The sequence below is a fragment of the Saccopteryx bilineata genome, chromosome 1, assembly GCF_036850765.1.
Source record: "Saccopteryx bilineata isolate mSacBil1 chromosome 1, mSacBil1_pri_phased_curated, whole genome shotgun sequence".
NCBI lineage: Eukaryota > Metazoa > Chordata > Mammalia > Chiroptera > Emballonuridae > Saccopteryx > Saccopteryx bilineata.
In genome coordinates, this window is record NC_089490.1 from 26,909,805 (window position 1) to 26,981,893 (window position 72,089).

At 36.3% G+C, this 72,089-nt stretch overlaps 2 protein-coding genes across 2 annotated transcripts; both read right to left on the reverse strand.

Annotated features, from left to right (window-relative positions):
* Positions 1 to 21,843: 21,843 nt before the first annotated feature.
* On the reverse strand, positions 21,844 to 32,624 carry LOC136319175 (beta-defensin 110). Its single transcript, XM_066252567.1, has 2 exons — positions 32,609 to 32,624; positions 21,844 to 21,977 (listed from the first exon to the last, which is right to left on the reverse strand). The coding sequence occupies exons 1-2, from the start codon at positions 32,622 to 32,624 to the stop codon at positions 21,844 to 21,846; spliced, it is 150 nt and encodes a 49-aa protein (XP_066108664.1).
* A 1,051-nt stretch (positions 32,625 to 33,675) lies between these two features.
* On the reverse strand, positions 33,676 to 38,808 carry LOC136319838 (beta-defensin 110). Its single transcript, XM_066252969.1, has 2 exons — positions 38,754 to 38,808; positions 33,676 to 33,824 (listed from the first exon to the last, which is right to left on the reverse strand). Exons 1-2 carry the CDS (start codon positions 38,806 to 38,808, stop codon positions 33,676 to 33,678), a joined length of 204 nt encoding a protein of 67 aa, XP_066109066.1.
* Between the last annotated feature and the right edge of the window lie 33,281 nt (positions 38,809 to 72,089).

Genomic DNA, 72,089 nt, shown 5'->3' on the forward strand with positions numbered 1-72,089 from the left:
ATATCTGATAAGAGCTTACTATTCAAAATTTATAAGAAACTCATAAAACTTACAACCAAAAAAACCCCAAATAACACAATTAAGAAATGGGCAAAGGGCTTGAATAGACACTTCTCCTGAATAGACATTCCAATGGCCAATAAATATATTATAAGATGTCCAACTTCACTAATCATCAGAGAGAAGCAAATTAAAGCCACAATGTGATATCACCTCACACATGTCAGAATGGTTATCATCAATAAATCAACAAACAACAACTGTTGGCGAGGATGTGGAGGAAAGAGAATGTGCACTGACTGAGGGAATACAGATTGGTGCAGCCACTGTGGAAAGCAGTAAGGAGTTACCTCAAACAAGTTAAAATGGAACTACCTTTGACCTAGTAATTTCTCATCTGGGAATATATCCAAAGAAACCCAAAAACACTGCTTCAAAGACTGTATGCATCCCTATGTTCATTACCGTGTTATTTACAATAGCCAAGCTATGGAAGCTGCCCAAGGATCCACCATGAGATGAGTGGATAAAAACTGTGGTACATTTAAAAAATGAAATATTACACAACCATGAAAAAGAAGGAAATCTTACCTGTGTGACAGCATGGATGGACCTGGAGAGCATTATGCTAAGTGAAATAAGCCTGTCAGAAAGAAAGTACCACATGACTTTATTTATTTGAGGAATATAATGCACAAAATAAACTAACAAAATAGAAACAGGTTATAAACTGGCAGCTGTCAGAGGGAAAACCCCTCAAAAGTGGCCCATAGACTTTCAGAAATGAAGAAACACAATTTATAAAGTATTTCAAAAGTCCATTTAACACAGTTCCCTACTTCTAAACATCCATTTCTTTGACAAATTATCTCCATCTAATACCCCCTGACTAGACTAAGTAGCTTTGGAATATAGAATGAGCCTGTTCTTGGACATTAGAAAAACCTGGAGTTGAGCTTTAGGCATACTATCAAAGCAGTCTGGTAAGGATCTGGTTTCCTAGCCTGACCAGGCGGTGGTGCAGGGGCTAGAGCATTGGACTGGGACGCAGAGGACACAGGTTTGAAACCCCGAGGTCGTTGGCTCGAGTGCAGGCTCATTTGGTCTGAGCAAAGTTTACCGGCTTGAGCCCAAGGTCATTGGCTTGAACAAGGGGTGACTCGGTCTGCTGTAGCCTCCCCCTATCCCCTGGCCAAGGCACAGATGAGAAAGCAATCAATGAACAACTAGGGTGCCATAACAAAGAATTGATGCTTCTCATCTCTCTCTCTTCCTGTCTGTCTGTCCGTATCTGTTCCTCTCTCTGTCTCTGTCTGTCTCTATCACACACGCACACAAAATCTGATTTCCTTATCTATAAAATAGTGATTTTGATAATAAACTTATTAGGCTATACTACATATTAAATGAGATAACACATGAAACTGACAATGAAGACACTCATTAATAACTTAAAAAATTATGGAGTTCTAAAAGAAAATACTGTACTGAGTTCTTACTATGTGTGGGCACATCTCAAGAATCTAGGACAAAGCAGGAGGCTAGGTAGTCTGGTCATAATCATGCTTGAATCTTAATTTTTGGAAATACAGAGCTCTTCATAAAATTCAATAGAATGTTAGGAAAGAGAATTGACTATTAAGAGATGATCAAGAATGATGTCTACCATCCTAAGAAGGGGATGACGGACCAGAGGTGTCTCATGCAGAGAGACATAACTCTTCTTGAGCAGTAAAATGTGTGAGAAGCAAAGAGCCAGGCTGTGAGCTGACACAGTGGTAGAGGGGAGTTAGGCTGTGTTAGAGGTTCCATCTCACTGGGCTTTTTCTGTCTTGGTGAAGTGGTGGATTTCGTTATGTTTGCTAGAGCCTATTGGAGAGTTAATGAATTCCCTCTGGCTCCTGGTAGGAGAACTGTCTGGAAGGGAGTAGGAGGAGCAGAATCCAGAAAGGAGGTAATTTTGGAGACCACTACCATGGTCTAGGTGGAGGGAAGAGATAGTGGCTTAGATAAGGTGTGTCTTTGAGCTGACTATCGATTGTTCTCCTTACTGCTTACACTTCTTCCCCATGGCTTTTCTAGTTCTCAATGTTGATTCTGTCTAAACTCCTTCCTCTCAGATCTGACCACAGATGAGGAGAACCTGTCCCTGATTTATTGCTAGATCTTTGATCACTGAGATGTGTCTGTTCTCTCCTACCTTATTCCTGTCAACCTTGGGTTAGACTTTATGTGCTTTCTCAAGGAACACTCTGAAAATGACATACTGAGCCACATGGGAGTTTAAAGCAGAGTTTCTCTTTTATCTCACGATGCCTGTGCACTTTAGGGGACATTCACATCCCTCAGTAATGTTGCCATCTAATGCACAGAAAATAACATCAGAAACTCCCACAGGAGAAATGTCAGGTTAGCTGACAGATGAATATATATGCTTGTGAGAGGAAAGGAGGACAAGAAAAGAGAGGAAGCGGGAAGGAGAGAAAAGACATTAATAAATGGACACAGTTCTGATGTGTTTCTAGAACAGTTTTTCTTGTGAGTTACCTGGGTTTTCCTTAACATGGATTCCAGTTTGTTAGGTATGGGTCAGGGCAGAAAGGCTCCATTTCTTATAAGATCTCTTGCAGTATAAATGCTCTTCTTCTGTGGAGTTCAGGGCCCCTGCATACACCTCAGTGGGCATTTACTGTATCATTATATGGAGATGGGCCCCCCAACAATGTGGTGATAACAATAGAGTATAGGCGCATTGCTGCAATGACAATTGTTCTTTCACCTATCATCAATGTATATTTACATTGTGGTGGAAGTTGGATTCAAAGGTTGAAATATGACCGTGGCCAGTGTGCTCAGTGGTAGAGCATCAGCTGGGCCTTTGGATTTCCTGGGTTCAATTCCTGGTCAGAGCACACAGAAAATGAGAATATCTATTTTGTCACTCCTCCCCCCTCCCTCTTCCTTCTCTCTCTCTCTCTCTCTCTCTCTCTCTCTCTCTCTTTCTGCCCCCTTCTTGCAGCCATGGCTCTATTGGAGCAAGTTGACTCTGGGTGCTCAGGATGACTCTGTGGCCTCCCCTTCAGGCACAAAGAAGAGCTTGCTTGCTGAGCAAAGGAGCAATGTCCCAGATGGGCAAAGCATCAGCCCCTAGGGACCTGCCAGGTGGGTCCAGTTGGGGTACATATGGGAGTCTCTCTGTCTCCCCTTTTCTTACTGAATAATAATAAAAAAACATGCTGAAATATAAACATGGATTTTCATCACATAGTTCTCAGGAAAATGAATTCTTCAGTATACTCTCTCTTTCAGGCAGTGAGGTGAGTAGCAGTTCAGAGGGGGGGAAATTCAATTAGGGAATGATACAAATCTCTCTCTCTTTTTCTCCTCCCTCTAACATACAAAGGAAAACATTTTAACAAGAGTATGTATTAAAGAAGAGATATTACCCATAAAAATAAATTTGTAATGTAAATTTAGGTTTTTATTTCAGGCTAGAATTAAAGATATAAAAAGATAAAGAATGACTATTTTTCCCAGAATCTCAAGGCCAGCAGTCACTCCTTCCAAACTTTCAATCTTAATGTTCTTTATCACAAGTTTAATCATGTCCTGCTTAATTAATTCTGGATTTCTTTTTATCCACACAACTTTATTTACTTGGATTATACACAGTAATCTGGCCAAAACTTCAAAACTGAACCTATGTAACTTTCAATAAAATATTTCAATAGATATGTTACTTATAGATATGTGTGCCAAAAAAAGGGAAATATGTTAGCTATAACAATTTCCATGGCTGATGAGATTTTTTTAAAGTACGAAACAATGAAATTAAATAGGTGAGGTCCTCTAAACTTTTGGATGAAAGACATACCCATATTTATAGTTCACCTGTGCGGTTCATAGTTTTGTTTACACAATTATAGAAGATTATAAAATCTGTGGCTTACTGAGCAAGGACTACAGCTGAAATACTTCACCAACACACCTAATAATAAATAAAAGAGAACTTTCATGTTGCCAACCAAGGCTTAGTTGGGGAAAAATTATTTCTAATGATTCTCTGGCAGTTAATGGTAGTGGTTTCAAGTTTTGATCTCTGAATCTTCAGTTTTCATTAAAAAAAAATTTATTACCCTTATTTTTAAAGTACCACCCCAGCTTCCAGTTATTTGTGGAAATATAATAAAAACCACGTGGGTGAAAGTTGTTGAACAACTTGTCTCTGAGACACATTCTACTATGAAACCCACAACCCACAAGTCTCTCTACTCCCCTGCAGGGCCTTGCTGTGGCTGCTGTGTTCCGCTTGATGGCCGATATGTTCTCCTTTGAAGTGGCCACTATTACCCACCTCTCTGCTGTCTGATCAGGGCTCTGCTTTCTATTGCTATCTTGGTGATTTTGCACTTTTCAACTTTTCTTAGCGGGGGTCACTTCTTCTCCACAATTCCATTGTTACCATTGCTGTTCTAACTTTGGATCCTCTTTCTTGACCAATTTAATGGCTCATTTTTCAAGGTTCACAAATGAGATATTTATGCTCTCTGAATTCCCTCCACATTCTTAGAGTGATAGCTGTGTTTCATGTCGTATCAGAAAGTGTTATTTCTAATTCTCTGCCTTGCATGGAACTGGAGCCATGTCTCTTGCAACCTGTGTGTAAAACCTCGTCCTCGGCTGGGTCCGGTGGTACTGTTCTAACTCTGACCCACACTGGACTGCCTCACCTCTTGCTTACAACATTTCTAGTTTTTGGATTCTTCTTTTGTCCAGTATGTAAAGCTACCTCATTAAAAAAAAAATAACTAAAAAATTAACAATTAAGAAATGCTTTTTATCTAAAACTTCTGATCTTCATAGCACTAAGGAAGTTTTATTATCTCTCTCTGACTGCTACATTATCAGACAAGATATCTCTGAGTCTTTTTGTTTTTGAAATATGATTTTGCTTAATGATATGAAGTCACAAGCATAAATGTGGGAAAATCTATTTAAAAACAGGATATAAACACAAAATAATATGAGAAAGATAAGGGGTATAAATGTGGCATTTTCTAATCATCTGATACTTTAACTGGAAGTCAAAACAGTAATAAACAATATTCTTTCCTGAGTTTGTTTTATTTAATAACTAAATGTTATCACCTAAATAATTTGCATCCAAACACTGAAAGATGATGTGACTTGGCCTTTGAACTGGTGTCTTCTAGCTCCGAGTATATGATGCCTACTGCATTTGCTCAGAATTGAATAAACATCTAATCCATGCGGGCTGTCTACTGAGACATGCACATATACCCAAACACACATAAACATCGAGAAATGTCATCAAAAGTTTTTCTCTATTCTGGTCTAAATAATTATTTCCAATCAAGAGTGAATCATTCCATATAGATCAAGAAAAAAAAGATGTTAAGTCTGAAAAACGTCAAATGTGAATTCAACAAAAGCTGATTTTGAGAAGCTGTTTTCTTTCCCTGGCTGCTCACTTGTGCTGGTCCATCTAGCCCATTATCCTCTGTCTCACAACCAGTTACCTATATCTTTTGTGCACATGTAGCATCATATCAGCCCCAACCTGATTTGACAGAAACTTTGAACTCGTATGTTCAACACTGATTGAAATATCTTTCTTTTTCTCAAAATATATAGTACAAAAATGCAAATCTTTAGTAGAATAAAGATATGCCATCATATTAAAACCCCCCCACAAATATTATGTTCAATGACAAGTAGGTGATTAAAATCTAATTTAACATAAGTATTACTATTTACACTGTTTGATATATGCGAGGCCTTGGGCTATAAACTAGAAAACTAGGTATTGCTATCTCCATTTTATGTATAAGAGAAACAAAACTAAGGTAGTAAATAAATAAATAAATAAATAATTGAATAAATAAGACTCAATAGCCCTGAACCATCTGACTTCAATCAGTATGATATTAAGACCTATGTCTCAAACACTTTGCCTAGTGTCTTCTCTACCAATACATCCACAACAAGACCAAGTTAATCAAAACATGAAGAAGAGCATGTAAAAGAAGTAAAGCCACGTGAGACAAAAACTAATCATGCCTATCAAATAACTCTTTAGGGGAAAGTCACTCTCCAAGAATATGTGTATGGTCATGTGAATATTGCTACTTCTAGGTAGGAGTAAATTTCGTTTGGGTATGAAACATCAGGACTTCAGTTTCGTGCTGCTTTACATTCAACCCCTTCCTCTAATTCCAATTGTTCTTATGCTTTGCTCAGAAGATTTTTTTTCAGAGAGAGAGAGAGAGTCAGAGAGAGGGATAGACAGGGACAGACAGACAGGAACGGAGAGATGAGAAGCTTCAATCATTAGTTTTTCGTTGCACATTGCAACATCTTGGTTGTTCATTGATTGCTTTTTCATATGTGCCTTGACCACGGGCCTTCAGCAGACTGAGTAACCCCTTGCTCAAGCCAGCGACCTTGGGTCCAACCTGATGAGCTTTTGCTCAAACCAGATGAGCCTGCACTCAAGCTGGCGACCTCGGGGTCTCAAACCTGGGTCTTCAGCATCCCAGTCTGACGCTCTATCCACTGTGCCACTGCCTGGTCAGAAGGAAACTTCTTATAACATAGCTTTCCATGTAAATAAATGGTCCACAGGGAAGGGAAAATATGCACTGGTCATGCCAATACATATGGTTAATATGCTCAATAATACCACTTCTAATCATTGTTATGACATTGGTTTCCTGTATCAAACAGGCTCAAAGTGTCAGTGAATATCTATACCTGTTACTCATCATGGCATGGGAAAATGAACTTTGAAGTCAACCAACAGTTCAAAGAGAATCATGGGGAAGCTGTGTAAGACAATGGTTGCTTTTGAAGATCCCTGTGGAATCCACCTGCAGGCCTTCGTGACAATAGCTCCAACTTGGCAGCCAAAGGCAGAGCATTACTAAAAGATTGATGTGGGTCTATGCTTTGCCTTTTGGGGCAGTGTAGTGCCTTTGGTTACCATACATCTTGTCTAAGGTGTTATTAAGAAAAATCAGCAAAGGTAAAGAAGGAGAAAGTAGAGATAAAAAGAGAGGAGTCTTTGAGAGTCATGGCCACTGAGTTGCTACCAGGAAGAATAAGAGATACTAGTTTTCTTTACTTTTTTTAAAAAATGTTATTTTTCAATTACAGTTTACTTTTTCTTCTACAATATTTGAAGAAATTCATTATTAGTAAAATTTGACCTGAACCTAGGCAGTCTTATGAATTTATAGCTGTATATGTATGTATGTAAAGAAGTGGAGGGTAGAAGTGAGTGCGTTTTATCCTCTTACCCCCTTCTCATGACAAAAATAATATTTTTATTTTGTCTCAAATACAAATATATAAAATATATTACTATATATCAAATTATATATTAGCTTGTGCTACATTCTTTAGAACACTTAATCCAACCTCTTTGTTTTTTTACGTATTAGGTCCCAAGTTTCTAAAATAGATTATTTAAAAGTAAAAATGTAGGTATTTCCCTTAGAAGTGATTTCAAAAATGGAATCATAAATCATAAAAAAAAAGTAGAACTCCTAAGACAATAAAAGGATCAGTTGTTGCCATAGGAAGAAAGGATGAAAAGGCAGAGCCCCAGGGATTTTTAGGGCAGTAGAACTATTCTGTATGGTATTATAATAGTAGATACATGCCATTATACATTTGTAAAAAATCACAGGATGGACAACACCAAGACTACACCTTAATGTAAACTATGGATTTTTTTATTTGAATTTCATTAATTAAGTCAAAAATCAAGGAAAAAATTGTATTGAGTGATATATACTATTTTAAACATTATTTGCACTTAACAAAGAATTTTTTATTTCTTATACATTCTTTTTTCTTTATGTACCTAATGTATAGAAAATTAAGATTCCCAGGTTATTTTTTTTTTTCAAAATTTGAGGTTAAAATACTTCTCATGAAGTAAACTCCATTTCTATGTAAGAAAATGCTACTCGACATTTCATAAAAAATATATAACATAAATTTAACATAAATTCCCTCAGAATATAAAGAATATTTGATATATAAACAAAAATATGTTATGATCAAATGAGGATGACCAGAAATGTAGATTAATTTACCACTTAAAAAAAAACATAATTCACCAGATAGACTGAATAAAAAAGAAATACAGAAGATCATTATGATAGATACTAATCTTTTTTCACAAACTATAATCTTCTAACAAAATGTCTCACAAAATTACAAATAGAAGTATTTACTCAGGTTAATAAGATCACCTCAAATAAAACAACAGTTAACATCACATTGGGTGGCAAAAGCCTAAATGTTTTCTCTCTGAGATGAGGAACCAGGGAAACATGTCTGCTTTCACCCTTTGTGTTCAGCATTGTACTAAAGGATTCTAGTAAGAAAAATAAGAAAAGAAAAGGTGTTCAGATTAAAACAGAAAAATAACTATATTTATTTGCCAGTTACATGATGAAATATTTAGAGAATCCTATGGTATTTATAAGAAAGTTACTAAAAACAAATAATTGAGTTTAGTAAATTTGTATGACACAAAATTAACATAAAAAATAAAATTGTACTTTTATATGATAGAAACTCAGAAAAATTTTAAATAAAACATTATTAAAATAGCATCAGAAATATGAAAAAAGGATAAATTGTGTTAAGATTTATACCATGAAAACATTGCTCAGAGAAATTTCAAAAGACCTAAATAAATGGAATGTTATACCACATTCATGAACTGGAAGATTCAACATATCTAGGATATCAATTCTTCCCAAATTGATTTATAGATTCAATACAATACTATATACAATCTTTTTTTTTTTTTTTTATAATTTTATTTTTTTAATGGGGTGACATCAATAAATCAGGATACATATATTCAAAGATAACAAGTCCAGGTTATCTTGTCGTTCAATTATGTTGCATACCCACCACCCAAAGTCAGATTGTCCTCTGTCACCTTCTATCTTGTTTTCTTTGTGCCCCTCCCACCCCCTATCCCTCTCCCATTCCCCACTCCCCCCCGTAACCACCACACTCTTATCAATGTCTCTTAGTTTCACTATTATGTCCCACCTACGTATGGAATAATACAGTTCCTGTTTTTTTCTGATTTACTTATTTCGCTTCGTATCATGTTATCAAGATCCCACCATTTTGCTGTAAATGTTCCGATGTCATCATTTCTTATGGCTGAGTAGTATTCCATAGTGTATATGTGCCACATCTTCTTTATCCAGTCATCTATTGATGGGCTTTTTGGTTATTTCCATGTCCTGGCCACTGTGAACAATGCTGCAATAAACATGGGGCTGCATGTGTCTTTACATATCAATGTTTCTGAGTTTTGGGGATATATACCCAGTAGAGGGATTGCTGGGTCATAAGGTAGTTCTATTTTCAGTTTTTTGAGGAACCACCATACTTTCTTCCATAATGGTTGTACTACTTTACATTCCCACCAACAGTGTATGAGAGTTCCTTTTTCTCCACAGCCTCTCCAACATTTGCTATTACCTGACTTGCTAATAACAGCTAATCGAACAGGTGTGAGGTGGTATCTCATTGCCGTTTTGATTTGCATTTCTCTAATAGCTAAAGAAGATGAGCATCTTTTCATATATCTGTTGGCCATTTGTATTTCTTCCTGGGAGAAGTGTCTATTCATATCCTCTTCCCATTTTTTTATTGGATTGTTTGTTTGTTTGTTGTTGAGTTTTATGAGTTCTTTGTATATTTTGGATATTAGGCCCTTATCTGAGCTGTTGTTTGAAAATATCATTTCCCATTTAGTTGGCTTTCTGTTTATTTTGTTATCAGTTTCCCTTGCTGAGCAAAAACTTCTTAGTCTGATGTAGTCCCATTCATTAATTTTTGCCTTCACTTCTCTTGCCATTGGAGTCAAATTCATAAAATGCTCTTTAAAACCCAGGTCCATGAGTTGAGTACCTATGTCTTCTTCTATGTACTTAATTGTTTCAGGTCTTATGTTTAGATCTTTGATCCATTTTGAGTTAATTTTTGTACAGGGGGAGAGACTGTAGTCCAGTTTCATTCTTTTGCATGTGGCTTTCCAGTTTTCCCAGCACCATTTATTGAAGAGGCTTTCTTTTCTCCATTGTGTGTTGTTGGCCCCTTTATCAAAAATTATTTCACTATATATATGTGGTTTTATTTCTGGACTTTCTATTCTGTTCCATTGGTCTGAGTGTCTATTTTTCTGCCAATACCATGCTGTTTTGATTGTCGTGGCCCTATAATAGAGTTTGAAGTCAGGTATTGTAATGCCCCCAGCTTCATTCTTTTTCTTTAGGATTGCTTTGGCTATTTGGGGTTTTTTATAGTTCCATATAAATCTGATGATTTTTTGCTCTATTTCTTTAAAAAATGTCATTGGAATTTTGATGGGAATTGCATTAAATTTGTATATTGCTTTGGGTAATATAGCCATCTTGATTATATTTATTCTTCCTAGCCAAGAACAAGGTATATTCTTCCATCTCATTATATCTTTTTCGATTTCCCTTAACAATGGTTTATAGTTTTCATTATATAAGTCCTTTACATTCTTTGTTATGTTTATTCCTAAGTATTTTATTTTTTTTGTTGCAATCGTGAAGGGGATTATTCTTTTGAGTTCCTTCTCAGTTGTTTCATTGTTGGCATATAGAAAGGCTATTGACTTCTGTATGTTAATTTTGTATCCTGCGACCTTACTGTATTGGCTTATTGTTTCTAGTAGTCTTTTTGTGGATTCTTTGGGGTTTTCGATGTATAGGATCATATCATCTGCAAAAAGTGATACCTTTACTTCTTCTTTTCCGATATGGATGCCTTTTATTTCTTTGTCTTGTCTGATTGCTGTGGCGAGAACCTCTAGTACCACATTAAATAAGAGTGGAGAGAGTGGACAACCCTGTCTTGTTCCTGATTTAAGGGGGAAAGCCTTCAGTTTAGTGCCATTTAATATGATGTTAGCTGATGGTTTATCATATATGGCCTTTATCATGTTGAGATATTTTCCTTCTATACCCATTTTGTTGAGAGTCTTAAACATAAAATTGTGTTGTATTTTATCGAAAGCCTTTTCTGCGTCTATTGATAAGATCATGTGGTTTTTGTTCTTTGTTTTGTTGATATGATGTATTACATTAACCGTTTTACGTATGTTGAACCATCCTTGAGATTCTTTGATGAATCCTACTTGATCATGATGTATTATTTTTTTAATATGTTGTTGTATTCGATTTGCTAGTATTTTGTTTAGTATTTTAGCATCTGTATTCATTAGAGATATTGGTCTGTAGTTTTCTTTTTTTGTGCCATCCTTGCCTGGTTTTGGTATGAGGGTTATGTTGGCCTCATAAAATGTGTTTGGAAGTATTGCTTCTTCTTCAATTTTTTGGAAGACTTTGAGTAGAATAGGAACCAAGTCTTCTTTGAATGTTTGATAAAATTCGCTGGTATAGCCGTCAGGGCCTGGACTTTTATTTTTGGGGAGGTTTTTAATGGTTTTTTCTATTTCTTCTCTACTGATAGGTCTGTTTAGGCTTTCTGCTTCTTCTTGACTCAGTCTAGGAAGGTTGTTTTTTTCTAGGAATTTATCCATTTCTTCTAGGTTGTTGAATTTAGTGGCATAAAGTTTTTCATAGTATTCTACAATAATTCTTTGTATATCTACGGTGTCCGTGGTGATTTCTCCTCTTTCATTTTGGATTTTGTTTACATGAGTTCTTTCTCTTTTTTCCTTGGTAAGTCTTGCCAAGGGTTTGTCAATTTTGTTGATCTTTTCAAAGAACCAGCTCCTTGTTCTATTAATTTTTTCTATAGTTTTTCTGTTCTCTAATTCATTTATTTCTGCTCTGATTTTTATTATCTCCTTTCTTCGGCTGGTTTTGGGTTGTCTTTGTTCTTCTTTTTCTAGTTCCTTAAGGTGGGAAGTTAAGTGGTTCACTTGGGCTCTCTCTTGTTTGTTCATATATGCCTGAAGCGATATGAACTTCCCTCTTAACACTGCTTTTGCTGCATCCCATAGATTCTGATATGTCGTATTGTCATTTTCATTAGTCTGTATATATCTTTTGATCTCTGCACTTATTTCTTCTTTGACCCATTCATTTTTTAAAAGTATGTTGTTTAGTTTCCACATTTTTGTGGGATTTTTTTCCTCTTTTTTGCAGTTGAATTCTAGTTTCAAGGCTTTATGATCAGAAAATATGCTTGGTACAACTTCAATTTTTCTGAATTTGCTGATATTGTTTTTGTGGCCCAACATATGGTCAATTCTTGAGAATGATCCATGTACACTGGAGAAAAATGTATACTCAGTCACTTTGGGATGAAATGTCCTGTAGATGTCTATCATATCCAGGTGCTCTAGTGTTTTGTTTAAGGCCACTATGTCTTTGTTGATTCTCTGTTTGGATGACCGATCTAGAGCCGTCAGCGGTGTATTGAGGTCTCCAAGTATGATTGTATTTTTGTCAGTTTTTGTTTTAAGATCAATAAGTAGCTGTCTTATATATTTTGGTGCTCCTTGGTTTGGTGCATATATATTAAGAATTGTTATGTCTTCTTGATTCAGTGTCCCCTTAGCCATTATGAAATGGCCATTTTTGTCTCTGAGTACTTTTCCTGTCTTGTAGTCAGCATTATCCGATATGAGTATTGCTACACCTGCTTTTTTTTGGATGTTATTTGCTTGGAGTATTGTTTTCCAGCCTTTCACTTTGAATTTGTTTTTATCCTTGTTACTTAGATGAGTTTCCTGTAGGCAGCATACAGTTGGATTTTCTTTTTTAATCCATTCTGCTACTCTGTGCCTTTTTATTGGTGAGTTTAATCCATTTACATTTAGTGTAATTATTGATACTTGTGAGTTCCCTATTGCCATTTTATATCTTGCTTTCTGTTAGTTTTGTGTCTTGTTTGATCCTTCTCTTTCGTTTTTCTATCTTTTGTTTTTATTTGGTTGTATTCCATACATCTTTCCTCTGTTGCTATCTTTTTTATCTCATGTGCTTCTGTGGTGGTTTTTTCAATGGTGGTTACCTTTGAGTAATGAAAAGGGTCCCTACCCTGTTCATTGTAGCGAACTATTTTGTGAGTACTTTTGCACTCCATCGTCCTTTGCTACTGTTAATCTCCGTCTTCTCCCCCTCTTTCTTTTTGTTGTTGTCACAGTTTACATTTGGTTTTATTGTGTTCTTCTTGGAGCTTTTACTTGTGGCTCTGTTTTTTTTTGTTCTTTGTATCTGATTGGAGAACCCCCTTTAGTAATTCCTGGAGTGGGGGTTTTCTGATGATAAATTCCCTCATCTTTTCTGTATCTGTGAATGTTTTTATTTCTCCTTCGTATTTGAAGGATAGCTTTGATGGGTATAGTATTCGTGGCTGAAAGTTCCTCTCTTTCAGGACTTTAAATATTGGGGTCCACTCTCTTCTAGCTTGTAGAGTTTCTGCTGAGAAATCTGATGATAATCTAATGGGCCTTCCTTTATATGTTGTATTCTTCTTTTCCCTGGCTGCCTTGAGAATTTTTTCTTTGCTGTTGGTTTGTGTCAATTTCATTATGATATGCCTTGGAGTAGGTTTGTTGGGGTTAAGAAAACTTGGAGTTCTGTTTGCTTCTTGAACTTGAGGCTTTAGTTCTTTCCACAGGCTTGGGAAGTTCTCATCAATTATTTGTTTAAGTATGTTCTCCATTCCATTTTCTCTCTCTTCTCCCTCTGATATACCTATTATTCTTATGTTATTCTTTTTGATGGAGTCAGATAATTCTTGTAGGGCTATCTCATTTTTTTTAATTTTTGAGTCTCTTTCTTCTTCTCTCTGTTGTGCCTCAAGTTGCTTGTCTTCTATTTCACTAATCCTCTCTTCTATCTGACCTGTTCTATTAGCTAAGCTTGTTACTTCGTTTTTCAGCTCGTGAATTGAGTTTTTCATCTCTGTTTGATTTGTTTTTATAGTTTCAATTTCCTTGGACATATATTCTTTGTGTTCATGGAGTTGTTTTCTGAGCTCCCTATATTGCCTTTCTGTGTTTTCTTGTATATCTCGGAGGATTTTTAGGATTTCTATCTTGAATTCTCTGTCATTTAGCTCCAAGGTTTCCAATATATTAAATTTTTTCTCCATAGATTTTTCCTCATCTAGCTGTGTTACCTCTCTTTCTTTTGTATCCATGATATTCGATTTTCTCTTCCTTAATGGCATCTGAGGGTGGTTTTGTTGATAGTATTAATGAGATTTAATAAAGAATAAAAAGTTAAAAAAAAAATAACAAATCGAAAAGAGTTGTTTTTTTTAAAAAAATTAATAATGAAATAAAGAAAAATAAAATAAAATAAAAATTTTTTAAAAAAGGAAATTATTCCCCCCCTCTTTTTTTCCTCTCCTCTCCTCTCCCCTCTTTCTTGAGAAAATCTTGTGGTGGACTGTGAGTTATAACAAACAATGCCTGTGATGGAGGGCCTGAATCGGGGAAAAGTAATAAAGGGGCAAAAAAGAGAGAAAGAAAAAAAAAAAAAAAAAAGGAAAAAAAAAAAAAAGAAAAAAGAAAAAAAAAAGAGCGTATGGACCCACAAAAAGCAAATAAGGAAAAAATTTGGGTCAAGAATAAAATGATTTGCTTTTAGGTGTTGGTTTTCTAAGAGTTATGATGAGAGGAATAAGAGGAAAATGGAAAAATGGGGGGACAAATTAAAAACTTACTATTGTATTTAGTGGAACAAGAACTAGATAATATGGAGAGCCAGGGATGGGAGCACTGCTAGTGAGTTAAAAAGGTGAAGTAAAAACCCCCCAAAATGCCACAAACATAGGTTTGAGTCCCAGATAAGATAATTTGTTTGTTATTGAGGTTTGAATGAGAGGAGATGTAAAGGAGAAAGGAAGAAACTAATATAGAGGGAGAAAAGAAAGAGAGAGAGAGAAAAAAAGAGGGAACCACTAAAAGAAGAAAAAAGAAAGGAGAGAGAGAGAGAGAGAGTTAAGGGTTTTGGAGTGCAACCCTCATAGAGAGAAAGGAAGAGAAGAGAAATGATAATGGGAGATGTAACACTTATGGGTAGTGTAGTTCAGGGAGAGGAGAGAGTAAGACCAGTAGAGAGTTAATCGGCCAAATTGGAGGAGGAAAAAAAAGTCTCAAGAATGAAGATAAGAGAAACAAACGAACAAATATAATAAAATGGGATAGGTTATAAAGTCTGCAGGTTATTCTTGATTTTGAGAGGTTATCTTCTTGCTTTTTCTTTTCTCTCCCTCTTCCTGGTCGGTGACTCTGTACCCCGGGTTCTGCCCCTTTGGCACGCTCAGGTAGAGGTTTGCAGTTGATAAGTCTCTATGGCAATGTCATGTATTGTGCTTTAGTCTCGTTGGGAGTCGAGGCTCATTAGCATTTATAGGCTCCGACAGTGAGAGAGTCCGTGTTCCTGGAGCCTTTCTCCTAGTCTTTCCTTCCTCAATTAGTAGCCTGATAGTCCAGGTATGGGGTTGCTGCTGCCTCTGCCTGGATAGTAAGAGGCTCAAATTGCTGGCAACTCCCCACTCTATTTCCACTCAGCACAGGGCTCTGGGTAAGGCTCAGTCAGTCAGAGCTGCTAGCATAATCAGGCGGGCTTTCCGCCCACTCGAAGACCTCTGGCTCTGCCACTCTATCCGGTAACATAAGCGGGCGCCCACTTCCGGGGCGCTTGGAGGAAACTCTCACTCACTGTCTGCAACCAGGATATCCGGCCAGCAGTCTCACGCTCTGAGTGAAACCCCCAACCGCAGGGAAAAGTTGCAGCGTTGGAATTGAGTCTCGCTCCGTCCCCGTGTGCGGCTTTTGCAAGGCGCTGGGGCGGCCCGAGATTCCGCTTTGGCCCACACAAAGGCCCCTGACTCTGCCCCTCTGTGCGATAACACGGGCGCGCACTGCCGAGGCACTCGGAGGAATCGCTCACTCCTTATCTGCGCGCGCAAACCAGGATATGAGGCCGGCCGCGGTTCCCTCTGAGTGAAACAGCCTCCAGCACAGAAAATCTCCACCATTGGGATTAGTTCTCACTCACTCCCGTGCGTGGCTTTCCCAGGGCGCTGGGGCTGCCCAGAGACTCTGCCCTCAGCCCACAGAAAGGCCTCTGACCCTGCCTCTTCGTGGGGCAACACGGGCACCCACTTCCGCGGCTTAGGAAGAAATCTCTCTTCCACTAACTGCGCACCGACCAGGAGACCGGGTAAAATGGCCGCTCCGCTTGTCTTTCTTTGTTTGGGTTTGGCGCGAGTGTTAGCTTGTATTGCCCGGGTTGCCACAGGATCAGATTTTCCTCGGCTTGGATCTCTGAGCCACAGCCTGGTTCGGCCGTTTTTGCTGCGGCGGCCTGGATCTATTCACCCCCTTTGCCCGCCTCAGTTTCTATATTCACAGTTACCAGAGAAAGCCGCCCTGTTTAGGTTAGTGAGGAAGGCGGAGCATTCCTTACTCCCTATTTCCTTCGGGGTTTGGTTATATATTTAGCCAATTTTTCACTCAATCATACCTTTGGGTGTATTGCGAAGAATCTGGAAGCTCCAAGTATAGGTTCTTCTATTTCTGGTTGAAGATCTTGTTGAGTTTTGGGGGAGATTTATCGGTATCGCTTCCTACTCCGCCATTACTCTGACGTCATCTCTCTATATACAATCTTAAAAGGATTGAATGTTGGCATGTATATGGAGGAATTGTGATGCCCTTACCTAATAGTGGGTACATAAAATCTTACAAACACTTGGAAAAGAGTTAATAGTTTCCTTTAAAAGTTAAATGTATAACTATTTTATTCATATGTATTTACCAGAGATAAATAAAAGCAAACATGTGTTCACATAAGAACTTTACAGGAATGTTCACAGTACTTTCATTGAAATAGCCAATATCTGGAAGCCACCTAGATTTTCATTAAGAGATAAATGGACAAATAAATTGTGGTGTATTCATACAATAAATTACTCTTCAGCAACAGAAAGGAATAAAATATTGATACAACAGTATAGATAAACCTCAAAATGAGCCTGACCTGTGGTGGCACAGTGGATAAAGCGTCAACCTGGAAACTCTGAGGTTGCCGGTTCGAAACCTTGGGCTTGCCTGATCAAGGCACATATGGGAGTTGATGCTTCCTGCTCCTCCCCTTCTCTCTCTCTCTTTCTCTCTCTCTCTCTCTCCTTTCTATAATGAATAAATTTTTAAAAAATCTTTTAAAAAACCCTCAAAATGACTATGTTAAGTAAAAAAAATCAAATTTTAAAAACATTCACTGTATTGACACTAATATAAAATAATAAGCAATTCAATCACTTGTTGTCAGGGGAGATGAGGAGACAAGAAGGAATGGGAGAGATGGAATGAAAAGAGGAACACACACAAAAACAACACTCATGGATGACTGGCATGTTCACTAACTTGATTTGGTGATGGTTTCATGGGTACACAATAAAGCAAAACATCAAACTTTATTATTGAAACATGGGCATTTTATATCATGTTAAATATATCTCAATAAAAATGTTTAAAAATTATAAAAAAAAAACACATGAAAGCTTAAATTTTCAGTGTAGCCAAAAATAATTTACTACCGCTAAGACTTTTAAGTAAAAACCATCTACACCCAAAATTCCAATGAGTTAATTATTACTGGGAGTTAACAAAGTGAAACACTGGCCATAAAAAAGAAGCAAATCTTGTTTTTTGTGACAGCATGGATGAACGTGGATAGTTTTATGCAACGTGAAACAAGCCAGCACTGAATGAGAATGGGAGAGGAGGTTGATCAGTGGACTACCTTGAGCATTTGGAGTTATCCCTGAGTTTACAAATGCATGTCTTTGTGGCTAGGCCATCACTGTTTGATAATTGGCATCCACTGGAGATAGGTTCTTAGCCTCCCACAGAGACAGAGATTTCAAAGGGATGGTTCTCAGGTCCTTGAGAAAAATATTTCTTGTCTTGTAGAACTGACAAGAGGAGGGGAGAAGAACTTTCATATTTTTCAAAGGAACAGAAGAAGAATTAATAATTGCAAGTTTTCCAAAATAAATTCAGTTTTAAAAACGTGAAGTCGCCCTGGCCGGTTTGCTCAGTGGTAGAGTGTCGGCCTGGCGTGCAGAAGTCCCGGGTTCGATTTCCGGCCAGGACACACAGGAGAAGCACCCATCTGCTTCTCCACCCCTCCCCCTCTCTTTCCTCTCTGTCTCTCTCTTCCCCTCCCGCAGCCGAGGCTCCATTGGAGCAAGGATGGCCCGGTGCTGGGGATGGCTCCTTGGCCTCTGCCCCAGGTGCTAGAGTGGCTCTGATCACAACAGAGCGATGCCCTGAAGGGGCAGAGCATCGCCCCCTGGTGGGCAGAGCTTCGCCCCTGGTGGGTGTGCCGGGTGGATCCCAGTCGGGCGCATGCGGGAGTCTGTCTGACTCTCTCTCCCCGTTTCCAGCTTCAGAAAAATACAAAAAACAAAACAAAACAAAACAAAACAAAAAACGTGAAGTCAAGGGCTTTATAGTTATGAAGAAATCTCAATGATGTTCAGTCAAAGCTAGGGGAACATTCAGGCTCTGTTGAGCATATTTCTTTACTTGGCCATTATATCATTCATGGAATCAGCAGGAAAATCAAGACTGTAAATACAACATGACAATATTTTGTGTTCAAAGTACATGTGAGAATTGAAGAAAAGTGGCTATTAGCACTTGTCTTTTTATGACTTTCAATGTTTTGAATCTTAAAATTCCTATGAGAAAGTAGGAGAGTGAGCAGGAGGGGAAGAGCTGAGGAGAGGGAGGCAGAACATTATTAGTAAAAGTATTTCCACAAACAGAAAATTTAAAACCTTTTATAGTCAGTTTTACTTCATAGAATTTTCCATGTGCAGTTAAAATGAGCTTCTATTCAGGAATTTTAATTTTCCAGAACACTACAAAATGAGCAATAAGATCAACTAAAAAAATAGAAAAAAGACACACTGAGTTTATTTTTACTTAATTTAGGTCAACTGACAAACCAATATGCTAGAACAAATTCTAATTTCTTTATCTAAAAGATTATTTTCAGTCGTCCCCCCCCATATCTTCTCCAACAGAAAGAAATATGTTACTTGGCACCTTTTTTTCTCCTACTTGAGTATGTTTTGTCAGTAATGCCAATGGATCTCAAAAACTTTGGTTGAAATTAATTAAAAAATTAAGGGGCCATGAGTTTGCTTTAGAATACAACAGGTAAGATTAATTTTAGGTAGTAGTTAGTTAGCATATCTTTTAGTGCATAATAATCATGTAGGGAATTCCATCTCAAATGTTATTGATTCAATAAATCTGAACCCCAAGAATTTCCATCTCTACAAACTCTCAGGTAGTGCAAAGACTGATGCTTCAGGAATCACATTTTGCTCCTGGAAACTTCACTGATTTTTTTTATATGAGTTAGCAAATGATTTCTGTAGAGGGCAAATAGGTCAGCCTTTACTGACCAAGATGCAAATTAAGGATATTATGTACAGACTTAACTAAAAGAAAAAGAAAAAACAGTGTTTCATGAATTTTTAATTGATAAAAATACAATGAATAATAATACTGGTTGTGCAAGTCCTAAATAGTTAGGACCAAAACACCTATTATTGAGCTTCCTTGTGGGATTTTGTTTGAATGAAGGACTGCATGGATAAAATAAGCTTTTTTTTTAAGACCTTGTTATTTATCCCTTTTCTGTGTGTACCATGAAGACCATTTAATATTCCTAATGAGAATACCATTAAACTGAGTCATCTCAAATGTCATCTCACAGGAATTGGTTAAATTCATACATTAAATCATTAGGCGAAAGGAGATTGAAAGACTTCATCTATGAAAGGGAGAAGACATGTGTTTTCTTTTAGGAAAGATTTAAGGCCTGACCATACAGTGGCACAGTGGATAGAGCATCAAACTGGGACACAAAGGACCCAGGTTCGAACTCCCAAGGTCTCCAGCCTGACTGTGGGTTCATCAGGTTTGAGTAAGGCTCACCAGCTTGAGTCTAAGGTTTCTAGCTTTAGCAAGGAGTCACTGGCTTGGCTGGAACCCTCTGGTCAAGGCACGTATGAGAAAGCAATCAATGAACAACTAAGGTGCCGCAGCAAAGAATTGACGCTTCTCATCTCTCTCCCTTCCTGTCTATCTGTCCCTCTTTTTGTCTCTCTCTGTCTCTGTCACACACAAAAAAGAAAAAATTAAGCCACACACACATGTGTGTGTGTGTGTGTGTGTACTGATTATCATATTAAAGATGGCAATCCAGTCACATACATATATTGAGAGAATAAGCTGTGCAATTCAGATGAGCAGCATGAGTGTCTGGGTAGAAAAATGGCCACAATGAGGTTAAGAGAGCAATTAGAGTCTGTTCCCTTGCTTAAACAGTATGTTCATCCACCTGAAATACAAAGAAAGTGATCAGTCAATGAACAGACAGAATAGATACTGTAAATTATTTTTATTTATGGAAACAGTGATATTTAGGATTTTAAAGGGTATATTTTTTCCTGTAGTGGTGCAGTGAATGGGGCACGAACCTGGCATGCTAGGATTCCGTGTTTGAAACCCTCGAGGTTGCCGTCTTGTGCATAGGCTCCTCCAGCTTGAGTGCAGGCTTGTCAGCTTGAGCAGGGGATTGCCAGTTTGAGTGTGGGATCATCTATATGATCCTACGATTGCTGGCTTGAGCCCAAGATCACTGGCTTGAGTAAGGGGTCACTGGCTCGGTTGGAGCCTCTGGTAAAGACACATATGAGAAGCAATCAATGAATAACTAAAGTGCCACAGATGTGAGTTGATGCTTCTCCTCTCTCTCTCTCTCTCTCTCTCTCTCTCCCTCAAATAAATAAATAATAATAATAAATAAAAGAGCATATTTTTATTAAACACTGTTAAATTTTTACCTACTTTTGAGTTAAGAAAATGTATTTCTGTTCCAAACTTTGATGCTCAATAGTACTTCTCTTATCCAGAGTTTTTTTTTATCTTATTTTCATTAATTTTAATGCAGTGACATTGATAAATCAGGGTACATATGTTCAGAGAAAACATCTCCAGATTATTTTGACATTTGATTATGTTGCATATCCCTCACCCAAAGTCAAATTGTCTTCTGTCACCTTCTATCTGGTTTTCTTTGTGCCCCCCTTCACCCCTACCCCCCTCTCTCCTTCCTCACCCCCCCACTCTACCCCCCATTAGCATCACATTCTTGTCCATGTCTCTGAGTCTCATTTTTATGTCCCATCTATGTATGGGTTCATATAGTTCTTAGTTTTTTCTGATTTAATTATTTCACTCCGTATAATGTTATCAAGGTCCATCCATGTTATCGTAAATGATCCGATGTCATCATTTCTTATGGCTGAGTAGTATTCCATAGTGTATATGTACCATAGCTTTTTAATCCACTCGTCCACTGATGGACACTTGGGCTGTTTCCAGATCTTCGCTATTGTGAACAATGCTGCCATAAACATGGGGGTGCATTTCTCCACAGATGGCCAATAGTCATATGAAAAAGTGCTCAACATCACTAATCATTAGAAAAATGCAAATTTAAACCACAATGAGATATCACCTCACACCAGTCAGAATGGCGCTCATCAACAAAACAACACAGAATAAGTGCTGGCGAGGATGTGGAGAAAAGGGAACCCTCCTGGGTGGGAATGCAGACTGGTGCAGCCACTGTGGAAAACAGTATGGAGATTCCTCAAAAAATTAAAAATCATACTGCCTTTTGCTCAGCTATCCCTCTTTTAGGAATATACCCTAAGAACACCTTATCCAGAGTTTTATATGCAGCACTGATTTCTCCATTTAATGCAGTATCCGTAATCATACTCATCATCATCACAAAACGTTTTACATATTCCTTTCACTTTTTCGCATCTCTCAAATCTATACTTTGGTTCCAAGTTACTTCTACCTGCAATCAAGAAAGATAAAGTTATCAATCCAGTTTTTCATTTGGGAAATTTCTTACCATAGGTAGGAAAAAAATTTGTTCTAAGTCAGGAGATCATATTTGTGAGAGACGGAAATTCTGGAATGTCAGGTTGTTAGATAGCACAATTTATCATTTAGTTCAGAAAGTGACCAAGCCACAGACATTTACTTGTACAAAATGCATGTCTTTATCTTACGTCTCACATCAGTACCTAATGTCAGCTGGCTCCTAGGGTTCTTCCCTTCCCACCTTTTTTCTTACTTTGAGACCAGATTTACTTGCTCATGCGAGTAAATGATGATTAAATGATGATTACAATATTTAAAACATCTGTAAGTTCTATTGCATGTGTTCTTAATTTTTTAAACCTACTCATATTGCCTCTTCATAGAATTATTTATCCAATGTTTTATTCTCCATTCCAAATCCAGTTCTTAATTTAATATTGTTTTATTATACTAGAACAAATGGATATGTCCCTTTCACCAGTCTACAGGTAATATTTTTGTTACTTTATGATAGGTAATGAATGAATAACATAATATAATTTAGTACTAAGTAATATGCATTTTCTAAAACATTTGTTATGATTTTATTCTTGAAGTCAAATTATAAACTGTTATTTATTTATTGTTTGTTTGTTTGTTTGTTTAGTGAGAAGAGAGGAGATACAGAGACAAACTTTCACATGCACTCTGACCGGGATCCACCCAGCAACCCCCAGCTGGGGCAGATGCTTTGCCCATCTAGAGCCATGCTTGGAACCGAGTTATTTTTAGTGCCTGAGGCAGAGACTCAACAGAGCCGTTTTCATTGCCTGGGGCCAACGTGCTGGAATCAATAACAGAGCCATGGCTGCAGGAGGGAAGTAAAGGGGGGAGGGATGGAGAAGCAAATGGTCACCTCTCCTATGTGAACCTGGGACTTCCACAAGCCAAGTTGATGCTCTATCACTAAGCCAACCAGTCAGGGTACTGGCCAGGGCTCAAAATATAAACTTTTAAATGTTAGTTATGATTTATTCTATTTCTTTGTTACCTCTTACCCAGTATAGCCCAATAATTGGTACACAGTAGGCATGAAGATACTTACTGATACAGTAATTTATTGAGAAAACAAGACCACTTTAGATATATATACATAAAACACCATTTTGTTATACATTATAGGCTTAGTAAAAGGAGGAGGCCCATTTTAGTTAGCCTTTTACTTTATTGTGAATTGTCTAAAGTAGGTGTTCTGAGATCCTAAACTCACAGTGTTATGTTTATACATTAAATAAAATAGTAATGGAAGTAAATATTTCTGTTACTTTAGAATAGTTTTTCTTTTTTTTTTTTTTTTTTTTTTTTTACAGAGACAGAGAGAGAGTCAGAGAGAAGAATAGACAGGGACAGACAGAGACAGACAGGAACGGAGAGATGAGAAGCATCAATCATTAGTTTTTCGTTGCGCATTGCAACACCTTAGTTGTTCATTGATTGCTTTCTTATATGTGCCTTGACCACGGGCCTTCAGCAGACTGAGTAACCCCTTGCTCGAGCCAGCGACCTTGGGCTCAAGCTAGTGAGCTTTTGCTCAATCCAGATGAGCCCGAGCTCAAGCTGGTGACCTCGGGGTCTCGAACCTGGGTCTTCTGCATCCCAGCCCGATGCTCTATCAACTGTGCCACCGCCTGTCAGGCAGGATAGTTTTTCTTAATTGTTCTGTTGAAGTCAGGATTATTTACTCTTCCTCCAAATTTCATCATCATACTTATCTTGGATAAGTCATTCCACATACCTACATAAATAAACATAGCTATGACAAATATATTTTGAATATTAAATTTTGTGTGCATCAGAAAAAATAAAGAAAAATAATTTCATTAAAATATGGAGTACAAATTAAGTTGAATTTAGATTAAAGTTATATAATGTCAACTCATAAACCCTAATTGCCTGCCTAATTGAAATTCAGAATGGTTTCATTCCAATTCTATATGTCAGGTGTTTATTTGAGTCCCTAATTTTCTGCAAGTACTAGGTTGAGAATTGAACAGAAACTTCAAATATATAGAATATAGAGAGAATTTCAAATGTACATACTTTATTATCATTAATAAAGTTAGTAGAAAAGAAAAGGAAGTTAAGCTTAAAGTGCAAGAATTGTCAGATGGGTTTTGACATGTGAATATATGTATCTCCTGTGGGAACAGGAAAGTAATTCACGATGACAGAATCTCTGGCTACTGGTAAATTTTGGTGAAATGTAAAGTTACTTCAGAGCCATACAAAGTATAATTTAAAGTAGGATAGAGGGTGATATATTATCATATTTAACTTAAAAAAAAAAAACTTTTGCTGGGATAAGTACTTTTTAAACTAATCAACATTTCTAAGACCCTAATATTTTATCAACTCACCAAATCCATGTTTAATTTTAAGATATATTAAATTTAGAAAAGAGAAGTATGGATTCATAACGATCATTGGTAACATTAAAAATAGACTAATATCCTTTTTATTTTCTCACTGTTTCAAAAGATAAAAAATGACTTCAATCATGAAGAAACACACCGAATTATATGATCTGGGAACAAAAAGCATGTGTCACCAAACTGGTTGTATTAGTCTTGGTTATTTGCAAAAAAACATTTCATTTTAGAATCACAGCTAGCATGTGAACTCTATCATTGAGACTTACACAATCCCATAACATTTTTGTAGAAATTGGTTAGGTAATACAGTATAAACTTTAAGCTATACAGATGTCATCCACGTGTGCATAATTATTTATGCGAGGTGATTAAAACTGTTAACATAGGCCACATACAAACAAAAATGAATGACTATTTGGAGAAGGACACAAACATCTCTTTCACTTACTGATACCTCTGTACCTTTTCAACATCACTGGAGATGAGACCCGTGTTAACCAATTTCCATGTAAAGAGATAAATGTAAAGAGATAAATGCAAACACTAGTTTGGACCATTAAAGGGATCTATATCCTCTTATATAAGGGATTCTGGGCGAGAATAAAGTGCTACAAATAGGGTGGAGGTAAACTGTGGATAGCAACCTGTAACAAGTCCTGCAAGTCATGCTGAGCGGCACTCTGTTAGGAAAGCAGTGGTTAAATCTCAGTGGCCCCGTACAGTAGATCTAATGTTAGTTTTCCTAGGCTTTGTGGGAAGCTCTTCACCCTCTCAGGAGAAATGTCTGGCATATATTTTCCTAGTCTAATGAGGTACTTAGCTATAGATGATTTCTCTGCCCATCTGTGATGCTCCCTGCAAATAGAGAGGCAGAGTTGAAAGTAGGAGTAGTTAAACTTGGAAGATGTTAACTTTTACTGGGTCCAAGTTGAAATCAAGGTATGAGCAAGGTCATGGGTCAGTGGAAGTTTGTATAATGTATCTGAAAAGGCGGATCTTACAGAATCTAATATGACCAGGTTTCAATCCTGTATACTCTATTTATTAGCTGGGATAAATTGACCAAATGATTTAATTCACTCTATTTCATTTTCCTCATAAATCTGAGATTTTTGTGAAATTTTAAGAGCTATAATGAGAAAATATGTAAACTTCTTGTACAATTTTGAAAAATTAATAAGCCTTCACATTTAGGTTATTTGCATATCCTTTGTTTTTATCTCCCTTTTGGATTCCTTGTTAAAATTGACCCCAGATGAAGCATTGCTATTAGTTTATGACCTACTCTAGTGGAAGCACAAACCTCTAGCCTTAACACACTAGATCAGGTCTGCTGTCTGCCTTGTTTGCTCATGTAGTTCAACATGTAGCAAAATGGTAGAAATAACATGCTTAAAAAATGGGCAAATAATTGACAAAATGCCCGAGTGAATGAACATGTTATCATGGATAAGAATCTAAAGGGTGTGATATACTGAAAAAACTCTCTGGGTTGTATTACAATCTCTCCATCAGCTTTTCCTCAATGCCAGCTGAGTCAATGACTTAACCTCTATACTAGCTTCTTCCGCTGTAAAGTGTGTTTAATAATAATGCCTACTTCAGAGTGTTGTGTGGCATCAAATGAGTCATATAATAGATACAGAAATAGATTATAGCCCACAACTAGTAAAGGAGGTTTGCATTAACATCGGTATGAGTGAGTTGCCGATCTCTGGCAGAGTTTTACAATAACTCTTTAAAACTCACTGAAATTTCTTCATTTTCACTGTTAAATGAAGAGAATGCCTTCTCTTATGATCCCTACAGTGTGCTTTATAAAACAGCTATGTTATGCTCAGTCCTGGGCTGAGCACAAATGCAAAAATGAGTGAAACCATGAGCCCCTTACCTACAAAAGGCAGCCAGTGTTTGTTGAGAAATGATAAGACAGAAATAGAAACAATACAGTACCCTTTGTGAAGACAATTCTGGAATTTAAATAAAACATCCTTGTGGCACAGAATAAAGAACCACAAACTCTTCCTGGAAAAGTCCATTTTTCCATTACTGCTACCAGAGCTACTGGTACCGCAGCCATTATTAACAGCTGTGCTTTATCAGGGGTTCATTAGGTTTTAGGTTTTTACTGAGCAGCTTACTATCTGATTTAATGCTCTCACAACCTTATAGGAGGTATAACCATTCTTGTTTGACCCATAAGAGCTACTGGAGGAGTTCACTCTGCATAAGGTTTCAGAGGGAATAAAAGAGGAGTAAAGATTCAAAGTTAGTCGCCTTGAACTCTGAACTCTGTGTGTTCAATGACTTCGCAGGAGATTGACTTTTGGTTGCGTCTCTAAAAGCCAATAGCATATTTTCAAGGAATTGAGAGGAAGCCTAAACATTGATAGGGTATTTTGAAAGAATTTGTGATTGATGAAGAATGGTGTGACTTTTAATGTGACTGAAGTGATACAGGCATGGGCTTCAGAATATACAGTGAAGTCACGCCCTGGCTGGAGAGCTCGGGTGTTCAGAACATGGTCCGGGATTGCAGACGTTACCGGTTTGATCGCTGGTCAGGGCACATACAGAAACAGATTGATGTTCCCGTTTTCCTCTCTCTCTCTTCCTCCCTCTCTCTAGCTCTAAAATCAATAAAATAAACATAGAAAAAATTAATTACTTAATTAAAAAATACAGCAAAGTCAAATTAGGTACACCTGGCAAAGACCTATAAAGCTGAGTAGTTGGATAATATGTCCATGAATGGAGTAAAGAAGCTCTCCAGATTTTAAGCAGCATTTTCCCAAAAGTTTTGTAGCAGAGAAGTTATATGAAGGGTTGTTAAAGAATTCTAAAATGAAAAATAATGATAATGATGATTAAGTTAATGCGATTTCAAACGAAGAGAAGAAAGTGAATGTGTGGTTACAAGGTAAAAGCAGCCCAGTTAAACTTCTGGGTTGGAGGGTAGAGTACTGGAAGTAAAGCAGCAATGATGTCGTGTTTTAGTCCTTTAACACCTTGTGGTTGAGAACAACAGTGAAATAGACAATAAAATGTGTGGGAGGGCAGACATTAGCTTTTGTGAGTAAAATGAGTTCTATTTTAGACATATCGGGATTAAAGCATTTGGAGGCCAGCTGGGTAAGTAGGTGCCATCGCCAGTGATAAATGAAGCTTTGTGGTTTGGGAAGGGGGTTGAGAAAAAAAGTACTTGCTGATAGCAGAAGTTATTGTAGTGAACAAGATAATCTCAGGAAAGCTTGTAAAACAAGAATAGGGATTTAATGACAAAACACTGGAGATCACTGCATTTAAGAGACTATCAAAAATAGAAAAGTCAACTAATAATTGTCAAAATACTGGTCGACTAAAGCAGTGTTCAGAAGACTAGCAAGATGAAGAATTTAAAAAGGCCTTTGAGTTGGACTTTAGGAAAATATTCATAATATTAGTACAATGATTTTTCAGTTGTAACAGGATTTTCAGTTAGTTGTTCTGGGTGAGTGATTAAGGGACTCTAACTCTACCTATAACACATCCAGAGCCCCTCCACTGCTTATTGTTTTTATTGTTACCACCCTGGACTGAGTTACCACAATGTCTTACCTATATAATTTCAAGACCTCCTACCTCATGAAAATATTTCAAAGAAGTTCTTTAAAACAAATCTTTGGCACTGGCCAGTTGGTTCAGTGGTAGAGCATTGTCTGCATATAGACATCCCAGGTTTGATACCTGGTCAGGGCACACAAGAGAAGCAACCATCTGCTTCTCCACCTCTCCATCTCTCACATATCTCTCTATCTCTCTCTTCTTCTCCCACAACCATGGTTCAGATGGAGCAAGTTGGCCCTGGATGCTGAAAATGGTTCCATGGCCTCACCTCAGGCACTAAAATAGCTCAGTTTCCAAGCAGTGGAGCAATGACTCCAGATGGAAAGAGCATCACATGGTAGAGGGCTTGCTAGGTGGATCCCAGTCAGGGTGCATGTTGGAGTCTGCCACTCTGCCTCCCCGCTTCTCACTTAAGAAAAAAAATTAAAACAAAATTCAAATCATGTTTTTCCTTTGGTTAAAACCTATTGAAGTCTGGCCAGGCGGTGGCGCAGTGGATAGAGCATCAAAGTGGGATGCAGAGAACTCAGGTTCAAGACTTGAGGTCACCAACTTGAGCATGGGCTCATCTGGTCCGAGCAAGGCTCACCAGCTTGAGGCCAAGACGCTCGCTTGAGCAAGGAGTCACTTGGTCTGCTATAGCGCCCCCCCCCCAGTCAAGACATATATGAGAAAGCAATCAATGAGCAACTAAGGTACTGCAAAGAGAATTGGTGCTTCTCATCTCTCTCCCTTCCTGTCTGTTTGTCCCTATCTGTCCCTCTCTCTGTCTCTGTCTCTGTCACACACACACACACAAAAAAAAAAAAAAAAGAAAAAAGAAAACCCATTAGATTTCTCCCAGAATGAAAGGCAAGGTCCTTTCTAGTGCCTAAAAAGCTCTGAGTAATCAGCACATTCTCGCCCTGACTACCTGTCCTCCCGAACCACTCTATCCCAACCGCTCTTGCTTCACAGGTGTCCCTCACAGAGCTCATGTGCTTCTGTGACCACTTCTTTACTTCCTTCATTATATTACTTAAATGTCACCTTCTCAATAAAGGCTCCCTGAAATATCCTATTTAAATTATTGTAACCACCATCATTTTGGGTACTTTAACTCTGTTTGATATATTATTTTCTAGTGTAATATGCTTATTTATAATGCTCTCTGTTTGTATTTATTGCCACATATAGAATATGAACACCACAAAGGTAGAAAATATTGCCTGCTTTGTTTATTGATGTGCCCGAGTATTATATTATGGCTAACACATGGAAAGTTCTCAAAGAGTACTTATTGAACTTGTGAATAAGTGAGAGAGGGGGTATGGAACACAGTGTCTAGCTCACATGCTGTCAATGTTATGAATTAACATTGATTTTGCAGAGGGCAGATCCTATGTCTTATTCATTTTTTAACTTTATCTAACTAGATAGTACTTAAAGCTCAGTTTGAGATCAACAATGACCAGTTCCTTAAGACAGGAGCTCTAATTTCTTTTATCCTCAAATCCAAAGCCTGTGACATTATACCTGGGAAGAAGCAAACCTTTAATCAAATGTTGCTTTGACTAAATAAATTACTAATTGGAATTAGAGATTGTTCTTGCCCCAGGACATTGAAGTGAAATGAATCCTGAAATGGGTTGGGTTTGAATATTTGAAATCAGGTTGAATTCTAATTATTCTCCTCCAAGTCCTGTGCTGGGGTTTAATAGTGATAGATCTCATTTAAATATAATGTTTTTAATTGATTCAAGAGTGTATTGAGCTATTAAGTAATAACAAAATTATTATATCCAACACCTGGCGGTGTCTAGTTTATCAGGGTCAATGCTGATCAAGACTTACAAGAAACGCCCTGGCCGGTTGGCTCAATGGTAGAGCATTGGCCTGGTGTGCAAGGGTCCCGGGTTTGATTCCCGGCCAGGGCACATAGGAGAAGAGCTCATCTGCTTCTCCACTCCTCCCCCTCTCCCCCCTCCCTGTCTCTCTCTTCCCCTCCTGCAGCCAAGGCTCCATTGGAGCAAGGATGGCCCGGGCGCTGGGGATGGCTCCTTGACCTCTGCCCCAGGCGCTCGAGTGGCTCTGGTCGCGGCAGAGCGACGCTCTGGAGGGGCAGAGCATCGCCCCCTGGTGGGCAGAGCGTCGCCCCCTGGTGGGAGTGCCAGGTGGATCCCGGTGGAGCACATGCAGGAGTCTGTCTGTCTCTCCCCATTTCCAGCTTCAGAAAGATAAAAAAATAAAAAATAAAAAGACTTACAGGAAACTAAAAGTGAAGGGAAATACATAGTCCTTAGGAAATTTAGATTTTGGATCAAGGTAAGGAAAAATGCAAAATTTCAGGTCTTTAGAGCTAATGAGGTTAATATTATCTAGCTGTTTTGACAATAAGTGTGATGAAAATCACCATGTGTGAGCAAGAAAGTTGCCAGAAATATTTGCATTTATTTGCTTTTTTCTTTTCTTTCTTTAAAAATTTTTTTGATAATTAATTCTGAGGACAATATAAATAATTAGTGATAGTGCTTTCTCTCTGAAAAACCTACTAAAGAATTTCATCAAAATGGTTTCTAGAATTTTCAGTGAATATTATCACACAAAATAGAAGATTTCTGCAGAAAATGATATTAAATTTCACAGTTGATACTCACAGATTTACATTGTCCTTCAAATTAGTCATATTTGTCTTTTGGACTGAAGGCAGAAGCTTGTGGCTTAAATATACAATGGACTATACAAAGAGGGACCAGCTCAGGATTTAGATGGTTTTCATTTTTTCTGTCAAACTCTGAAGAATGGAGAGTCTACCAGTACAGACTAGGTCATGGGCAGAGATGCCTCGAGTGTCTAGAACACCTCTCACCATTTACTACTACTCAGTGTCCACTGAAAACCTCAATTCTTACTTGCCCCATACTAATAGTATATTAGGTTTATCAATTCTACTTTATAGGTCTTGACATACTGATGGCCCAGTGTCTGCATAAGAAGGATAAATAATAATCAAACCTTTATAATAAGCATTTAATTTTACTAATCTCCCTCTCCACATGGCTTATATAGTTATTATCCAAAGGTTAGCCTAATTTTTTTTTCTGAAATCACCAATATATCATCTGTTCCACATATATTAACATAGGGAATTTTCAAATAGAAATTTGTTCTCACAAGACACAAGGAATTTATCAACTACCTGAAAACTTTGCTATGGTTTGTTTCCCTTTTCTTTATTAAATATCTGTGAGAATGAGTGCTTAATTATAAAGTAGGGGTTCTAAACCAGGCCCTTCAAAAAGGATAGTTGACAATGATTGTCACAATCAGGAGAAGGAAGTGTTATTGGCAAAGGATTGGTAAAGGTTCAGGATGCAGAAATACTTGTTGCAGCTAAAGATACAATGCACGACCTACAGTGAAGAATTGTCTGCACCAAAATATCAATGGTACTGGGGTTGAGAAACTTTGTTTAAATAAATATTGTATAAATACTTTGGCAGATATTTATGCTACAAGGGAACACATTAAACAATCAATGTCAATTTTAAGTTATTAAAACATGTGAAAGATAATGCATATAAGGCTCCAATGTTTGCTTAACATATAATTGTTTCATACTGGGAACCTGTATGTTTATTACAAATAAACCTTGCCCTGGCCAGTTTGCTCAGTGGTAGAACATCCACCACATGCAGAAGTCCCAGTTTCTATTCTCAGTCAGGGCACCCAGGAGAAGTGACCACCTGCTTCTCCATCCCTCCGCCTTCTTTCTCTCTCTGTTCCCCTCTCGCAGCCATGGCTCGATTGATTCCAGCGCATTGGCTCCCAGGCCAAGAATGGCTCCTTGGAGCCTCAGCCTCAGGAGCTACAAACAGCTCAGTTGAGAGCATGGCTCCAGGTGGGCAGAGCATCAGCCTCAGATGGGGAAGAGGTGTGAGTGGGTAGTTGCCCGGTTGATCCTGGTGGGGCGCATGCGGGAGTCTATTTCCCTTTCTCTCACTTAAATAAAAAAATGAACCTTGAAAATTAAACAGTCTTTTGTGATAAAAATGTATCTAGAAACTTTTCCAAAATAGAAAAAATTGTTTTCCCGTGCACATCACTGTAATAGATAGATAATGGTTAGTATGAACACACATCTTTAGATCTCATATTTGCGTTTAGAAAATGGAATGAGACTTCATAATAAAAATATTGAGAGAGGAACTAGGGCCCAGAAATTCTTTGCCTTCTTATATGAATCCCAGTCTGATGCACATATATCCATTCAAGAATTTCCCTGTTTTTTTGTTTGACTACCATACCAAAAATAATTATTCTATTGTATTTTGGGGGGATGTTTCTAACTGTTTCTATTACTATACCATGGTAATTGATTTTTTTAAAAAAATCTAAATTAATACTAATTACTAAATTGTATTCTTAAACTCATAAAAGAAGCTGACTTTTGGACTTTTTGAATAGAAACTATGTGATGCAGAGGTATGGCTGAAAGTATTGTGGAGAAATTACCGTGGACGTCACAGAAAGTAGTAGTAAGGGGAACTCAGGCAGAGTGGGCTGAACAGTGAAGATTATGCCTTCATTCTTCTGCTGCCTTTACCCTCAGTCACGGTCATTTTCCAGGACTGAGAAGGTAAATTCAGCTATCTGGCATTCTTTGTCAAAATATTTAATTAAAGATAGCCTCTTCACCTTTATGAAATACTTCTCCTCCTTTGTTACCCCCTCTTCTACTTCTTTTTTCTTTTCTTTTCTTTTTTGGTGACAGGAACAGAGAGAGAGGGACAGATAGGGACAGACAGACAGGAAGGGAGAGAGATGAGAAGCATCAATTCTTCATTGTGGCATCTTAGTTGTTCATTGATTTCTTTCTCATGTGCGCCTTGACCGTGGGGCTACAGCAGACCAAGTGACCCCTTGCTCAAGCCAGTGACCTTGGGTTCAAGCTGGTGAGCTTTGCTCAAACCAGATGAGTCCACGCTCAAGCTGGTGACCTCGAGGTTTGGAACCTAGGTCCTCTGCATCCCAGTCCGACGCTCTATCCACTGCATCACAGCCTGGTCAGGCCCCCCTCTTATATTTCTTGATACATATTTTTTCTTCCACTAAATAATAAACAGAAATTGCAATTGGAGTTTGTTGTGATTGTCTTCACTTTCCTGTTCTTACATTGTCATTATTTTTTCACGATCTGCATCTCTCATGCAAAGAATCTGCACTTCTGATTTCTAGTCTTCCAAGCCCTTGTGGATTTAAAATTTTAATGGGATTATTTATTGATCAGTATTTAATAATAAAATATCACCACCTTTCTACTGTCAGCTTGTATTTCAGAAATATGCTCCTCCCATTTCTTTGACCTAGGGTTTCTCACAATATTACTTACATCAACTTACACGAGGCACATAGATCTTTGAATATTTGTTAGGCACTTCCACAGAATAATTTCTGCTGACTCTGGTACCAAGAGATCAAGAGAAAATGCAATGTAAAGGCACCAGGTATGTATATGACACAGAACCGCTTCTGAATGGTTCAGCCTTCCATTTTATTTAGTTGATTGTGTATTGCAGAGATACACAGGCCTTGACAGATGTACCGGGAAGGCTTAGTGACACTGACTCTCTCTTCTTGGACCGTGTGTCTCTTTCTCTTCTTCTGTGACAATTACTTCTGCAAGCAGCAGTGAGTTCCAGGTCTCATGCAGTAAGCAATTCTAATTTCATTTTCATGGCACTCAACTTTACAACGACCATTACCCTTTTTGCACTCTCTCCTCAAATCCAAGCTACCATACTGGGGATATTTCTTTCTGGCTGTAAGAAGGAAAGAACGACGAAAATTAGCACTCTAGCTATGACACACCTATATTTTAAAAAGGAGAAAGTTGAAGTTGTAAAAGATCATGGAACAGGGCCAAAGAAAAAGCCCCGCTTCCATTTTATGACTGTGAAAATTTTACCGAGGAAGGTTTCAGTGACTGTACCATGCCTTGGCTCATGGTCAATCTTGGAAATCAGAAAGTGTTCCAGACCTACATGAGAAGTGCCAACTTGCTGCCTTACCAGTTATTAGAGAGAAATTTAAGGATAGTTCCCAGAGGCAATAGGAAACAAACGATTCATAATTTATCCTCTGTCAGGTTTAGCCTCTATAGTCATCAAATTGTATTTGGATTTCCCCTTTTCTGCTTTCACAAACATTGTTTAGACAGAATGTTGTGCTTTATGAGTTCTTCAAGAGATTTCTATGTCCACTTGATTTTACGTTTCTAGAATATTGAGAGAGAGCAAAGCAATGTAAGCAGTTTGTCTGACTTCTTACAACTCCCCTTGGTATTTTGGGACTTACTTCCCTGAAGAAATGATCTAACTTAGACACATGTCGTTGGGAGCATGGATTTTAAAAAGTGGGAATATCCAGAAGGGGTGTGGCTATTGCTGGCCACGACATGGTTTCAAAAATTACCAGGGCTCCAAGCTACATGTTTGTTCTTATAGCTTGGAGATTGACACTCACTAGAAGTCTTTATTATCTAGGATAGTTGCAGGCACTTGGGGAATTGGGGGGTGCTGTTTGATAGACTCTAAGATCCATTCCAAGCCAAATATATTTCAATTTTATATTTCACATTGTACGTAGACCCATGTGTTTTTAGAAGCCCATTGTTTGGGAGTCTTTTTTGTATATACATCACTTTTAATAATTAATGGCCTTATTTATATAATGAGATTAAAAGCAATTTGTATGCAAAAATTCTGAATTTCGCTAGGGTCTGACCTAAGGACAGACTCAAATATTTTAGTATAATTGTGATATGAAATCAAATAAATTTTACTGCTTGTCTCTGCCATTAATTATGGTTTTATGCCCCATTCAGTCCCTTTAAAGACCAGGTTATTCTTCCTAGACAATCTGTTTGTATTTCCAACAATTGGTGTTGAGAAATGATATTTATTAGTAAACACTTAGACTTAAGCTATATTGTTCATATTGTTGTATAAGTAGCTGATAAAAAAAAACCTAACTCTTTCATTAAAATTATCTTTCTTCTCACTATAACTGACACATGCAGAATTTGGCTTATAGCAGAAAGAATACTTTGCATAGATTAAATGTTAACTTCTAAGTATCGTTATTTAGTCTACAGTTTCTGAGGACTTATTATTATCAGATTCATATATGATTTGCTCGTGACCAAAACCTGTAATGTACTCTTTTTAGACAGAGTTCTGTCATATTTGACACTATTGCTCAATATTCAGTATTGTTTGATTGACCACACCCCTTCTCTTATTAGTTCTCTGTCTTATTTCACCTTTCTAAAATTATTGTCTTCTTCTCATTATGATCTCTAAATATAAGTATTCCCCAAACTTGTGTCCTTGGGTCACTAATATTTATTTTTGCAAGCATTCATCCACTCATTCAACTATTAAGTGCAATTGACCTTTGAACAAAGCAAGGCCTGGGGGTACCACTCTCTGCAAAATCAAACATGCAAATATAACTCTTCTTTTATTGTGTGGCAGAGACAGAGAGAGTCAGAGAGAGGGACAGATAGGAAGGGAGAGAGATGAGAAACATCAATTCTTTGTTGTGGTTTCTTAGTTGTTCATTGATTGACTTCTCATATGTGCCTTGACCGGGGGGCTACAACAGATTGAGTGACTACTTGCTCGAGCCAGCGACCTTGGGCTCAAGCTGGTGAGCCCTGCTCAAACCCGATAAGCCCACGCTCAAGCTGGTGACCTCGGGGTCTTGAACCTCGGTCCTCCGCATTCCAGTCCGACGCTCTATTCACTGCACACTGCCTGGTTGGGCACAAATATAACTTTTGACTCCCCAAAAACTAACTTCTAATAGCCAACTATTGATTGTAGCCTAACCAATAACATAAAGAGTTGATTTACATATTTTGGATGTTATATGTATTATATACTGTATTCTTATAACAAATTAGGCTAAAGAAAAGTGTTATGAAAATCATAAGGATGCAAAAGTACATTTATAGGATTTATTGAAAATAATCTATGAGTAAGTGGATCTTCATAGTTCAAACCTGTGTTGTTCAAGGTTCAACTGTATACTCCTTGTTAAGTTCTATGCAAGTCTCATAGCTTCTCACCCTATGCACAGTTGACATTTGGGTTGGACAGTTACTGGCTGTGGAATATATCCTGCTCACTAAAGGGTGTTTAGTAGCACCCTCGGCCACTACCTACTAGATGCCAGTAGTGCCAGTTGTGACAACCTTCATGTCTTCAGACATTACCTAATATATCCATGAGGGTAAAGCGGGCTCTCATTTAAAATCAGTGTTCTTGTGATACTGTGATAAACTAAACATACATGGTCTTTCTCAGATATGTTGTTCAAATACAATCTTCTCTCTGAAGTCTCTGCTGATCACTTTCAAGAAAATAATTTCTCTTTGCTTTGCTATATAACATTTATAATACATACTAGAGGATTTTTTGGAAACAATAGTAAAGCCCTACTTAATATACAATCTAAAAATGAGCTAGATAATTTCTAAAATATTTTCAATTCATAATTTCTTATTTTTACTCATCTGCTATTTTATTCCTTAGGCTATCATTCACCTCTTTAGAAACGGGAAAAATCATGACTATCCTTTCAGCACAAACCTATTCTATCAATTCCATAACCAAAGTACATTCCAGTTTCAAAGAAAAGCGATTACGGGCAATAGCACATTTTTTAATTTGGCAGACAAAGTGAAACGATAGGTGAGAATAAAATAATACCTTATTTCTAGACATTCAGTGCATTTATAAGCTCTAAAATATGAAGAGAAAAACTACAACTTTACTGGAAATTTCCTTTCATAGGAGAGTGGGGATATTCTTCTACCTCAATTTTGAGTTAGAACTTTCACGATATGAGACAAGATATAAAAAACACTGGGGAACTCTAAAAGATTGTTATATAAGTGATATTTAATACTATTCAGTTTAGTTCAATCACCATATGTTGGTGAACTACCTATAAGATAAAAGAGAAGGTACCACCTATTTTAATATTTTCTAAAATGTCTATATTTCATATCATACTTCTAATTTTGTGGAGAAAATATATATCTTGACATACTGTTTTTCTTTTGAGATTTTTTTCATTAGTAATGGTAAAAGTTCTGTTAAAGTTTCATACATGTGTAATTAACAAAGACAATGACCTCCTTTTGTAAATATAGTAAAAATATACAAATACTTAATATTGATTTTATAATCTACATCACTATATTTGCCAAGTGGTTTATAATTTATTTATCTACAAAACATGTTAATTTTTAAATTTGTTGATAAATGCGTGAATAATTTTAGTTATTAGTAGAGACTCTTGATGTGGTTATTAGAAGAAAAAATAAGGTAATAAAACATGAAACCAATTGGCATAGTGATTTATTAATATTATATACTGTTGAAATTAAAAGAAAAAAAATTACTGAATGTTAATAAAAATTTTACTTTGCCTCTTTCTAGAGCTGGAAAAAAATTCAGTGATCTTTTCCTAACAATATTTTGAATGAAGGAAGAGGAAGTTATTTTCTTAGTTAAATTAACAACTGCATTACTTTGTTACTTTATAGATGCTTGACCCCTAGTTAGAATTTTATCTTCTTGTGACCTTTAATTAATAATTTATTACTATATTATATGTAAATTCTTAGATTTTCATGATGGACTCTATAATAGTAACAATGAAAGATAAGTTAATTTAGTCTCCTAGACCTCAGTTATGACTTTCATTGGGCCTAAAATGTCATCCTGGTTCTAAAAATAAATATTTTCCTGAGTGTTAGTGAATTTGAGCTTGACTCCAGTGCTGGAATCATAAAGTGAGTAGAGCTGATCTTATCCTTCTACCTTAAACTCTAAAAAGAAGGGCATAGACTCAGTGACTGCTCCATCTCCAAAACTTACTATCCTATTTTTGTACAATTAGTACTTAGACATTAATTCAGAAGAGAATCTGGTTACATACCTGAAATGAAGATGAAGTTCTTGAGGGGAAAAATGTTCTCAGATAATAGAGCTCATATACAAGGTATTACACTCAACATTCATGTGATCCGTAGTACTCAAAGACATAAGAGAAGTGACTAGAAATATTTAAGGAAAGGCTAAGAAGCAACATAATTTGCTCATAGTACCAAGAACAGAATATTAAGAAAGTTTTTTTTCTACTAATTGGAAGTAATATGCTAGCATAAGTTTTAAAAAAGGAAAAGATAAATAGATTGTTCCCTAATACTAAACCATCTACTCTTTACCAGTTGATTATGCTAAAGAATATATATTTTTATCAGCAAGAATAAATTTTAACTCATTGTTGCAGGATGAAGGTGATGAGACTAGTGTATTAATCTTATTATTTTTTAACTTTCATTTTGAAATTATGTTAGATTTACAGAAGAGTTGCAAAAATAGTAGAAGCCAACCTCCTTTATAGTAACATCTAACTTAACCATGGCAGTTATCAGAATGAAGAAGTTATTATTGGTATAATTCTATCACCGAGGTACAGACTTCATTTACACTTTACCTGTTTTCCTGCTATTGTCCTCTTTTTTCTGCTCTAGGGCTCAATCTGGAGTTTCACAATACTTTTGGTGTAAAAAAGCTATAATCCTGATGTGATTACCAAACTTTTAACAAGAAACAACGGATGTTACCTCAAATTCACTAGCACAAATACATCCATAAACATTTCTATGTTACCTGGTAAAACTGTGACCCAAAAAAGCAGAATAAAGAAAAAGAGATGAATCTTCATGGTAGGGAGTTTCTTAAGAGAAAAGTGTCAATAATTTTCTCCTTCAAGTCAGGTTTTCAGATAAGGAAACAGAGAACCTTTTTTCATTTATAGATTCTCATGGGAAGTGGTTCTAACTACTGAGGCTTATCAATAGCAAGAACATTTGTATGCTTGGTTGAACTGTGCCATGTTCAAAGAACATGGTCACAAAAATTATTATTAAATTTTATTATGAAACGAACAACTGATTATGTTGCCTTAGATATTATCTTATGTAAACACAATCTCTAAGGGCCTTTAAAGAGATGTGTTTGGATTACTAAAACGTCATAGTGAAAATGTTGCAGAAATGTGAGTCTCTCTTATATGTTACATATCATGCTAAATATTTGAATGCTCTTAGTATTACATTAATGAATGCCTGAATCAATAGTATAAGGTTTCATAGCTAGAATATTCCAGTGAAATAATTTGTTTGCAGACGAAAACAATGAGAACGAGGTAGTTGAAATTATTTATTTCAATTTAGATAGTATGTAATTATACATGTGACATAATCAGGAGATTCTGGATTCACTAATGAGTATGAAAAATATACAGTAGGTTTTTAAATATGACATAAATTTCTTACAATAAATTACCTGATTTTACAATTCTAGGTCCAATGTTTTTAATTCTGCTTGTGGAACTGAAAGTGACTTTTGATCATTTTACATATTGCCAAAGTCTATTATTTTAGATACTTGCGAAAGAGTTGCAAGTTTTACACAGTATCCAAAACCTGATGCTGTAGTCAAAGAACAACTAATCAATTATCTCTTACCACAGAGTCAAAAGAATTTCTGGAACAGTGGTTCTTAAACATTGATTACATCATTATCCCTTAGAGGGCTTGTTAAACAGAGAATGCAAAACCTCAGCCCTGGTATTTATGATTTAGTGTGTCTAGAATAGAGTCTAGGACAAGATCCTGAAATGCTAATACTGATAAAAGGGCACATATTATTCTGAGAAACCTGATTCCTTCATTCTATAAAACATCAGGAGAAAGAATTAGAGAGTCACAGAATCTATGTCAAAGGTTAGTAAATAATGTGAGACTTCTTAGAGATTCTAATCATATCCACTCCTTATAGGCAAGGGAAGTGAAATCGAGAGAGATAAACTTACTTGTCTAACAATTATTTCCCTCTACAAAAATAATATTTCAAATCATAAAAAACAAACGGAAACTTTGAACTTAAATAAAATATGAGAACCTTGATATGGCTATGCTTCCTTTCTGGAAAAGAAAAAAAGAGAGAGAATTCAGGTTCAGCTGATAGAAGGAAGACCACTTTAATATAACACTAATTAGCATTTATTCACCAACTATTTATTGAGTACTATAATTGGCCAAGCTGGAACTTGCTACAAGCTGATGGCATTTTGGAGGAAAAATTAAGTTTAAATATGAACCTGGAGGGTGACAGCAATCAAAATGAGGAGGTAAGGCAAGAACCTCTGAGAATGTGTCCCTCCAAAAACATAATGGAAAGACTGGTGAAAACTGCCAAGATGCTGAAAATAGACGGAAGGCTAGCAACTATTCAGAGTACTAATTCAAGAAAAAGTGTCTAATCTCTCAAGACGATGAGCATTCTAACATTTTATCATATTCCCATCCTATCCCTCTCTTCAGTGCAGCAGAAACCTTGAAAAATTACAGCCCATATTCATGGTACCAGGTAAAGTAGAATATGGCTAGAGTTGTTCAAATTCTCGTTGCCAGGCCCTGGCCGGTTGGCTCAGTGGTAGAGCATCGGCCTGGCGTGCAGGGGTCCCGGGTTCGATTCCCGGCCAGGGTACATAGGAGAGACGCCCATCTGCTTCTCCACCCCTCCCCCTCTCCTTCCTCTCTGTCTCTCTCTTCCCCTCCTGCAGCTGAGGATCCATTGGAGCAAAGATGGCCTGGGCGCTGGGGATGGCTCCTTGGCCTCTGCCCCAGGCACTGGAGTGGCTCTGGTTGCAACAGAGCGATGCCCCAGGAGGGGCAGAGCATCGCCCCCTAGTGGGCAGAGCGTCGCCCCCTGGTGGGCGTGCCGGGTGGATCCCGGTCGGGCGCATGCGGGAGTCTGTCTGTCTCTCCCCGTTTCCAGCTTCAGAAAAAAAAAGAGAAAAAAAATTCTCATTGCCAAAGTTCTGTCTTGATTTATTCGGTAAGGTGATTTCCTAGAAGATTCTGTTTAAAAAACCTAACTTTATTTGTTGTGACCCAGTACATGTGCAGTACTAAAGACACCTCCAAGGAGGATTTTTAAAAAACATTTACAGGCAAATATTTTAGTCATTGTTACCTGAGGCAGTGGGAAACTTTTAGGGCAAACAGTAGACTAACCAAAATGTTTGGAAGAAAAGGATAAGGAAGAAGCTTCCTATAGAGGCTTTGAAAAGTTTTGCCATTTTCCTGAGAACCTAGAGGGCCATTTGTATGTTTAAATGTAGAAATGAGCACGTTAACTAAGTTACTAATAGGTCTACTAACTAGATCTGTGTAACATTCTACCAAACAAAAGCAGAATACATGTTCCCATGTGATCATTGAATCTTCTCCAGGATAACCATATATTAGGAACAAAAAAATCAATATATTTAAATGAACGAAATGATACAATGTATGTTCTTTACTACAATGGTGTAAAATTAGAAATTAATAACAGAAGTAAATACAGAAAAAGTAAACAATACACTTCTAAATAAACAATGGCTCAAAAATAAATAAAAATAAAAATTAGAATGTACTTTGGATCAATGAAAATGAAAATACACCAAGGTAGAACTTATAGAATATAGCAAATGCATATGGAAATGCAAGAAATCCTAAACAGCCAAGATAACCTTGAAAAAGAAGAACAAAGAGGAATTACAGTTCTGGTTTTAAAACTTAGTACCAAACCATGGTAATCAAGACATTGTAGTATTGGCATGGGAAGAGGGACATAAATCAATGGAATAAAATTAAGAATCCAGAATACCTATACACCCATGGTCAACTGAGTTTTTATAAAGGTGCTAAGATAATTTTATGAGAAAAAAATAGCCCTTTAAAAAATAATACTGGGGTAACTCAATGTGATTAAAAAGTAGAAATAAACCCAACTTTTCATTCACTGCTGGAATGGATAAACAAAAATGGTATATACGTACAATAGAATATGATTCTGTCATAAAAGGGAACAAATTGTTGACACATGGTACAACATAAATATATCTTGAGAGCATTAAATTGAGTGAAATAAATCAGACATGAAAGTTAAACTATTGCATACCTTTACTTGTATGAAATATCCTCAATAGTCAAATCTATACAGACAGTGGAAAGTATTTGTCAAGGAATGAGGGAAAGAGGGATTTAAGAGTAAATGCTAATATAAGGGTTATTTTTTTTTCAATATTTTTATAAATTTATTTATTAATTTTTTTAATGGGGTGACATCAGTAAATCAAGATACATATATTCAAAGATAACATGTCCAGGTTATCTTCTTGTTCAATTATGTTTCATACCCATCACCCAAAGTCAGATTGTCCTCTGTCACCTTCTATCTAGTTCTCTTTGTGCCCCTCCCCCTCCCCCATCCCCTCTCCCTCTCCCCCCTCCCCCTGTAACCACCACACTCTTATCAATGTTTCTTGGTCTCACTTTTATGTCCCATCCACGTATGGAATAATGCAGTTCCTGGTTTTTTCTGATTTACTTATTTCACTCCATATAATGTTATCAAGATCCCACCATTTTGCTATAAATGATCCGATGTCATCATTTCTTTTTTTTTTTTTTTTTTCATTTTTCTGACGCTAGAAACGGGGAGAGACAGTCAGACAGACTCCCGCATGCGCCCGACTGGGATCCACCCGGCATGCCCACCAGGGGGTGACGCTCTGCCAACCAGGGGTCGATGCTCTGCCCATCCTGGGTGTCGCCATATTGCGACCAGAGCCACTCTAGTGCCTGAGGCAGAGGCCACGGAGCCATCCCCAGCGCCCGGGCCATCTTTGCTCCAATGGAGCCTTGGCTGCGGGAGGGGAAGAGAGAGACAGAGAGGAAGGAGAGGGGGTGTGGAGAAGCAAATGGGCGCTTCTCCTGTGTGCCCTGGCTGGGAATCGAACCCAGGTCCTCCGCACGCTAGGCTGATGCTCTACCGCTGAGCCAACCGGCCAAGGCTGATGTCATCATTTCTTATGGCTGAGTAGTATTCCATAGTGTATATGTGCCACATCTTCTTTATCCAGTCATCTATTGACAGGTTTTTTGGTTGTTTCCATGTCCTGGCCACTGTGAACAATGCTGCAATGAACATGGGGGCTGTATGTGTCTTTACAAATCAATGTTTCTGAGTTTTGGGGGTATATACCCAGTAGAGGGATTGCTGGGTCATACGGTAGTTCTATTTTCAGTTTTTTGAGGAACTACCATACTTTCTTCCCTAGTGGTTGTACTACTTTACATTCCCACCAACAGTGGATGAGGGTTCCTTTTTCTCCACAACCTCACCAACATTTGCTATTACCTGTCTTGTTAATAATAGCTAATCTAACAGGTGTGAGGTGGTATCTCATTGCAGTTTTGATTTGCATTTCTCTAATAACTAAAGAAGATGAGCATCTTTTCATATATCTGTTGGCCATTTGTATTTCTTCCTGGGAGAAGTGTCTGTTCATATCCTCTTCCCATTTTTTTATTTGATTGTTTGTTTGTTTGTTGTTGAATTTTAGGAGTTCTTTGTATATTTTGGATATTAGGCCCTTATCTGAGCAGGTGTTTAAAAATATCATTTCCCAATTAGTTGGCTATCTGTTTATCTTGTTATCAGTTTCTCTTGCTGTGCAAAAACTTCTTAGTCTGATGTAGTCCCATTCATTAATTTTTGCTTTCACTTCTCTTGCCTGTGGAGTCAAATTCATAAAATGCTCTTTGAAGCCCAGGTCCATGAGTTTAGTACCTATGTCTTCTTCTATGTACTTTATTGTTTCAGGTCTTATGTTTAGATCTTTGATCCATTTTAAGTTAATTTTAGTACAGGGGGACAAACTGTAGTCCAGTTTCATTCTTTTGCATGTGGGTTTCCAGTTTTCCCAACACCATTTGTTGAAGAGGCTTTCTTTTCTCCATTGTGTGTTGTTGGCCCCTTTATCAAAAATTATTTGACTATATATATGTGGTTTTATTTCTGGGCTTTCTATTCTGTTCCATTGGTCTGAGTGTCTATTTTTCTGCCAATACCATGCTGTTTTAATTGTCATGGCCCTATAATATAATTTGAAGTCAGGTATTGTAATGCCCCCAGCTTCATTCTTTTTCTTTAGGATTGCTTTGGCTATTTGGGGCTTTTTATAGTTCCATATACATCTGATTATTTTTTGCTCCATTTCTTTAAAAAATTTCATTGGAATTTTGATGGGAATTGCATTAAATTTGTATATTGCTTTGGGTAATATGGCTATCTTGATTATATTTATTCTACCTAACCAAGAACAAGGAATATTCTTCCATCTCATAATATCTTTTTCGATTTCCCTTAAAAATGGTTTATAGTTTTCATTGTATAAGTCCTTTACATTCTTTGTTATGTTTATTCCTAAGTATTTCATTTTTTTTTTTTTTGCAATCGTGAAGGGGATTATTCTTTTGAGTTCATTCTCAAATGTTTCATTGTTGGCATATAGAAAGGCTATTGACTTCTGTATGTTAATTTTGTATCCTGCCACCTTACTGTATTGGCTTATTGTTTCTAGTAGTCTTTTTGTGGGTTCTTTGGGGTTTTTGATGTATAAGATTATATCATCTGCAAAAAGTGATACCTTTATTTCTTCTTTTCCGATATGGATGCCTTTTATTTCTTTGTCTTGTCTGATTTCTGTGGCTAGAACCTCTAGTACCACATTAAATAAGAGTGGAGAGAGTGGACAATCCTGTTTTGTTCCTGATTTAAGGGGGAAAGCCTTCAGTTTTGTGACATTTAGTATGATGTTAGCTGATGGTTTATCATATATGGCCTTTATCATGTTGAGATATTTTCCTTCTATACCCATTTTGTTGAGAGTCTTAAACATAAAATTGTGTTGTATTTTATCAAAAGCCTTTTCTGCATCTATTGATAAGATCATGTGGTTCTTGTTCTTTGTTTTGTTGATATGGTGTATTACATTAACCGTTTTACGTATGTTGAACCATCCTTGAGATTCTGGGATGAATCCCACTTGATCATGATGTATTATTTTTTTAATATGTTGTTGTATTCGATTTGCTAGTATTTTGTTTAGTATTTTAGCATCTGTATTCATTAGAGATATTGGTCTGTAGTTTTCTTTTTTTGTGCCATCCTTGCCTGGTTTTGGTATAAGGGTTATGTTTGCCTCATAAAATGTGTTTGGAAGTATTGCTTCTTCTTCAATTTTTGGAAGACTTTCAGTAGAATAGGAACCAAGTGTCTTTGAATGTTTGATAAAATTCGCTGGTATAGCCGTCTGGGACTGGACTTTTATTTTTGGGGAGGTTTTTAATGGTTTTTTCTATTTCTTCTCTACTAATAGGTCTGTTTAGGCTTTGTGCTTCTTCTGGACTCAGTCTAGGAAGGTTGTATTGTTCTAGGAATTTATCCATTTCTTCTAGGTTGTTGAATTTAGTGGTATAGAGTTTTTCATAGTATTCTACAATAATTCTTTGTATATCTACGATGTCCCTGGTGATTTCTCCTCTTTCATTTTGGATTTTGTTTATATGAGTTCTTTCTCTTTTTTCCTTGGTGTTTCCAAGGGTTTGTCAATTTTGTTGATCTTTTCAAAGAACCAGCTCCTTGTTCTATTAATTTTTTCTATAGTTTTTCTGTTCTCTATTTCATTTATTTCTGCTCTGATTTTTATTATCTCCTTTCTTCAGCTGGTTTTGGGTTGTCTTTGTTCTTCTTTTTTTAGTTCCTTAAGGTGTGAAGTTAAGTGGTTCACTTGGGCTCTCTCTTGTTTGTTCAAATATGCCTGAAGTGATATGAACTTCCCTCTTATCACTGCTTTTGCTGCATCCCATAGATTCTGATATGTCATATTATCATTTTCATTAGTCTGTATATATCTTTTGATCTCTGCACTTATTTCATCCTTGACCCATTCATTCTTTAAAAGTATGTTGTTTAGTTTCCACATTTTTGTGGGATTTTTTTCTCTTTTTTGCAACTGAATTCTAGTTTCAAGGCTTTATGATCAGAAAATATGCTTGGAACAACTTCGATTTTTCTGAATTTTCTGATGTTGTTTTTGTGGCCCAACATATGGTCAATTCTTGAGAATGATCCATGTACATTGCAGAAAAATGTATACTCAGTCACTTTGGGATGAAATGTCCTATAGATGTCTATCATATCCAGGTGCTCTAGTGTTTTGTTTAAGGCCACTATATCTTTGTTGATTCTCTGTTTGGATGACCGATCTAGAGCCATCAGCGGTGTATTGAGGTCTCCAAGTATGATTGCATTTTTGTCAGTTTTTGTTTTAAGGTCAATAAGTAGCTGTCTTATATATTTTGGTGCCCCTTGGTTTGGTGCATATATATTAAGAATTGTTATGTCTTCTTGATTCAGTGTCCTAAGGGTTATTTTTTTGAGTAATAGAAATGTTCTGGAATTAAATAGTAATGAATATGCTAAAAACTCATTGAATTGTGTACCTTAAAATATGTTATATAAATTATATCAGAATTTAAAAAGGATAAACATTATGGAGAAAATACATATCAATCTAACAAGCAAATTCAATATAAGCAAATATAAAATGCCTAATTTTTTGCCTTCCCTGTTCACAAAAATTATTTTAGAAGGAAAGGAAATATAAGGACCCAAGAGAATCTCTTTGTTTTTGTTGCACATGGAAATAGTGAGAATCTTTGTTCAGTTCTCTGAGCATCTTGAAGACAGTTGATTTAAAAGTCTTTGTCTAGTAGAGCTGCAATCAAGTCTTTTGGGAGGATAGTTTCTGTTTATTTTTGTTGTTTGGATAGGGCATATTTTCATGTTTCTTTGTATAACTTTTAATTTTTTATGGAAAACTTAACATTTGAATCTAAAAATGTGGCATTTCTAGAAATCATATTCTTTCACTTCTCAAGTGTTTACTCTTTTTGTTATTGTTTTTGTTTATTGTAGGCTGTCTTGGTGCCAAGAAACAGCCTGAGGATAAACAAAAGTACTTGCCAACTTTTTCTGAGCCTGTGCCATGGGTAGTCAGTCACTTTCTAGTTTTCCCCATATATGCAGTTGCTTTAATGTCTGGATCCAGAAAGAGAGAGAGAGCAAACTAAAGGGGAGGAAGAACATCAGCCTTTAAATTCACTGGAAATCACTTCAGCTGGAAGGAGAGGATTTTGCCAGAATGAGGGGGAGGTGCAGCAGCAATGGTCATTGTCCTCCTTGTCCACACTTCTGTGTTCAGAAACAGCAATTAGCCATCAAAGCATAGATCCACAGTATTTGGCAAATGAGGTCCCTTTTTGCCCTTCCTGAATCCCCTAAGCTGGATGCTGAATGCTCCAGGAACACATGCATAGTTGTTTGCTGTGTGGCTGGGAATAGGGGACATTTGGCAGCTACTGTACTATGAATTGAAATTGATTAAAATTAAGCACAAATTTCTGTACAAGCCTTTCCCTGAAAGTTGCAAGACTTCAATTGATTATTCCAGAGTTTTAAAACAGGTATATCAGATAGATTCTGCCAATATAATTGTTATCTAGGTCGGCGAAAGATTCCTGGTGCTTTCTAATCCTTCATTATTGTAGGGTCTTCTTTGTATTGGGTTTGAATGTAAATTTTTAATGCAATATATTTCACATATATGTTCATCTGCTTTTTGGATATGCTTTTACTATGTGATTTCTTTTGTTTTTTTTGTTTTTGCATTTGCTTTGGTATTCTGGAATATTTATATACTTAACCAAATGGTTAATATTTTATTCTAGTCTTTTATTTTCCTTTTAGAAAAATCCAACCATATATATATATATATATATATATATATATATACACACACACACATATAATGCTTATTGCTTGTGTTTAGACATCTTACTTTATTTTGAATATTTAAAATTATTTTTATTCATGTATGTATTTCTTCTTTATATTCATCTTTTTATGTGCTATCTATTCAGTCTATTACCTTTGTGTTTTCATGTTGACTTCATTTATGAATTAAAATCATTTTTTCTGACATGTCATTTTACATTTATATCTATCTATATCTAAGCACTGTAATTTCTGGTTTTTAAATTTCTTATTGGTCCTTTTTAAACCAAAATATTAAACATTTTAATAAGACAATGCAATTTAGGAGCCATTATTTATAGTTTAATATTGTAGCTCTGGAAAATGGCACCATATGATATAATTGAGCCCTGATATGGGTAATGTAAACAATATTTAACATTTAATTATATTAATAACAAGTATTAAAATTATTTTAATTCTCAAATAATTAAATAATTGTAGACATATAGTTATTGACCTAAGAAGAAACATTAGAAAAAATTTTATTTTGTAATTAAGAACATTTAGGTTGGTTTTGAATCCAACATGTAAAAATGTTAGATAGGCACTGTTGGTCAAATAAGTTTGTAAATATGATGTATATGTTTGCTCGCTTATAGTTTGCATTGGGTGTGGGGACAGGCTTTAAACAGGCAGGGTCGTTATAACCTAAGGCTTAGTTTTAAGACTAAGCTTTTCCCACACCCTTGACTATTGCATGATGTGGAGTGGTGCGCTCTCATGAGGAATCCCATTATGCCTCAGATAAGTGACTTTGTATCTTAGATTAAAGGGTTGTATATTGGATTAAAGGTTTTGATTTCTACACTGTAATGTGAGGCAAAGGAATCCATGCAGGAGGAGAGCAGAGAAAGGCTACGTGGAGGAGAGGAGAAGCAGACAAGATGACAGAGTGCTGAGGGAGAAGCGAGTTTGTGCAGAGTTTGTGCAGAGAAAAGATGTGGAACAGAGGTGAATAGGGCTGGTGAGGTAGAAACCTTTGATTTTAGGAAACTCAGGTAAGTCAGTGGCTTTGGGAGCCCTGAGTAGAAAGGGAAGCGTTTTCCACTATGTGTACTTCTTGCCTGCTGGGTGCAAGCTAGGATTAAAGCTAATGACCCACCAGTTCTTGGCTCCGTTATTTCATTACCATCTGTCTGAATCAAGTGCGAACCTGCACAGGCCAAGCAGCTGTGATGGTGGCCACGCTAGTGGCTTCACAGGCACATAACATAATCAACAGTTCAAATGCTATAGATATAGTTATCTGAGCCTTATGTATGCTTATTGATCAATGCTACCCCATTAAATTTAATTTTCTAAATAAAAATGCTATCATTCCTATCATCATGACAACAGAATGCTGAGTAAACAGAATAAATATTTATCCTTATAAGTATCTAAAAATTGAGTTCACAGACAAACCACCACCCTGAACCCTGGAGAGACAAGTGAATACTGAGAATCTTAGCCTGCCAGGAGCATAAGCAACCGGTAAGAGCATTTAAAGGATAATTCACTGATTGGAGACTAATCATAGACTAATTGGAGGGATAAACACTTCTGGGAACCCAGTTTTATCAAATCCCTCACACGTTTGTGCATTTTTATCTTCAAGAGCCCCACCAACTTATCAGGATGAAGAGAGGGGGGAAACTCCAGCAGGGAGAGTGGGAAAACTCACCACTTTCAAGAACTTCCAGAGTGCTTTGTTCTCCTTAACAACAGCCTTCCCTCAAAGAAGATGATTTTACCAGAGCCTAATCATCATGGGTTTTACCAGGGCATAACCAATAGGAGGAAAGAGAAATACCGGTACCCAACTCGAGCCTCCTCTAGCCTACCTATCTCATCTAAGGGGAGTGGGTGGGGCCAATGTGGAAGTACTTGTGAAGGTCACAGCCCAGGGGCATAGGCCTACTGAAAGGTCCAGACTTAGAGTTATTCACAGAAGTGTAGAATTCTTCCTTCCTCCACATTTTACCACCATATTTAAGCAGAGCAAGGGATTACAGATGAAAGAATGGATTAAAATATTTAGGTCTCATGGGAAGCCCAAAGACAAGGGAAACTAAAGCAAGAAAAACAGAGGAACTTTTAGCCTCTGACACATCTACAGTTACACCAAAGAGTAAACACAGTCTAACTCCTAGCCAGACAAACACAACACTCACATACACTGAAAGTAAGTTTACTTTAGTTTCCATTACCAGTTCACTAATTCCAGCTTTAAAAAATTACAAGGTATGCTTAAAAAGAAAACGAAAACAAACAAAAGCACTATCTGAAGAGACAAAACATCAGAAACACACTGATGTTCAGAGAGGTTTAGTGAGTTTTCCATCTTTATTGCATGTGAGGATTTAAGATGCAATGAAAATTTATTTTTTTCCATTTTTTATTATTAATTTTAATGGGGTGACATAATCAATCAGGGTACATAGGTTCAGAGAAAACATCTCCAGGTTATTTTGACATTTGATTATGTTGCATACCCATCAACCAAAGTCAAATTATCTTCCATCACCTTCTATCTGGTTTTCTTTGTGCCCCTCCCCTCCACCTACCCCTTCCTTCTCTTTCCTCCCCCCACCCCAACCACCATACTCTTGTCCATGTCCCTGGGTCTCATTTTTATGTCCCATCTATGCATGGAATCATATAGTTCTTAGTTTTTTTCTGATTTATATATTTCACTACGTATAATGTTATCAAGTTCTATTCATGTTGCTGTAAATAATCCGATGTCATAATTTCTTATGGCTGTGTAGTATTCCATAGTATATATGTACCACATCTTCTTTATCCAGTCATCTATTGAAGGGTTTTTTGGTTGTTTCCATGTCTTGGCCACGGTGAACAATGCTGCAATGAACATGGGGCTGTATGTGTCTTTACGTACCAGTGTTTTTGAGTTTTGGGAGTATATACCCAGTAGAGGGATTGCTGGGTCATAAGATAGTTCTATTTTTAATTTTTTGAGGAACCGCCATACTTTCTTCCATAGTGGTTTTACTACTTTACATTTCCACCAACAGTGGATGAGGATTCCTTTTTCTCCTCAGCCTATCCAACACTTGTTATTACCTGTCTTGTTGATAATAGCTAATCTAACAGGTGTGCGTTGGTATCACATTGTAGTTTTGATTTGCATTTCTCTAATAGCTAATAAAGATGATCATCTTTTTATATATCTGTTGTCCATTTGTATTTCTTCATGGGAGAAGTGTCTATTCATGTCCTCTTCCCATTTTTTTATTGGATTGTTTGTTTGTTTGTTGTTGAGTTTTATGAGTTCTTTGTATATTTTGGATATTAGGCCCTTATCTGAGCAGGTGTTTAAAAATATTGTCTCCCATTTAGTTGGCTGTCTGTTTATTTTGTTGTCAGTTTCTTTTGCTGTGCAAAAGCTTCTTAGTCTGATATGGTCCCATTCATTTATCTTTGCCTTCACTTCCCTTGCCTTTGGGGTCAAATTCATAAAATGCTCTTTATAACCAAGGTCCATGAGTTTAGTATCTATGTCTTCTTCTATGTACTTTATTGTTTCAGGTCTTATGTTTAGGTCTTTGATCCATTTTGAATTAATTTTAGTACAAGGGGACAAACTGTAGTCGAGTTTTATTCTTTTTTATGTGGCTTTCCAGTTTTCCCAGCACCATTTGTTGAAGAGGCTTTCTTTTCCCCATTGTGTGTTGTTGGTCCCTTTGTCAAAAATTATTTGAGCATATACATGTGGTTTTATTTATGGGCTTTCTATTCTGTTCCATTGGTCTGAGTGTCTATTTTTCTGCCAATACCATGCTGTTTTGATTGTTGTGGCTCTATAATATAATTTGAAGTCAGGTATTATAATGTCCTCAGCTTCGTTCTTTTTCCTTAGGATTGCTTTGGCTATTCGGGGTCTTTTTATAGTTCCATATAAACCTGGTGATTTTTTGTTCCATTTCTTTAAAAAATGACATTGGAATTTTTAAAGATTTTATTTATTGATTTGAGAGAAAGGTGGTGGGGAAGGAGCTGGTATGTGCCTTGACTGGGCAAGTCCAGGGTTTCAAACCAGCAACCTCAGTGTTCTAGGTCCATGCTTTATCCACAGCACCACCACAGGCCAGATATATGCAAATTTAACTAACCAGCTTTTATGCATGTCTTTGTGACACTTTTCATGCCCATCACAGCTATTTTATTTCATAAAACTGGAATACTTCATATAAAGACCTTGAATTCTGCAGAAAGCTCAGTGTAAGAGAACTCAGTCCTGACACTCTCAAAGGGCCTAACCTATTTTGCACAATAACTCTCAAGTTATTTGTACTTTTATCAACATTGTCCTGTCAGTTTGCTCTCAAGGAGAGATTAGATGAATACATTCAGCACGAGGTGTGAAAGACATACAAAATTTCATAGATAGGCCCTAGTCAATTAGATCAGTTGGCTGAAGTGTTGTCGCAAAATACAAAGGTTGCAGGTTCTAGCCCCAATCAGGGAAAATATGGGAAGTGACCAATGAGTGAATGCAAAACTAAGTGGAACAACAAATGTGTGCTTCTCTCTCTCTCTCCCTTCCTCTCTCTGTCTCTTTAAAGTCAATCAATAAAAAATAAGATTTCATGGATGAGTACAGCAAAGTAAGGGAAAATGCTGTGGGTCAGGGGTCCTCTTTATCTTACCCACTCCCCAGACAGACCAAGGAAACCCTAAACACTCTTTCTGAAAATAACATTCTACTAAGCTCTGTAACAAAATATGCCACATCGTATTTGCTTGTTAGTTGCAGATCAATAGCCCCTGTTATTCATGTAAAATGACTGTTTAGAAATCAGTAGTTTTGACTGGAGAGAAAATGTAGTAAAGATTTTAAAAGTGGGACAGACCTTGAAAGTTGTACATTTCTTGATAGAAGAATAGACTAGTGAAAAGAAAAATTTCAGAATGAGCAGAATTTTTGAGAGGTAGAGTTTCAGTTATACTGCTCCTGGCTATCACCTTACAGTAAGGTGAAAAGCAGAGTATGCATAATTGAGACATCTAGAGATGACATATGAGCATCATATAAAAACTTGCACACCGATGTTTGTGTTAGCTTTATTCATAATTGACAAAACTTGGAAGTAACCAAGATGGCATTCAGTAGGTGGACAGATAAATAAGCTAGGGCAATGGGATATTGTTTGGTGCTAAAAAACAAAAAGGAAGAGCATTTAAGCCTCATAGAATGAACCTCAAATGCATATTACTAAGCAAAAGAAGCCCGTCTGAAAAGGCTACATATGCTGTATAATTCCAACTATATGACATTTTGAAAAAGGCAAAATGATGAAAACTAAAAATATCAGTGGTTGCCATGGGTGAGGAAGAGATGAATAAGCATAACAGAGGTTTTTAATGCAGTGAAACTACCGTGTATAGTACTATAATGGAGGATGTATGTCATTACAAATTTTTCAAAGCCCATAGAATGTACAAGAGTAAACCCTAATGTAAACCATTAATTTTAGATGATAATGATGTGTCAATGAAGGTTCATTAGTTGTAACAGATGTACTACTCTGGTTGGGAAAATTGACAATGGGGGAGGCTATGCATGTGTGGGGGTAGGAATATAAGAAAAATCTCTGTACCTTATTCTTTATTTTTCTGTGAAATTAAAACTGCTCTAGAAAGCAAGTCTATTAAAATAAGATTTTTTAAAACTTTTTTTTAAGGTGAGAGGAGGGAAGACAGTGAGGTAGATTCCCACGTGTGCCCTGATTGAGATCCACCCAGCAACCCCATCTGGGGCCAATCCACCCAGCAACCCCATCTGGGGCCAATGCTCGAATACCAAGTGATTTTTAGTGCCCGAGGATGCTGCAGTCTGTAGGAGCTATCCTCAGTGCCAGGGGCCACACTTGAACCAATTGAGCCACTGCCTGTGAGAGGGAAAGAAGGAGAGAGGGGGAAAAGGTGGAGGGAGAGGCAGATGATGGCTTCTTCTGTGTACCCTGACCAGGATCAATCCCAGTATGTCTGCTTGCCAGGCCAATGCTCTGGCCAAGGCCTAAAATAAGTTTAAAAAATGAGTCTTTTTATTTAATAGAGAGAAGTGTCTTTACTTAGAAGTTTAAGGGAAAAGCATGGATATATAAAATTCAAATGAATGGACACCAATTATTTTAATCATTAATAGAAAGTGAATAGCAACAGCAATTAAGAAAGAAAATCTTCAAGTTTTGAGTAAACTGAGAAATCTCTATTAAAGGCCTTTCTACAAAAAGTAGACAAGTAGCTTTTAAAAGATAAGCATAGACCTCAAAGAAAGGGATTTTTAAAAATATTTTATTTATTGATTTTTAGAGAGAGGGGGGAGAAAGAGAGAGAGAGAGAGAAGGGGGAGGAGCAGGAAGCATCAACTCCCATATGTGCCTTGACCAAGCAAGCCCAAGGTTTCGAACCGGCAACCTCAGTGTTCCGAGTCGACGTTTTATCCCACTGCGCCACCACAGGTCAGGCGGGATTTTTAAAAGATGGAATTTTTCTTTGCGGTCTTACAATTGGTAATCTCATAATCAAAAGATTGAACACATGTTGTAGCATAAAGAATTATAGGAATTTCTGAGTAATGTAATTGTATGAACTTGAATTTCCATACCAACTGGAAGTACAAAAATCATGACTATAGTTTGTATAATTATTCATATAATGCCATGTGTGGCTAGGCAAATAATAAATGATTTTCATAGTAATATTGAAGAAGGTAATTGAGTAGAAATTCAGCAATTTTCAGGCTACTAATTGAAGAATGGACCCAAAATTTTTCATATGGGTTGTAGTAGGTAAATAAGTGAATTTTACCATTATCACGTGCTTGAATATTCTAATTCTTGATAGGCCTCTCCACTTAGATATTTTGCCAAAATTTCTACTAGCTAATAGATAATTAATAAGGGCAGTTACTAATAGTGACTACATAAACTAAAGTTAAAGCTTTCAGTAGGCACGGAGACTTGAGATAAGGTGAATATCTAGTTAATATTGGCTTTTTGTTCAATAAATCCCCAGTGATGTACACATAACAAGACATACAAAACAAACAAACAAACAACTTGTTATCCTGAACACTCCTATTTCAACTCTTAAATATTATTATTTATCTTATAATTTAGTCTTCAGTGTATCATGCAGTCAGACACATTGGAATCTTCTCAAAATGAGAAACCTAAGTTTTGCTCATTTTATGAAATAGGGCCTCATTTCCTGGCAATGCTTAATGGTGGATCTTGTTCTCCAGCAGTAAGTAGCCCTTCTATAGGTCCATGCTGCTCCTGCTTCATTTCTCTGAATTTTGTTTTTACCTTGTACCTTTCTTCTTCTTGCTCCATTAATTGGGAATACTAAAGATTGTGTCTTTAGTTTTGTTATTTTCTTCTAGCCTTTCATCCATCTAGTCATTCAGTGAATAATAATTAAGCCTCAACTATATGTCACATACTCTGCTGTCCTCTAAGGAGACCAGGGAACCAAACAAATCCTTTCTGCTTTTATGGAACTTGTTTAACACCAAGTTTAATCCATCCTATGTAAATAATGTCTTCCTTGAATACTTATTTGTAAGTGATTATCTCTTGCTTTGACAGCCATAGTATTTTAATTAATTTTAACATTATTTCTTTATTCTGGCTTGTAAAAAAACAGACATTTATTTCTCACAGTTTTGGAGGTTGGGAATTCTAAGGTACAGACAGATTTTGGGTCTGGTGAAAATCTGCTTTCTGGTTCATTGATGGCTGGCTTCTTGCTGTGTCCTCACATGGCTGAAGGGAGTAAGTGCTATGGTGTCTCTTTTACAAGGGCACTTATTTCACTCATGAGTGCTTCATCCTCTTGACCTAATCATCTCCCAAAGGCTCTACCTCCAAATACCATAACACTGTGAGTAAGGTTTCAATATCTGAGTTTTGAGGAGACACAATCAGTCTATGGCAGGAACCAGTTAAGTAGAAAGTATCAATATCCACAGGGAATATATCCTGATCCAGTTTTAATTTATATGCAGAGTCACCTCTGAGGACTCTACATTAGCCTCAGGATGTCACATCAAATCTGGTTCAGATACTCACACTTGCTGAGATAAAACAATTGTCCTTCTTCCTATTTTCACTGGGAGTACTTAAAGAATGTTATTAATTTCAACCTAACCATCACGTATAGATTAACTATATGTCATTCAGCAGTTTTATTGCAGTATTTTCAGTTTTTCTTTTCTCTTCAATATTAAGACTCACTAAATTCAATGGTAGAAATAAATGAGCATAGCTATCACATAGAGAAACAAAATACACTGAGAAAGAGAGAGAGATTAATGAATTAAGTAAACAGTCTTTTAATTTTTAGACATTCCCTAGCAAGTAATTGTGACTACTGATGCTTATTAATTTTGAGACCATTTGCATTTGTTGCCATATGTAAAGAACTTATGATGAGGAAAAGTCTATTCTATTGTCATATAAAATATTATCAGTCTGTACTATTCTTAAAATGTCCCTCATATGGAAGACTAAAAGGGACATTATAATTACAATGGTCATGGATTTGATTTGCTAAAACATCAAGCTAAACATAATACATCAGTGAGTTCATTAATTTTTTACATACATTTTTAAAAGACACTTCTCATTCTAATATCAAAATGTTTAAGATGCTGAATATTATGACACTTAGGAACTTACAGCTTGATTTTACTGTATATATTATTTTATTGCATAGATGTACACACTGAGATCCAGAGAGGACAGGTGCATTATCACAGTCCATTTTATTTATATAGATTTAATTTGTATATGGTAATAAGATTAGAGATTTGCTAACAACTCCAAAAGTTATTCTAATCAACTTATGTATATTTTGTGAGCATAATTATGCATGTCACTGAAGAAAAATCTTATTTCATGAAGTCCAATACTATGCTCTGATTTTTTCTGTGTTATCTCAGAGGTATTTGTGATCCAGTTCAAATGTGAATCGTTATTCATATTTGGCACGTGCGCGTGCACGTACACACACACACACACTCACACACAAATTAATGAACCAGAACTGACAACAGAACTTGGAGGTCACCATCAACTGCCAGGTTTACCTAGAATTCTATGCCTCCCATGCCTAACTTTTCATGTCTTATTACTTTGACTATAATGATGTGGCTTTACCAATGTTTCGAAGGTAGAGAACATAGTGAGAAATTACAGAAATAGATAAAGAACAATTACATGACCAATATTACTTTACTTTATAAAAAACACACACACACAACAGAATGTGAATATTGGCAGAGTGGACTGAATGCAGAAAAGTGTGAATTAAACTAGTGAAAATGTGAAACTATAAAAACAAGTCACGGCCTGATCTGTGGTGGCGCAGTGGATAAAGCATCGACTTGGAACACTGGGGTCACCGGCTCAAAACCCTGGGCTTACCTGGTCAAAGCAATATGGCAGTTGGTGCTTCTTGCTCCTCCCCCCTTTCTCTCTTTCTCTCTCTCAATCTAAAAAAAATGAATGAATAATAATAAATAAAAATAAAATAAATAAGTCACTGAAAAAAAGTGAAACTATGCCATTGTTATTTTAATAAGATTGCTTTGAATCTATAGATTGCTCTGGGTAATATGGACATTTTAGTGATGTTAATTCTTCCTATCTATGTACATGCTATACGTTTACACTTATTTGTATCTTACTTGATTACTTTTTTCAATGTCATAATTTTCCGAGTACAAGTCTTTAACTTCTTTGGTCAAATATATTCCTAGGTACTTAATTTTTTGTTGCAATAGTAAGTGGGATTGCTTGCTTAATTTCTCCTTCTGACATTTCATTCTTGGTGTATAAAAATACCACTGATTTCTGAATATTAGTTTTATATCCTGTCACTTTGCCAAATTCATTTATCAGGCCTAGTATTTTTGGCAGAGATTGAGAGTTTTCTATGTACAGTATCATGCCATCAGCAAATAATGGTGGTTTTATTTCTTCATTTCTAATTTAGATACCTTTTATTTCTCCTTGTCTGACTGCTGCAGCTTGGACTTCCAGTACTATATTGAGTAAGACTGGTAAAAGGGAACACCCTGTCTTGTTTCTGATCTTAAGGGACTGTTTTTAGTTTTTGCCCATTAAGTATGATGTTGGCTGTTGGTTTATCATATATGACTTTTATTATGTTGAGGTATGTTTCCTCTTCTCAGTTTGCTGAGAGATTTTATCATAAATGTGTGTTGGATTTTACTGAATGCTTTTTCAACATCTGTTGATACGATCATGTGATTTTTATCCTTCATTTTGTTTATGTGTGCTTCCCTGGATTAAATCCCACTTGATCATGGTATATGATCCTTTTAAAGTATTGCTGGATTGGGTCTGCTAATATTTTGTTGAGAATTTTAGCATCTGTGTTCATCAGTGTTTTTACCTGGTTTTTGAATTAAGATAATGTGTGCCACATAAAATGAGATTAAAAGCCCTCCCTCCTCTTAAAATTTTTTGGATTAGTTTGAGAAGGATAGATGATAGTTTTCCTTTGAATATTTGTTAAAATTCACTTATGAAGCCCTCCAGTCCAGGACGCTTGTTTGCTAGAATTTTTTTGATAATTATTTCAATTTCATTTGTTGCAATCAGTCTGCTCAGGTTACTGTGTTGTCCAGATTCTGTTTTTGGAAGATTGCATGTTTCTAGAAATTTATTCATTTCACCTAGGTTGCCAATTTTTTGGCATATAGATACTTTCTTATGTATCAATAATAAATAAGTAAAATTTGAAAGTAAAACCAATACCACTTAGCCTAAACATAAACTACTTAGGTATAAATCTTTATATATATATATATATATACACACACACACACACACACACACACGTACATACACACACACACATATATATAATATCTATATATATATAATATCTATATTAGGAAAAGTACAATTTTCTAAGGAATGAAATTAAAGAACTAAAGTCAATGTTTATGGGTAGGAAAACTAAATATTGTCTAGATATTAGTTAATCCTAATTTGTTCTATAAATTCCATACAACCTCATCAAAATTCCAGGAAGTTATTTTGTAGATATTCATAAATTTATTCTAGAATTTATTTGGAGAGGCAAAAAAACACAGAATAAACAACTCACTACTAAAGGAGAAGAACAAAGTCATAGGACTGCTTAAATCTGACATCAAGACGTATTACAGAGCTATAGTAACCAAGACAGTGGGGATGTTGGCAAAAGAAGAGAAAAATAGAATAAAAAATCCATAAATAGACCTGCATAAATATAGCCAAGTGATCTTTGACAAAGTAGCAAAGGCAATATAGTCAAGCAAAGATAATCTTTTCAACAAATGTTACTGAACAGCTGGACATCCACATGCAGAAAAGCAAATACAGACAGAGTTTATACTGTGCACGAAACTTAACTCAAAATATATCACAGACCTAAACATACAACCCCAAACTATGAAACTTCAAGAAGATATCATATGAGAAATCATAGATGACCTTATCCCTTTAAGTAGTGCAAACGTTCATGTACATCCTCGTGCCTCCTGACCATCCAGAGTACGACCAATTTATTATAAAAATGTGTAAGACAACATTAAAAAAAGGAAAATGTACGTTCTTCTTGTTTCCATAAATTGGTTAACAAACATGATTTTAAATTAATAAAATTGTAACTGGAACTAATTTCATTTTTGAAATAAGAATACCTCACTTCCGGGAGTCAGCAAGCAAGAAGAAAATCTCACTACTCAATGAGTTAAGTATGGTGATGAGAATTTAGAGATATAAACACCAAAGGCATAATTTATTAAAGAAGTAATTAATAGGCTGAACTTTATTAAAAACACAACCACAACAAAATACTTCTGCCCTGTGAAAGACAATGTGAAGAGAATGAGAAGACAAGCCAGAGACTGGGAGAAAATATTTGCAAAAGAGATATTTAATAAAAGACTGCTATTCAGAACATCGAAAGAGTTCTTAGAACTCAACAGTATAGGCAAATACAAACTCTGATAAATAACGGGCAAAAGGCCTTAAGAGACCCCTCACCAAAGAAGATATACAGATGGCAAATGCACATACAAAAATATGTTTTAAATTATATGACACGAAAATTAAAACAACAACCAGATACCAACTTACATTTATTAGAAGGGCCAAACACCAAACAGTGATAACACCAAATGCTGAGAACATGAATCAATAGGAAAGCTTATTTATTACTGGTGGAAATGCTACTTATTTATTACTGGTGGTACGGCTACTCTTAAGATAGTTCGGCAGTTTCTTTCAAAACTAAGCATACTGTTACCGTACAATTCAGCAATCATGATCCTTGGTACTTACCCAAAGGAGTTGAAAACTCATGTTCACACAGAAACCTGCAAACAGCATACTAAACATAGAATGGGCCTCCTAATCTGCTTTAACACAGCAGTTCCCTCATGGACTGTTCGTTTCAGTCTGCATCTATTCCTCAGTTCAGAACTCCACTCTGTATTCTGACTCTCTCTTCCAAGGAAGTACGGTATTCATAAATGATTCAGGCTGAAGTATGTTTTATTTAATTCTTTATTCATCAGAGACATGTATGGACAGAAATACGAGGCTTTGAATAAAGTAAGAGAGGTAATGAAGTAAGGAGAAGACAGTTAAGTTTGGTCTCCCCTTCTGTGAAAGGGGCCCTCCAGTTCCTCAGGGTCACATTCTCTTATGCAGCACAACACTGTATGATATACACAGTAGCCCAGCTTAAATTCTCCTTTATCACATTGGTGTTTACACTGACCACTTATCATTACACATGCTTTCGCCAAATCAAAGGTAACACGGAGCTCTGTACTTAAAGCTGAAAAAGAAAAAGGCAAAAGAGAATAGAATTAATAATCCAAGTAATAAATACCAATGTTTCATGAAAGACACAAGGAAACACAGACCACAGAGGGAAGAAAAAGAAAGGATAATTCACTTTCTCCCCTCCCCCTCCAGAACCTTCTGTGCCTCTGTATATCAGAACACATCGAGGAGATCAGCAACCATCCAATTCGAAACCTCGATGTCTCACTCTTACACATTTCAGTTGAGTAGGTAGTGACTCACTAAAAGATACCAGGAGAGCCTGCCATTCAGGAATGCCTTTCTCTGTCTGTCTTGCTCATCCCCTATGACTGCAGAATAATGAGTGGAGCGAGCTCCATCTTCTCCCTTGTTTGTTATTTATGCTTAGTCCTGTCCTATGGCGAATTCTTTCCTCCTCCACCAGATTTCATTGTTTGTGTATCCTGACTTCAGCTGTTCTAAAATACTGAAAACTACTATATGATTTTATATAAGTATCTCCACTCTTCTTGGATTTCTACCCCACCCTCAGCCTAGGAGAAGTTCTGCTTAAAATCAGATACTTTGGGAAATTAGCATGATGAATAGGAAATGAATAGAAGGGATGGACATTTCAGTAAGGCTCTTAATTTTTCAGTGCTACTTTCCCCTTTCTTTTCTCCCTCACACTTATGTTTCCATAGACATAGAAACTTAAAAAAATTGTTTTCTCAGTCTTGCTTTGCACTACCATTCCTTTGATTCTGTAACATCACCATCCTGAGGAATGAGTTAGCGGTTGAGCTATGAGATGTTTTTGTCACTAACAGAAGTTCAGAAATGTAGGAAACAGTTTTCTTTATTCCCTGTATCCCCACAGAACAAAACTAGAAGTAAATTGTGCAGATCAATGGAGAGCCAGATTTTGGCTCAAATAAGTGGCTTTTTTAACACTTAATGCTTTTTTTTTTTTTTTTTTTTGGTATTTTTCTGAAGTTGGAAACGGGGAGGCAGTCAGACAGACTCCCGCATGTGCCCGACCGGGATCCACCCCGCATGCCCACCAGGGGGCGATGCTCTGCCCATCTGGGGCATTGCTCTCTTGCAAGCAGAGCCATTCTAGCACCTGAGGCAGAGGCCATAGAGCCATCCTCAGCGCCCGGGCCAACTTTGCTCCAATGGAGCCTTGGCTGCGGGAGGGGAAGAGAGAGACAGAGAGGAAGGAGAGAGGGAGGGGTGCAGAAGCAGATGGGCGCTTCTCCTTGTGTGTCCTGGCTGGGAATCGAACCCAGAACTCCTGCACGCCAGGCCGATGCTCTACCACTGAGCCAACCGGCCAGGGCCATTTAATACTTTTTTAATGATAAAAAAATACCTTGTCTTAGGAAATACATATCTACCCTTATTACTAAGTTGTTTTGTAAACATAGTCACAAAGCAACTTTTTTTTCTTTTGACAGACAGAGAGGGAGTCTGAGAGAGATAGATAGAAACAGATAGACAGGAAGGGAGAGAGATGAGAAACATCAATTCTTCATTGCGGCACTTTAGTTGTTCACTGATTGCTTTCTCATATGTGCCTTAACAATGGCGCTATAGCAGACTGAGTAACCCCTTGCTCATGCCAGTGACCTTGGGTTCAAGCTGGTGAGCTTTGCTCTACCATGATGAACCAGCACTCAAGCTAACAACCTCAAGGTTTCGAACCTGGGTCCTCTGCATCCCAGTCCAATGCTCTATCCATTGCGTCACCACCTGGTCAGGCACAAAGTAACTTTATCTTTACCCCCTGTAGAAATTTATTTGTATCATTTCAAAAAGTATATAAGATGCTAACTTGAGAAGACATTTTGCTAAATAATATACCAAATCATGATTGAGATAAAGATTCAACAGTCAGTCTGGAATTTTGTTGTTTAATTGTCTCTTTGAGTTATCTTAATTACAGCATTCTTTAAATTTATAACACCATAATTCTTCTTTCTATATAACAATATGTTTTATGTATCTAAAGATATCAGGATTATAGGTGATGGAGAGTACTGATTGATGAAAATTTTTAAGAGGAACACTCAGACAGCAATCTGACTCCTAAGCATAACAACACTAAAAATATTTTTTTTTAAATAATAAAGATGAGAGGAGTAATGACGGGAATTTTCTCAATCAGAAAGAGTAAGGGCATTTGTCTATACTGAGTTTCATCAAAAATGAGACCTTATGATTTTGATATAAGATTTCTTTCTCATTTTTAACATAAAATTCAGACTTCTTAGAACAAGAAGGTAAAAAACAAGAACTAAATCCATCAAGATTAGGGTAGAGAACATATTTAAGATATTTTTTATTGTATTTGACAGATAGTAATTAAATATGAAAGATACAATTCTATTTGCTTTATTTTTACCTGTTTTGATTTCCTCTGTATCATGTTGTGACTTTTCAGATACTGTGAAAGAATTATGTGTCTTTGAGGGTAGTCTTTCAAACTTCTTCATACATGGGACTTTTGATAATGGCATGGAATTGTTAACAGGTTGGTCAGAGCCCACTGCAAAAGAAAGAAGTTTCTTCAAAAGTATAAGAAAGTGTTTTTTTTTAAATAAGGACACTAATATATTTGTCTTTATTTTAGAATCATATATAATGTAAGAGGTTGTAGAAAATGATACATATGTATTACATATTTCTTTAAAATTGGGTTGGATATGTAAATTAGTGTCTGGGTTATTAATACTATTACCTCACATGGCTATTATAAGGAGTAATGACTCAATATGGGCAAAAGGCAGAATAGATGCTAGCTATATTAATGTCATTATTAAGAAGAAAAAAAGCATCATCCCGTATTGAAATCTAGATAAATCTATGGAATGTTTCAGAAAATTTCTAGAAATAGATGGAATATTAATGACTATGTTCTAATAAATTTTTATTATGATGATGAAAGAAAAACACTTATGATGATGTACATTATTTTTATTTAACTTAATTCCAACTTTTTGAGTTCCATGAGTGATATTATCAATTGATATTCCTTTACTTGTCTCCGTTAGAGTGATATTGTCAGTTAAAAACTCTGTATTTATGTTTGAATATTATTAGATCAGAGTAGAAGTGAAAGCATGCTATCCATTTATTTTGTATTGATCTATTTGAACTCAATGATAGCTATCTTGATGATCCAAGGAAAGAGGTAAGGTAAAGAAAAAATTAACTGTGAGTAGATGCACAGCTAGTTCCAGTGATAAATATAATAAAATGCATACTTTAAACAAGTTCTAAAAGTGAATTATGTACTTTATTAGTGCATTGCCCCTAAAAATGTATTTAAATATTTTCTCCATCTAGGGGCTGTATATAAATATGATGTGGTCTTGCTGTTGTTTTTATCATGTTAATAATATTTACTTTAAAAATTTTGACCCCCTTTCCCTCTTAAGTGTTGACCCAACTAGTAGTAATATTCATTTTACCTGGTAGAACGAAGACACCAACAAAGAATGAAATAAAGAGCAAAAGAAAAATCTTCATTATTAATGATTTCTTAGAATAAAATAGTCCACAGATCTTCTGTTTCAACTCAGGAGCTGTTGAAATAAGGAAGTCTTGATTATTGAGGCTTATTAAGAATAAGAACATTTTTGCTTGGTTGAATACTGCCATGATCAAAGAGATAGTGGCTAGAAAAAGCTGGTACATTGTCACAGAAAATGTTACTGAAAAATGTCATCTACTGATTCTTTTTGAGGTCAGTATCTCTAAGAAACTTTAAAAGTTGGCAATATTATGGGTATAAATTGCTGAGTGACCATAGATTGAAAATAATTCTGTAACAGTTCACATGATGTTATTACAGAAGTCTGTATTTTTATATAATCACATTTAATATTTTAATTCCTTAATAGGAAAAATGAATCTCAGTACAATGAAAAATCCAAAATAGAATTCTAAATTAAAATTAACACTGAGGATATTTTATTTTACACACAAAGTATTGAGATACAGAGTGGTCAGGTGATTTCATAATTCATATCATTTTTATTTAATATATATATATGAAGACAGATAATGACAATATATTGATATGTTTGGAAATTATCTTACATACCTGAAGAAAGGCCTATCTCCTCAAGTAGAATTTATAAATGTCAATGCATAAATATCCCATGTTGTAGAATCAGATTCCATTTCTCTCTTTTTTTTTCCTATGTAGTTTGGACTTATTTTTAACCCCATTTACTAGTTTTCACAGTCTAATACAGTAGATACTTGAGAAGAGCAGCTAAAATTGTTCTCCAGATCCCATCAGCAGATGTTAAGAGCAACAGTCCATTGAACCCCTCTTACTACACCCAACATGATTGAGAATTTCACCACCATCTGACATAGAGTAAGACCATTCTTTTAAGTCTGTTTCCATTTAACTTCAATAAAAAATTTAAGAAAAAAAGAAGACCTCTCATATGCCTACTGCTGATCTAGTTACTATAGTATAAATGTGAAGATGATACTGTATTTGATTGTTGTGGATAAAAAAAAAAGTAATAGTTAAGTCACTGAAACTAAAATTTAAGTTCCATTAAAAATAATATATTGAGCCTGACCAGGTGGTGGCGCAGTGGATAGAGCGTCGGACTGGGATGCGGAAGGACCCAGGTTCGAGACCCCAAGGTCGCCAGCTTGAGCGCGGGCTCATCTGGCTTGAGCAAAAAGCTCACCAGCTTGGACCCAAGGTCGCTGGCTCCAGCAAGGGGTTACTCGGTCTGCTGAAGGCCCACGGTCAAGGAACATGTGAGAAAGCAATCAATGAACAACTAAGAAGTCGCAACACGCAACGAGAAACTAATGATTGATGCTTCTCATCTCTCTCCGTTCCTGTCTGTCCCTGTCTATCTCTGCCTCTGTAAAAAAATAAATAAATAAATAAATAAATAAATAAATAATATATTGAGCCCTGGCGGGTTGGCTCAGTGGAAGAGTGTCAGCCTGGCGTGCAGGAGTCCTGGGTTTGATTCCCAGCAGGGCACACAGGAGAAGCACTTATCTGTTTCTTCACCCCTCCCCCTCTCCTTCCTTTCTGTCTCTCTCTTCCCCTTCCGCAGCCAAGGCTCCATTGGAGCAAAGTTGGTCCGGGGGTTTGGGATGGCTCCATGGCCTCTGCCTCAGGCACTAGAATGACTCTGGTTGCAACAAAGCGACGCCCCAGATGGGCAGAGCATCGCCCCCTGGTGGGCATGCTGGATGGATCCCAGTCAGGCGCATGCGGGAGTCTGTCTGACTGCCTCTCCATTTCCAGCTTTGGAAAAATACCAAAAATAAATAAATAAATAAATAAAATAATATATCGGTACCTTCTCTGTTATCAGAACACTTGTTTGGCTTTTTTATTCTATTCTTTTTCAAAGATAATATATACAAAGATAATATGTTCTTATCTTCTTCCAAGGACTAAAGCCTATTAATGCTATATTTTAGATATTGTCTTTAATAAATCTGAAGAAAAAAATCAAAATAAAAACATTACCACTGCTTCATTTAAGATGCTTTGTGCCTGACTGGGTGGTGGAGCAGTGGATAGAGTGTCAGACTGGGATGCAGAGGACTCAGGTTTGAAACCCTGAGGTCACCGGTTTGAGCATGGGTTCATCTGGTTTGAGCAAGGCTCACCAGCTTGAGCCCGAGGTCCCTGGGTTGAGCAAGGGGTTACTTGGTCTGCTGTAGCCCCCTGGTCAAGGCATATATGAGAAAGCAATCTATGAACAATTAAGGTGCCACAATGAAGAACTAATGCTTCTCATCTCTCTCTCTTCCTATCTGTCTGTCCCTATCTGTCCTTCTGTCTCTTTCTGTCTCTGTCTCTATCACAAAATATATATATTAAAAATAAAATAATTTCTTAGGAATAAGGGCATTCCTAAGGAATAAGCATATATATATGCTTCTTCACACAGGTCCTATGAAGAACATAAAAACCACAGTTTTTTTTGAACAAGTAAGCACTGTCCAATATTTAGACCTAAATGTCCAACATAATGAACCCATTCTAGAGAATCTGTATCACAAAACAGAACTAGACTATTATGTTCAACTTTTATTATTTATATATGAGAATACATGTTATTTAAGTTATTTTTGTTTATAGATAAAAAAAATGATTTTAAATCTTAGGCTATTGAATAATTTAGGAATGCTTAAATTAATTGATCACCACTCTATGATCATCTCATGGTCATTTCAGATACAGTTTTCAAACAGAATAAAATATCCTTGTCAATGTTCTAAGTAACCCAAATTATTTTTGAAAGGACATGCAGGCCCTGGCCGGTTGGCTCAGTGGTAGAGCATTGGCCTGGTGTCTGGATGTCCTGGGTTTGATTCCCAATCAGGGCACACAGGAGTCTGTTTTCATTTAACTTCATCCCATTCTCCACACCTTCCTCTCTCTCTTTTCTTTCTCTATCTCTTCCCCTCCGCAGCCATGGCTTGGTTGGAGCAAGTTGGCCCCAGGCACTGAGGATGGCTCCATGGCCTCACCTCAGGCACTAGAATACTCAGTTGCTGAGCAACAAAACAATGGCCCAGATGGGCAGAGCATTGCCCTAAAGGGGTTTGCTGGGTGGATCCCAATCGGGGCATATATGGGAGTCTGTCTCTCTGTCTCCCCACTTCTCACTTAAGAAAATTTTTTAAAAAGGCGTGCAAAGAAATATATGACAAGTCAGTAGGATAAATGCCATAAATGTATGGAAATAGTTTTTTATATGTCTTCTGAGTGTAATATTTTCCCTTAACACAAAATTCAACATTGAAGATTGACTATTACAATATTTCTGAACTAGGGATATTATGAATCTAATAAGAAAAACACAGAATATGGAAATTAAAGTAAAAACTAATACATCAAGTATATTAAGTCCTTTATCCTGCTTCATTTTCTCCTCCGTTTCTAATTCTCCTTATTAAATTATAGAGAAGCATATTATTAGCAAAATTAGTAGTTAGGGTCTACAGCATTTAGGTTTATCAAAAACCACATACATGATCTTGATCTGACCTAGGGTGGCACAGTGGGATAAAGCATCAACCTGGAATACTGAGGTTGCTGGTTCGAAACCCTGGGTTTGTCTGGTAAGGCACATATGGAAGTTGATGCTTCCTGCTCCCCCTCCTTCTCTCTCTCTCTCTCTCTCTTTTCTCTGAAAAAAAAAATGGAATAAAGTGTTTTTAAAACAAAAAAACCTCACATGACCTTGGGTAGTGAAAATGCACAAATTGTATTTGCCTTCTGCTTATTGAGGAAAGAGGAGAAAACTCCCCTTTCGACTACTGAGAACATCCTCTTTCTCCCCAATTAAGTGTGCCCTTATTCCTAAGAAATTACTTTATTTTTAATCACCATGAAAACAAACTTTAATTTTTTCAAACAACTTAGGGAAAGAAGTAAGAGAAAAATAGAAAATTCAAACTAAGAAATCAACTTAAAAAAAATAGCTATGAAAAAGAGATAGAGAATTACAAATTTAACAAGCTATTTCTTGTTTAATTGAATGGCCCAAACTGTTTTATTATTTCTATTCAAAATCAAGCGGCGCCATCAATAGGAAAAGCTCCTCCCATCCCATATGGATTTATAATTGGCAGCAGAAATGAAAAGGGTGAACTATTCTCATTGACCAGTTTTGTTGTAGTTGTTTTTAAGTGAGAGGAGGGGAGATAAAGAGATAGACTCCCATATGTGCCTGGACCAAGATCCACACATCAGCCCCTGTCTGGAGGCAATGCTCAAATTAACCAAGCTATCCTCAGCACCTAACACTGACACTCGAACCAATCGAGCCCCTGGCTACAAGAGGCAAAGAGAGAGAAAAAGGGGAAAGGGAGGCGAAGAGAAGCAGTCATTTCTCCTGTGTGTACCACCGAGGATTGAACTTGGGACATCTGCACACTGGGGTGATGCTCTGTCCACTGAGCCAACTGGCCAGGACTGTTATCAACCTTTCCATCACATTTTTTCCTTGTAACCATCAACTGTGTTCTTTTTTCCCACAGTACCAAGAGTCTGGTGTCCATTTCTGTATATTTAACATGTTCAAAAGCATATCACACATTATTACAAGGACTGAAGAAGTAGTGTTTACAGAAAATGAAGGAAAGATAATGAACTGTTCACTTTTGAATTGTTTCAATATTTTTTTCTTAAAGAGTAAAAACAGATTTAATTTAATCCTCATTTGTTTCTTCATACAGTAGCTATTAGTATATGATAAGTACTCTTTACTTAAAAGATTTATATTATAGTAAATATTCTTAATATAGTAAGAAAGTGCTTTTCTGTTTCTTTAAGGAATTGTCTTTATTATTTTTAATATGAGGAATGGATATTTAATTTTACTAAATACTATTTTTTAATTAATTGTTACTGTCATATACTTTTTCTATTTTATTAGGTTAATATGATTTAAAGATCACATTAAAGGATGCAGGTTTAAATCCTTAAGATATCAAGTTTTAAAATTATTCTACAAAATTTAATTGATTCCTAAATATGCATTATATATTCCTAATATCAGAATGTTGAATCTTAATGTTCAGGGACATCAGAATCATAACAATTTAGAACTTGAAGTATTGTAAGAAATAATATTATAGATGAAGACACAGAAAACCAAAGAGGTTATGTGATGTATTATAACATATATTCTTTATAATTTGTTAAAAGTAAAAATTCACTAATAGATTTGTAAGTTTATCTAGCCAAAATTGGACTACTTTGATAAAAGGTTTTTAAAGCAGATATTACAACAAATAATGAAGGGTTTTTTTAAAAACAAATTTCATGACTTTGATTTTTTTCTCCCAAATAACTCAGAATTATTAATAACTGTAAAATTTCTATAGGGTATTATTTAAAGGATTTAACTCTAGTTCTCTGATGTTAGTACTGAAAATAGAGATTCACTACTTCTTTTTATAACCCTCCAAGAGTGTCTGGAATGTGGGAATGAACAGACTCATCCACAGGAGTCTCGATAATCTTTGTTTAAAAGCAACAAAATTATTATCCACAGTGTCATAAAATAGTAAATAATTTCAGGATGCATAAAGATTCTATAGAGAAAACCTGACAACTAGTGAGATGGTTGATTTTCCAAGAGATTGATTTTCTCCTCAATTTTTTCCCATATAATCTAAGAGTAAAATTCTAGTCTTTAAACCAAAGTCTTAGAATATAATTATCATACATGTTCTTGCTGGAAAAATAAAAGATTGAGCATTTTCTCAATTGTATTGATTTTTTTTCTTATTCCTTCCCCAAAAGGATAACAAATATGAGATTATTCCTCTACTCAGAGGCTGAAGCCAATTAAAGTACATATTTATAAATCCATATTTTCCAAATCTGAGAGGAGAATATGGCAAAAAAAAATATTAGTGCTGAATCATTAGGAGGCTTTATGAGTGAGGACTAAATCCATGTAAAACATAAAAATTGCTTTCTAACCTGATTGGGAATGTAAGGCTGGGTTTAGAAATCAATTTGACCTTATGATATTTTAACTCTTCAATATTTAGTCTTTTATTTTTGTCAAGATGGCAGGCACAATTTTTAAATTAGGTTTTGTCACATAAATAGCAATTAGTGTCAAAATCCTCATAATCACTACTATTTCTTGAAAACTAATGAAATAGAAACTGTGTAATAGAGGTCTTATCTAGAATTCGCAAACAACCTCATGAAGTAAGTATTATTTTCAAAATTTTATAGATTAAGAAGAGGTAAATAACTTGCCCAAAATCACAGAATAAGTCAAAGGGCTAGATTTCTTATTCTGGTATGTTTTATCCTAAAAGATAATCATAGTCACTAGACTTTGATCAAGTCATATCATTTGTTCGTATTTCTCTTTTCTCATCAGTAAGATAATGGAGTTGAAAAATTTTGGTGACTTTCAAATTGTGTAAAGTATAGATTTTTAAAATGAATTTGAATATATAACCTTGATTTACAAAAATCAAGCTACAGGAAGACAAAAAAAATTCAAAAAGTCTCTGAATCTTTCCATCCCTGTGGTCTGGAATCAGTTTTGTAATGATCTTGGCTTCTATAGAAAACCTACTTTGAAAACTACAAGAATATAGATCCTTTTGAGCCTATTCAATTCCTTCTGTAAGTCCCCTCTACATTTCCTTGGTAAAAATAAAATCTATTTTTACCAAGGAAATTTATAAATCTAGTAAAGGAATTTATAGTAAACAATTTCATAAATGAACAAACACCATTAGGCAGCTGAGGAAAGACTATGGGTTAAGTGTTCCTTCTATTCCCTTCTATTTTCTATTTCTCAGTAGATACTTCCGAGATATTAACATGCCTGATATGAAGACATTATTTAGACCATCTAAGAGACAAAAAGCACATCATACCAGACCTACTTCTGGCCCAGCAAACAGAGATGACATATTCTTTCTGCACAAAGACTCTTTATCAAGATGGCATTCACATTCCTCTGATCATGACTAAATTTCAGACAGGTTTCTTTCTAATAATAGGCTCCTGACTTCCCTTCTCCTAAAACATTTATTTTAGAGAAGTTGCAATTACAAATTCTTCCTTTGCCCCTGTGAGATCTAAGTATTTCCCCAGTCTCTAGCTAATTCTACAACCAAGGATGTCTTTCTCAAGAACCTTCCCAAGGAACAGATGACAGTCATGGTTGGCTAGCCCCTGAGGTCAATGGCAGAAAAAAAAAAGTGGAAAAGTACATAAACCTAGATTTTAAGATTTGAATAAAGATGACTGTGTTTTTGTGGAATACGCAATAAAGAATGTGATGGATTTCAAATGAGAAGATACCCATGGCTTCTGTATAGCTTTACCAAATATTCAGAAGGGGGAGAAAGAACTCTCCAGGAAAAAAGGCCCATACAGATATGCTGTCATTTGGAAAAGAGAATAGGAGGCTTTGCAACAGTATGATAAAGAGGGAGGAAGTAATCAAAGGAGAAATAAGTTCAAAGTGAAGGAAACTGCCCAGAATTGATATGGCCGGAAGATGTAAAATTGAGGCGACTTTGAAGTAATAATGCTTTTTTGTGATCTCCAAGTTGGAAACTATGTTCACGCCGATCATAAGGTGAAACTACTAAGGCTGAAGACCCAAGAACACCCTGTACTATCAAGCACAGGTAACAAATTTAAATGAAGATAGAAAGTTCTAAATGAACATTATGTAATATTTCAATCCAACCATGTGGCTATTTCAAAATAAATGGTTTCCCTTTGATCCAAATCTATGCTCCACTGATATTCTAAGTAATGGCAGTCATTAGATTAGTGATACAATTTTGTTATGTGGTAGGAATAATAAAAGTTATGTCT

Bases quoted from the DNA above. Each gene is read 5' to 3' on its own strand.
- LOC136319838 (XM_066252969.1), bottom strand. From the start codon at position 38,808: ATGAAGATTCATCTCTTTTTCTTTATTCTGCTTTTTTGGGTCACAGTT. The intron at 33,825-38,753 runs GTAACATAGAAA...TCCTTCTTACAG, and splicing joins TTGGGTCACAGTTTTACCAG to CCAGAAAGAAATATCCCCAG.